The sequence below is a fragment of the Lactuca sativa genome, chromosome 8 (assembly GCF_002870075.4).
Source record: "Lactuca sativa cultivar Salinas chromosome 8, Lsat_Salinas_v11, whole genome shotgun sequence".
NCBI classification, from domain to species: domain Eukaryota; kingdom Viridiplantae; phylum Streptophyta; class Magnoliopsida; order Asterales; family Asteraceae; genus Lactuca; species Lactuca sativa.
The window spans coordinates 46,586,810-46,651,229 of NC_056630.2; the positions used below are offsets into that span (position 1 = coordinate 46,586,810).

At 36.4% G+C, this 64,420-nt stretch overlaps 2 protein-coding genes across 3 annotated transcripts; one reads left to right on the forward strand and one right to left on the reverse strand.

Annotated features, from left to right (window-relative positions):
* Window positions 1–45,906: 45,906 nt before the first annotated feature.
* LOC111918179 (uncharacterized) lies at window positions 45,907–49,181 on the reverse strand. The gene is made up of 7 exons (XM_023913840.3): window positions 48,867–49,181; window positions 48,247–48,293; window positions 48,017–48,158; window positions 47,763–47,919; window positions 47,524–47,653; window positions 47,158–47,307; window positions 45,907–46,267 (listed from the first exon to the last, which is right to left on the reverse strand). Exons 1-7 carry the CDS (start codon window positions 49,048–49,050, stop codon window positions 46,118–46,120), a joined length of 960 nt encoding a protein of 319 aa, XP_023769608.1. The 5' UTR covers window positions 49,051–49,181; the 3' UTR covers window positions 45,907–46,117.
* Window positions 49,182–56,135: 6,954 nt separating this feature from the next.
* LOC111918190 (protein ACCUMULATION AND REPLICATION OF CHLOROPLASTS 3, chloroplastic) lies at window positions 56,136–60,605 on the forward strand. Of its 2 annotated transcripts, none has more exons than XM_023913851.3 (16): window positions 56,136–56,636; window positions 56,820–56,878; window positions 56,969–57,033; window positions 57,161–57,295; window positions 57,382–57,430; window positions 57,520–57,632; window positions 57,714–57,785; window positions 57,872–57,982; window positions 58,078–58,259; window positions 58,598–58,825; window positions 58,922–58,956; window positions 59,050–59,417; window positions 59,653–59,757; window positions 59,842–59,979; window positions 60,051–60,217; window positions 60,357–60,605. In XM_023913851.3, the coding sequence occupies exons 1-16, from the start codon at window positions 56,305–56,307 to the stop codon at window positions 60,430–60,432; spliced, it is 2,235 nt and encodes a 744-aa protein (XP_023769619.1). In that variant the 5' UTR covers window positions 56,136–56,304; the 3' UTR covers window positions 60,433–60,605. The 2 variants fall into 2 exon arrangements, with proteins under 2 accessions (XP_023769619.1, XP_023769626.1); XM_023913858.3 differs by having other exon boundaries at window positions 56,137–56,636; window positions 56,969–57,037; window positions 57,165–57,295.
* Window positions 60,606–64,420: the final 3,815 nt, after the last annotated feature.

The following is a 64,420-nucleotide window of genomic DNA, read 5'->3' on the forward strand; positions in this document are numbered from 1 at the left end:
TAGTCTTTTTTGACCTATTCAAAAGATAATGAGACCAAATTGTTTATTATTTGAAAATATTGAGATTTTTTTGCAGATTTCATCAAAATTTGTCTATGTTCTAAATAACGTAAGGCGTGACTTGGCGGCAATGTCAAGCCTCAAGCTTTTCTGAGCCTTGGCGACTCACGGCGTTTGTAAGACGTGATTTAAAGCGGCAATTTTATATATAATTAATATTTTTATATGTATTTTCAACTATTATTCATTTTTATTCACATATATGAGTTAAGGCGGCGTTTTGGCAAAGCTTGGCGGCAGGTGCAAGCCTTGGAGCCGTGGCGCGCCATGGCGGAGCCATGACGAACTTTTTAGAACCTTGAAATTTGTATATAATGTATAAACATATTTTTGTACGTATTTGTGTATTTTTAAAGTTTTTATATGTATATATTTACGTATTTTTATGTATTTTAAATAAATAAATACTTTTTTTACTTATTTATATGTATTTTTAACCATTTTACATATTTTTTGTATTTTTATGTGTTATTTTTTTTATGTATTATGTCTTTGTATGTATTTTTACATATTTCTGTATGTATTTTTACGTATTTCTGTATTTTTTTTAAGTTTTTATAGATATTTATGTATTTTTAAACGTATAAACATATTTTTTACGTATTTTTATCTATTTTTAAGTATTTTACATACTTTTTATGTATTTTTATGTGTTTTTTATGTATTACGTATTTATGTATTTTTTTAAAGTTTTTTATATAGATGTTTATGTATATTTGTATATTTTAAATATATAAACATATTGTTTTATGTACTTATATGTATTTTTTTAAAGTATTTTACATATTTTTTATGTGCTTTTATGTGTTTTTTTATGTATTATGTATTATGTATTTATATGTATTTTTGTGTATTTATGTATTTTGTACTTCAATTCGTTTTCACCATTTCATCTAATTTGCACAGCTTCTTCGAGTATGTCTAGATTGTTTTACTACATAACCATATATTTTAAGTTTTTCCCATTCGATGTTTAATTTCAAGATAAGCTAATGGGGAAAGCTTAAAATATATGAGTAGGTAGGAAAACCATCTAGACATATTCAAAAAAGTTGTACGAGTTGGATGAAATGATGAAGACGACTTGAATTAAAAGATGCAGAAATTCGTAAAAAAAAATACAACTATACGTTTGAAATACATAAACATCTATATAAAAAACTTTAAAAAAATACATAAATACAAAAAGTACATATAAATACATAATACATAAAAAAACACATCAAAATACATAAAAATATGTAAAATACTTAAAAATACATATAAATATGTAAAATACTTAAAAATACATATAAAGTTGTAAAAATACGTTTACACATTTAAAATACATAAAATTACATAAACATCTATATTGAAAAAAAACTTTAAAAAATACATAAATACATAATACATAAAAAAATAACACACAAAAATAAATAAAAAATATAAAAAAATACTTAAAAATGCATATAAATACGTTAAAAATACGTTTATAACTTTAAAATACATAAACAATGTAAACATATACACACAAAAACTTACAATAAGACATATATATATATATATATATATATATATATATATATATATATATAAAAGACATATATATATATATATATATATATATATATATATATATATATATATATATATATATATATATATATATATATATATATATGTTTTATATAATAACAAGTAAAATTACATAAAAAAATATGTAAAATACCTTTTATATATATATATATATATATATATATATATATATATATATATATATATATATATATATATATATGAGTAAATTATTGAAATCGTCCTTATGGTTTGGTAAAATTTGCACGTTTGGTCCCTAATTTTTTTTTGCACTCAGATCGTCCCTATGGTTTGATTTTGTTGCGTTTTTCGTCACTATGGTTTGGTTAAAATTGCACGTTTGGTCTCTAACTTTATGTATGTAAGGGACGAAAAATGAAACAAAATCAAACCACAGGGACGATTCGTGTGCAAAAAAAAAAGTTAGGGACCAAACATGTAATTTTGACCAAATCATAGGGATGATTTCAGTAATTTACTCTCTCTCTCTCTCTCTCTCTCTCTCTCTCTATATATATATATATATATATATATATATATATATATATATATATATATATATATACATAAAAAAATATGTTTATACATTTAAAATACATAATAATACGTAAACAAGTACATATAAAAACTTAGAAAATACAAAATTACGTAAAAATAGATATAAATATATAAAAAAAATTATGTTTATACATTATATATAAGTTTTGAGGAATTCTTTTGAAAAATCCTATTATTTTGGAAAAATTAACGATTTGGTCATATGACTTGCTGAACATGTCAAAAGGGGCTAAAATGAATAAATTAATCGGTTTCTTGGGATTTTTCTATTAAAAAAGTTAAAAAGTTGAGACTTTTCTTTTTAAAAAATAATATTTATGTCTTTATTAAAAAAAATTCCCAAAATATTAAGACTTTTCTGTAGATTTCCCTTAAAATTATACAAATTAATAACATCATAATTAAAATTCAATTAACTTTTTAATAAAATATATAACATTCTAGCATTAAAATTAAAAAAGTAGAAAACTAAAATAAAGAAACAATAATATTTAAAAGTTTAGCATTAAAAAATTAAAACTACTATTTGGTATTTTTCATTATCATTATCATCATCGATCTCCTCGTAGTCGGTCACATTGTCATATTCCTCATCGCCATGGTTATGTTGCCTGTAATATAAATGCTCCGTCAAATTTTGATGGAGATTGGTGTTCATTTTTTCGTTTTGTATTTCTAAAATTCTTTTGTAGGATGTCGGTATGTTGACTTGTATTTGTGTAGATGGATGAGGTAATCGTTCGAACTATTCATACAAATGTCCCAACATGTATCTTTTATTACCATTTTATGTAAAATCATACAAGTAGTCATTACCTTATTTCAATTTTTCATTATCTTATGATTGTGTCGGATGTTTTAGTATGTATCATTTCTTCTTGAGCAGTCCAAAGGCCCGATGGACATCCTTCCTTGCTCATTCATATGTTAACTTGAATAAGTTTCTTGTTTCAACTTGTAGATATAAGTATCGTTTAAAAAATGTTCCATAATCCAGATATATCTCATCTCTAAGGTAGTACCCAAACTTGTATTATTTTCCATTCATAAAATACGATAAATCAACTCTTATACCCTACATAATTTCGTTGAATATTGGCAACACACCTAGCATATTCAGGTCATTGTTTAACCCCTCCATACCAAATAATGCATGCAAACACCATAATCATTTGAAACTACTGCTTCTAGCATTACAATCGTCACTCCATGACCAGCTCGTTTGAATTAACCTCACCATGCATACATTAAGACAAATTCCCCACTTCAAATGTGAACAGTTAATGATATCAAGCATTTATGGGAAAGTGTGTTAAGTTTAATGTGAAGCATACAATTTTTCAACATCACTTCTCGGGTTGTTCTCTTAAATATCTTCAAATACTTATCTGATGCGTCCATGGTGATATCGTGATTTTCACAAAAAAAATCTTCACATTTAAAACATTACTTAACATAAATTAGCAATGGAATACTTTAAGCAGACATTTTTAAAACAATCACCAACGTTACATTTTAAATAAAAGACATCCAAACCAAAAACCATTTGAGTATGTTATTTCAAAACACAATGATGACCAAGAAGACATATCCAAGTGGTATCAACATAATAAAACATAACTACACAAAGAAGATCCACACCTCCCCAAGCCTCACTCCCTAACAACGTGTACAATGACAAGGCATAACATGACAAACAAAATAAAACCAAGTGTCAACAACAACTTAGTGAGCCAATCATATGGGCAATAAGGAAGGAAACACAGATATCTCATAGAAATCAGCCAATCACATAGTCAGCACATGTCATATTTCCACACCACACATCACATTTCCTCATATACACAACACGTATCATTATTATAATATATCGCATTTATTAATATTCGCCTTATCAACACTTTTAATCCCCACAATATTCATTAATAGTTATTTTTCTCTATAATTAATAATTTGAATATTCACTACTTTGTTAATCACATATTTCTTCGCTTAAATTAACACTTTACTTTTCACTTAATTCATCATATTATTATTTACTTAATTCATTGTATTATTCTTCGCTAATATAGGTTTATATCATCATTAATCCCAAAAAGAAATACCTCATTCACTACTAACGTGACCGACTCAACCCTATGCACTAAGTGATGTGCGACTCTCACTCATAACATTGCCCCGATACGTTGCATTCACTACTCCGACTTGCATGTACAAGTACAACGTGTTGTCGTTCGAGAGTGGCATAGTTGGTATTTTCCTCTCCATTACCCCCACTCAAATGTGATGTTTAATCTGGCGCTAGCACTCGACAAACATAACACTAGTCCCTCCTCAAGAGACCACGTACTGAGATGGTTGTCCTGAAAAATTACTCGACTTCGCGTTAGCTCTTTTATTATAGGTACTCTTTCAACCTATTAGGTCATCACTAAATCTGGATAGGTTACGCACCTAAGGTTAGGTTACAATTAATTTGTTATTAATTCACACACAAGGACCACATACCAATCATCACTATTCTTTCCTATGTAATCATGCATTATTTATTAAGCACTTTTTAAAGCATATTACATCACTATTCAACACTATACATCATCACCTAATTATAATGCACGGAATTTCAGGCTAGACGTTTAGAGTATAACAATAATAATTATACATTTTATCAAACAATTAAAATCGTTAATTAGAGTAATTGTTCTCCATATGTGTTATGAGGTAATAAATGTTAATCATATACATGTTATGTGGACAAATATTAGGAGTATATAATATTTGTAAAAAATCTTAATATAAAAATTATCATTAAGCGATAAAATGGCATTAAGAATATTAGATTATTTAGGATAAATAATCACAACAAAATTTGTTGTAGTCGTGATCACGAGCATGTGGAAATAAAGAACGCTTAAATTTGACTTCGTATGAAGAAGTTATAATTTATCTAAGTTTCATGTTCAACTCGATACGACAACATGTGTCATAAAATATGAATAAGAGATAGGTTCCTTTTTATCCTAAGTGATCAAAATGAAATTTTTAGTAATCGTAATTACAAAAGAGTGCATAGTTAATTTCATTGATCACGATTTAATACAAGTATTAAATATTTAAGAAAATTAAATTTATGCTAAAATCTTGTTATTTATATGTTATGCTAACATGTGAAATAATTGTTTGTTATCTGGAATACATGTTAAATGTATATTCAAAAATATTACATAATCATATGAGATTATATATATGCTAAAAATATCTTTGGTGATATTGCGTGATAATTTTGAAACCAAAAATATTACTTAAAAAGATTTAAAATATACCAAAATACTTGCTATTTGAATTATGTTCAATATATTTAATTACTTGTAGTATGATAAGTATTCACTACTAGAAAAACAGCATTTTACGACGCTCATTGCGCGTCGTAAAACGCTCAGACGACGCGCAAATGCGCGTCAAGGAAGGCCCAATCATAAAGAGAGACGACGCGCATTTACGACGCGCATTTATGATGCGCATTTACGACGCACGGTTATGACACGCAATGCGTATCAAGGAAGGCTCTGTCATAAAGGAATACGACACGCATTTACGTGTCGTAACATTACGACGCGCGTGTTTATGACATGCAATGCGTATCAAGGAAGCCCCTGTCAAGAAAGGTCATGTCATAAATGAAAACGACACACATTTTTGCGTATCGTAATTTTAACTTTTTTTTAAAAAAATTATTTATAGATTTACTGATTTTCATATTAAATTTGCATTTCATGTTTCATAATAGAAAATAAAATACCATATATCAAAAATACAATACATTGCACAAAAGTTAATGTCATACAAATAAGCATTCCAATAGTAGACAAATGTAATATATCAAATAATCTTTCCAATAGTAGACAAATGTAACATTTCAACATTTTTTATATAATTAACTAAATTATTAGCCAAATTTCCTAAAATACCAACATACTTTTCTATGAAGAGCATTAACACTATTCTTTTCCATCAAAAACTTCAAAAACTGCATAATTAAATTAATGTGTAATCAGCTACAGGTAAATAAGATAGGTTTAAGCAAAAGAGTTTCATAATAGTAAGATTTTACTTACCACTGTTGTTAATGACATTGAAAGAAGCAGCCCAACAAACACCCCCTAAGAAGGATTACTACCACATAATTGTTGATATTTGATACTTTATAAATGAAACCAAAAACAAAGTTAAAAAGTCAACAAAATCAGAAGGTTTTAGTCAAACATAAAGAGGCTGTAATTCCAAATACTAATTTCAGAATTTGCAGACAAGTTGCTGAATTGACATACAAAACGCACCATTAGCTTTGAGAAATAAGAATCCGACTTTTAACTTGAAAAGAAATTACCCGTGGATCATGTCCTGCAGATGGACCAGTACTCAGCAACAAGCTTTGAGAAATAAGAATCCGACTCCATTAGCTTGGAGGGCGCATCATATTCCATCATTTCACCTATTATACATGAAATTTTACTATTTTGTAGAGGGTAATTGTGTCATTTTATTAGATATATGGGTTTGTGAAGAATAAGATACATACCAAAGGAGAGGACCATGACCATGTCACTGTCTATAACAGTTGAAATCCTATGAGCAATTGTTCCAAGTAAAAAATATATAAACCATGAGTTTCTTCTTCAAGAAAAGTAATATAAATGAATCAAAGAACTAATCAATATTCATTGCAAAAAGAAGCTCCATAAAGGTCATATTATGATAAAAACAGGGCACATGTGATAAGCTCCCACACTTACATAAAATTCCAAATTTGCTTTTCAAAAGATCATTGTCTATATAGCTGTCAAACACAACAAAGATACATGCCAAGTTGCCAACCAATCCCTACTTGTGTTGTATGCTTCAAAAATAAATAGCCAAACACCATAACCATTTACCCTTTTTAATCTTAGGGAATTTCCTAAATAATATTGTACATCATGCAGTACTCGACTTGTGCTAAAAAAGTCAAATACACACAGAAAACAGAATGATACATCTGACCATGAATCATGGTCTTAGAATGTCATCCAATCAAATGAAATAGCACATAATGTGTTTGTTTAAAGTCGACCAGGCAATTTTCCAGTACCATCCAACATTGACTTCTATAATTAATTTTCTAGTAACAGCCGACATTGGTGAGAGATGTCGTAATAGATCAAGACTTTTAAATGTCAATCTTATGTTTTAAATATGATACTTGCAGCCATTACCAAAGCTCTATTTGGTTCCCTGATGGGATGAAATGCAAAGAGTAAGTCAAATATATGAAAACTAGAAATCAAATTATAGCTTTTTTTGGTGAGAGATGGCGTAATAGATCTAAACTAAAAAAAAAAAGATGCACGGATTCTCATTTGATTGCACTGATTCTCATTGGGTTTATAAATTATGGGAAGGGTAACTAGGTGGCTTTAAAAAGGTTTTAATTCTGAAAACACGATCGTTTAAATTGAATACACCTGATCAAAAAATGGCTACACATGTATCACAATGATCCACTAGTGCTTTGATCTATTAAAAATTATGAATATCACCAAGGGAATTGGGTCTGATCTATTAAAAATTATGAATAAGCATCCTTAAGATCAGCTTATAACAAAAATTAATTATATATATAACAGGGGTATTTTGGTACTTTAGTAGAATAAAAAAGAAAGAACGCCTTACCTTGCTGCAGGCTAATACTTTTTCAGGCTTTCTTGCTGAATTTTCAACCACATTTTCAATCCTTTCACTAATAAACCTAAATCCAGTAAAAGAAAGAAATAGAACAAAACATAAGTAATTAGGTGTTGTACACTGCGGTTAAACCTGGGCAGTTATGTAGTCGTGTTTAGGGTCAATATAGCCTGGTCAACTATATGCATTCGAGACACGACCAACATGTGCTTGGGAGTGACTGTGGTATACAACAGACCTAAAACTTACCAAATATCCAAACAATGAGTCATCGTCGCAACAAACCATAAAATACTATAGGAGTATTTTATCCAAAGCTGAATACATTGTATAAATTCATTCCAAGTGTTGTTACTCATTCTTTCCTTAGCGATAGTTTACTTCCTTTAGTAACTTTTTCCTGCCCTATCGCTTAGTAGAACACTCTATCTGTCATAATGAGATATCTCTTGTTTCATATCTCTTGATTCTATCCAGAGGACTTATCATCCTCTCTTTCCTGATCATTTTAGATCAAGATGCCTCCAAGGAAAAGACCCAGCTCAAAGAACAACAATCCTCTTCCACCACCTTCTCCATTTGATCCCGCCATGTTCTAAGCAGCCGTTACTGCTGCTGTGGCTGCTGCCGTGTCATAAATGAGCCCCGGTGGTTCAGGCGGGCCAGGAGGTGGTACTCAGCCCCAAAATCAGGAAGGTAGTCAGGGACACCTGAAGGAGTGTTCCTACAAAGATTTTATGAATGCGAAACCCACCCCTTTCAATGGCACTGGAGGTGTTATTGCTCTGACTCGATGGTTCGAGAAAATCAAGTCTAATTTCGAAATATGTGCCTGTTCAGAAACTGACAAGGTGAAGTTCGTCGCCTGCACTTTCACCGATAAAGCCCTGACTTGGTGGAATGGCCGAGTCAAATCCTTAACCCTGCCTGTAGCGAATGCTATGGGTTGGGAGAGCATGAAAGAGCTTCTACTTGCTGAATATTGCCCACTGGGCGAAATGCAGAAGCTGGAACATGAACTCTGGAACCTAAAGATGAAGGGTTCCGATATTGCCGCTTGCACCTCCAGATTTGATGACCTAGCGCTTCTCTGTCAGGGAATGGTTACCCCGGAAAGCAAAAAGATTGAAAGATTTATCTGGGGGCTGACTCAGCCAACCAAGGGTAATGTTTTGGTTGCAAAGCCAACCACATTCGACATCACTAAATGCTTGGCGCAAACTCTGATTGATTATGGTGATGATCTCGAGGAAGTGGCCACCGCTCCTGAACCGGCTAAAGGGAGCGGTGAAAATAAAAAGAAATTCTGGAACAAGCGGAAGGGTCAGAGTTCGCAAGGATCCTCGAAGAAACAGCAAACTGTGGTAGTTCACGCTGCTACAACTCCTGCCACCGCTCCTACAACTCAAGCTCCTACTAGTGGATACACTGGTACCCTCCCCTGGTGCGACAAGTGCAGTTACCACCATCGTACTCCCGGGCCTTGTCGTGAAAAACTCGGCAACAACTGTGGCAAGAAGGGCCACATTGCTCAAAATTGCAGAAACCCAACCCAACCAACCAATCAAGCTTCCGGAGCAGGTGTCGGTCAGGCCTGCTACGGTTGCGGTGAAGTCGGGCATTTCAAGCGAAACTGCCCCAAGGCAGCAACAACTGGCAACACCGGGAGAGTTCTAACTATGGGACGAGATGAGGCAATTGCCGATCCCACCGTTGTCTCAAGTACGTTCCTTCTCGACAACTCTTATGCTTGCATCATTTTCGATTCTGGTGCTAAACGAAGTTTTGTTAGCCATTCATTCAAACGTCTTCTTAAACATAATCCCCAACCATTAACCGAAATGTTTATCGTCGAGATGGCTAACGGTGAGAAAGAGAACGCTAACGATATATTCATAGGCTGTACCCTTACCTTGAACGATCGTTCTTTCCCCATCGACGTAATGCCAGTTTCCATAAAGAGCTTTGATGTTATTATTGGCATGGATTGGTTGAGTCCCAATCATCCTGATATCCTTTGTTACAAAAAAGCCATCCGTCTTAATCTACCCTCGGACCAGACTCTCATGATATACGACGATAAACATAGCTCCAATCTTCGCATCATTTCCTGCATCAAAGATCAAAAACTTCTGCAAAAGGAGTGTTGTGCATTCCTAGCCCATGTGGTAAACGAGAAACAGTAAGTTAAAGACCTCGAGAGCATCCCCGAAGTCTGCAACTTTCCTGATGTTTTTCCCAAAGAGCTCCCGGAAATTCCTCCCGAACGTTAAGTTGAGTTTCGCATCAACCTAATCCTTGGAGCTACCCCAGTGGCCAAATCTCCGTATCGATTAGCGCCAGCAGAAATGCAGGAGTTATCCCGCCAGCTCAATGAGCTACTTAGTAAAGGGTTCATCAGACCGAGTTCCTCACCCTGGGGAGCCCCGATATTGTTTGTAAAGAAGAAAGATGGATCCTTTCGGATGTGTATAGACTACCGTGAGTTGAACAAGCTAACCGTCAAAAACCGTTATCCTCTTCCTTGAATAGATGACCTCTTCGATCAACTTCAGGGAGCCAGTTACTTCTCGAAAATAGACCTTAGATAAGGGTACCATCAGCTTCGAGTACACGAGAGTGATGTTTCCAAGACAACATTCAGGACTCGATATGGTCACTACGAGTTTGTAGTGATTCCCTTCGGTCTAACCAACGCACCAGCAGTGTTCATGTACCTGATGAACCGGGTGTGTCGTCCCTTTCTAGACAAGTTCGTCATCGTGCTCATTGACGACATACTTGTCTATTCCATAAGTGAAGAAGATCACAAACAACACTTGTGAAACGACCCAAAAATACGACCCAAAAATTTCATTTTTAATATAACCAAAAATCATAAAACAGAGTATATCATAATAAAATCATGTGTTGCAAATCTCAAAACCATACTAAGATACAAATGAGAAAACGGTGTCACGACTGTATCAAAACATATCTAAGGTAGTTGATCAACTCCCAGGATAAAAACTGTAGCTGTGGTGTGTGCGATGCCATCATCCCGAGCTCTTCCCTTTGCTTGCGGAAGTACCTGAAACCAAAACTGAAACTGTAAGCACGAAGCTTAGTGAGCTCCCCCTAAACTACCACATACCACACAAAAACATATAAAGCACATACTGGGCCTTGCCCACTGCATCGGACCGAAGTCCGGCTAATCGGGGCCTTGCCCCCTACATCGGACCGAAGTCCGAAGCTGACTGGAACATCGGACCAAAGTCCGAAGCTGACTGGGACCTTCGTCCCCAACATCGAACCGAGTCCGAAGCTGACTAGGACATCGGACCGAAGTTTAAAGCTGACTGAAACATCGGACCGAAGTCCGAAGCTGACTGGGACCTATGTCCCCTACATCGGACCGGAGTCCAAAGCTGACATCGGACCGGAGTCCGAAGCTGACATCGGACCGAAGTCCGAAGCTGACTGGGACCTTGTCCCCTACATCAGATCGAAGTCCGAAGCTGACTGAACATAGCATAAACATATCATCTAGCATAAACACATAACCCTGTCTGAACCACGAAGGCATCAAACTAACTACTACATTGAACCGAGGTCCAAAGCTGACTGCTAGCTAACCGGGCCGGCATTGTGGCCTTAGACCCGTTACTACTGGAAGGAAACTCACCTCGTGAACTGGCTGCTGTGTGAATGGCTCTGGAAGCTAACTGTTGCTGCTCCGGTATCTCCCCGGCTACAAGTCCATAAACACACTCAATCAAATACTAAACACTGCACTGGGGTAAAATGACTCTTTTACCCTTGGTCAAAGTCAACCCTCTCGGTCAAAGTCAACTCACAGTTGACCTGACTTGCCGAGTTGGGCCGCCAACTCGCCGAGTCTCAAATCTCATTTCACAACCCCACTCGTGGCTACTCGTCGAGTATGGCATTGACTCGACGAGTAATCCCTCGATCCAAGAACTCAGACAATCTGCATCCGACTCGCCGAGTCATATGAACAACTCGACGAGCTGTTCTTGAGCTTAAGAAGATTGCCTTGGACTCGCCGAGTTGTATGAATAACTCGCCAAGTCCCTCCATTACTGAGTCTGACCTCGAAATCGCTGAGTCCACTCTACTACTCACTGGTTCCACTCGACATCACTCAAAAAGGAAGAAATCGGGGACTCGCCGAGTCGTTCTTCCGACTCGCCGAGTCACAACCATGCAACTACTCTAAACTCGATTCTGCTTGAATCCATTGCATACAAATGATAGATCTGAGTCCAATAAGCTGATTCACCACGTAAAGTTTCCAACTTTAGGTGTACAAACACATGAAAAAAGAGATAAAGGCTAAAAAGGCACTTAGAAGAGTAGATCTAGGGTTATCATGCAAAATAGCTCCATAAAGGCAATAGATCTGGGCTCTACAACTCCTAAATGAACAGATCTAAGGATATCTCGACATAATAGGGTATCCATACAATCATAAGGCTTGAGGAAAGCATCAACTAGATCTAGAAGAGTTCTAACGGAGGTTAAAAGCATAAAACAGGAGGGAATCCGAAGAATACCTCAAAGAACTCTGATTTTCCCTTGGATCTTTGCTCTACACCTCTTCTCCTTGCTCCTTTCTTCTTTTCCTTCATCAAGCCTTCAAAATTTAACACAAGAACACTTAGATCACTCAAGGATGGATTAGGGTTTTCTCACAGCTTTCTGAGGGTGAAGAAGGCGAGAATGGGGGCTATAAGGTTGATTAAATAGTGAGCAACCCGGGGATTTAGGGTTTCTTCCAGGCAGGCAGACTCGTCAAGTCCCGAATATGGACTCGCCGAGTCGCCGACTAACACGTGCTCGAAATCCCGACCCTACTCGGCGAGTCAGGCTATGAACTCGCCGAGTCCCTCTTGCAAACTTCTAATTAAATACTATGGAATCATCATACCGGGGACGGGTCATTACAATTCTCCCCCACTTGGCTCAGACTTCGTCCTCGAAGTCTGCTACGGCTGAATCTGCAAATATCTCCGGGTAGTGCTCTCTTATCTCCTCTTCAGCCTCCCACGTCCACTCAGACCCCTTCTGGTGCTGCCACTGCACCTTCACTAACTGAATTTCCTTGTTCCTCAAGGTCTTTGTCTTCCGGTCCAGAATTGCGACCGGTCTCTCAATATAATTCAGGCTGCTATCAACCTGAATGTCCTCTAGGGGAACGACTGCTGACTCATCCACCAAACACTTCCTCAACTAAGATACATGGAAAGTGTGGTGGATCTGACTAAGCTCCTCAGGAAGATCCAATCGATAAGCAACCCGACCCACCCGGGCCAAAACCCTGAAAGGACCAATAAACTTGGGACCCAACTTGCCCCTCTTCCGGAACCTGATAACACCCTTCCAAGGTGAGACCTTCAGAAGGACCATATCACCCACCCGGAACTCCAATTCTGAACGCCTCCTATCGGCGTAACTCTTTTGCCGACTCTGCGCAGTCTGCAGTCTACTACGGACCTGCTGGATCAACTCGGTCGTCTTGAGCACCACCTCTGTGCTTCCAATGACTTGCTGACCTACCTCGCCCCAACAAATCGGGGTCCTACATTTCCTCCCATAAAGCATCTCAAATGGAGGTCGATCAATACTCGCATGATAACTGTTGTTATATGAAAATTCCGCTAACGGAAGATACGTATCCTAACTGCCACCGAAATCTAAGACACATGCCCTGAGCATGTCCTCGAGAGTCTGAATCGTCCTCTCGCTCTGCCCGTCCGTTTGAGGGTGGAAAGCGGTGCTGAAATGAAGACGAGTACCCATCTCGTCGTGAAACCGCTTCCAGAATCTGGATGTAAAACGGACATCTCGATCTGACACCACCGATACCGGCACTCCATGACGTGCCACGATTTCACGCACATAGATATCGGCTAACTTTTCTGCCGATATACTCTCCTGGATCGGGATAAAATGAGCACTCTTAGTCAACCGATCCACTACTACCCATATCGAATCCACTCCTCGTGCGGTCCTGGGAAGCTTGGTGACAAAATCCATGGTGATGACCTCCCATTTCCACACGGGAATGTCTAACGGCTGCATCTTGCCGTGAGGCCTTTGGTGCTCCGCCTTGACCTTCCTGCAGTTCAGGCATCTCTCAACATACCAGGCGACGTGCCGCTTCATGCAGGGCCACCGATAATCGGGTCAAAGATCTCTATACATCTTCGTCGCCCCTGGATGGATAGAAAATCGAGACTTATGAGCCTCGTCCATCAACACCTGCCGTACTCCTCCCCAGTACGGTACCCACACTCTCCCATGAAGTGTCAGCAATCCTCGACTGTCATAATCAAACGAAGATGCTCGGCCCACTATCCTCTCACACTTCTGCCTCTCCTCCTTGAGGCCCTCAACCTGAGCCTCCCTGATCTGTTCCAACAACGGAGTAATCACTGTCATCCTCAAACACAAATCTCTGATAGGGGCTGCTGACACTTTGCGGCTTAGGGCGTCAGCCACCACGTTGGCCTTCCCTGGATGGTAAAGGATCTCACAATCATAATCCTTCAGCACATCCAACCACCTCCTCTGTCTCATGTTCAGACTCGGCTGATCCATAAGGTATCTCAAACTCTTGTGATTCGTGTAGATAGTACAACGGACCCCATAAAGATAATGCCTCCAAATCTTGAGGGCAAACACAACCGCCCCCAGCTCTAAATCATGGGTAGGATAGTTAGCCTCGTGAGGCTTCAACTGTCTCGAGGCGTAAGCTATCACATGGCCTCGCTGCATCAACACTGCTCCCATACCTGTGATTGAGGCATCACAGTAGACTACGAAGTCCTTTACTCCCTCTGGCAAGGTAAGGATCGGAGCCTCGCACAACCTCTGTCTGAGGGTCTCGAACGATGCCTGCTGCTCAGGCCCCCAACGAAATACCACCGACTTCTTGGTCAGTCGGGTGAGCGGCACTGCTATCTTGGAGAAATCCTGAATGAATCTCCGGTAATACCCTGCCAACCCTAGGAAGCTCCGAATCTCAGATGGAGACTTCGGGACCTACCACTGCATTACGGCCTCTATCTTGGTCGGATCCACCAAAATACCCTTCTGGTTGACGAGGTGACCAAGGAACTGCACCTCGCGCAACCAGAACTCACAATTGGAGAACTTTGCGAAAAGTCTCTCCCTCCTCAAAACTTCCAGCACCTCCCTCAGGTGCTCCTTGTGCTGCTCCTGCGTCTTGGAATATACCAAGATATCATCTATGAATACTATCACTGACCGATCCAGCATCGGCCTGCACACGCGGTTCATGAGATCCATGAACGCGGCTGGGGCATTGGTGAGCCCAAATGGCATCACCACAAACTCATAATGACCATACCTGGTCCTGAAATCAGTCTTCTGCACATCCTCATCTCTAACCCGCATCTGATGATACCCGGAGCGTAGATCGATCTTGGAGAACCAAGACGCTCCTTGAAGCTGGTCAAACAAATCATCTATCCTCGGAAGTGGGTAACGGTTCTTCACCATTACCTTATTCAATTCCCGATAATCTATACACATACGATGCGACCCATCCTTCTTCCTCACAAACAGGATCGGCGCTCCCCAAGGCGAACTGCTCGGCCGAATGAAACCCTTGTCTAGCAGCTCCTGCAGCTGCGTAGACAACTCCTGCATCTCAGGGGAAGCTAGGCGATACGGTGCCTTGGCTATCAGAGCCGCACCAGGAATCAAGTCGATCCTAAACTCAACCTTCCTCTCAGGAGGTATCCCCGGTAAATCCTCGGGAAATACATCCGGGAATTCTCGCACTATCGGAACATCATCAATTGTCGTCTTGCCCTTCTCCCAGGCATCCAAGATATAAGCTACATAACCAGCGCAACCCTACTGAAAATAGCGCCTCGCCCTTGCTGCAGAACAAAAGGTTGGTCCACGATGTGGCCTTTCACCCTGAATCACTAACTCTCCCCCACTGGGAGTGCGAACCCTCACTAGCTGAAGCTCACAATCAATCACCGCCCCATTGGGGCTTAGCCAATCCATGCCCACAATAACCTTATTCCCTCGCAGGGGAATAGGAACCAGGTCCACTGAAAACTGCTCATCAAACAACTGAAGAGAACACCCTCTATGCATTCTGCCGACCCTCACAGTCCTGTCGTCTGCTATCTCAACCTCTAATGGACAATCCAGCTCCCCTAGAGCTCTGCTAAATCTCTTGCTAAGCGCAAGCGATATGAATGATCGGGTAGCCCCCGAATCGAATAATACCATAGCAGAAATGCCGTTCACAAAGAACGACCCTATATAAAACATACAATCATAAGCAATAATCAATCAATAAAATAAAGAGATGAAGGGAAAATACATACCCGTCACCACATTAGGAGTCGCTCGTGCCTCCTCTGCTGTCATCTGAAACGCTCTACTCTTCGCCACTGGCGCCTCAGCTCGGCCCTGCCGGCCATCTGTAATCCTCAAGGTAGCAGGGGCAGGTACAACCACCTTCCCTACTGCAGCTAAAATCGAACACTAGGACTTTTTATGTCCCCTCTGATTGCACTGAAAGCAAATCAGATCTGATGCTGCAACAGCAGTAGCAGGGGCCGTACAATCCCTGCTCAAATGCCCAGTCCGACCGCACTTGAAACAGCCGGAACTTCCTGCCTTGCACACCCCATCGTGCATCTTCCCACACCTGCCACATCGACTGTGGCTCGGCTGAGACCTGGACCTGTGATCTGAAACCTTGGGCTTTTTGCCCGAACCTCCTGAACCCAAAACCGCCTCCGGTTTCCTCTTCTTCTCCATCTCGAGATCAATCTCCCTCTCTCGAGCCCTAGCAATCATGTCGTCTAGCGTTTTACAGCTGGACCGACTCACAAACTGGCGGATATCGCTCCACAACATCTCATGATAACGGGCCTTCTTCATGGCCGCCACCTCGGCACGGAAGGTGCCCAATCTCTCATCCATCAGCTCTAGGATACCCTCCTTGATCGAACCAAAGATCACAGGAGTCTGCTCTAAATTGATACGAGTAATCTCTGAGGAAAGAAACTCTCTGGTCTGCTCATCCATGTGCTTGTTCCCCGAGCCTGATCCTGATCCCTCCCCGGCACCTCCACTGCCGGCTGCTGTCCTCGGACGCAAAACCACCATACTGAGACACATCATAGCAATATCAGAAACTGAAATATCTCAAGGGATCATTGATACTACTACTAGCTTCCTGGTCTTGTCTCGGCCTTCCTTGATTCGAGTACGGATCCTCTGCTTCCAGTAGTACGGGCCCATACTACCTTCCACATCTATCCGTACTTTCCTCAAGAACCGCCTTGACTCCACCAAGTCACTTCTACTACTACTGATCTCTGCTACTCTCATCCTAGGCTTGCCCTAGGGAAATCGCTGACTCCACTCATACCAGTCCTCAGCTGCCGAAGGCCTCCTTGTAATGCTGATTAGCCACCACCTGAATACCATCACATGCAATGAGGCTCGGATAATCCTTCGAGTAAAAGACTCGTCCCTACAATGGTTTGACTCAGACAAGAGCTGCGCAATAGGGCCAAATCCAGCACTCTGAGATTATCAACCCTGATCACATGTGATGTGACGTATTCACCTAATGGCTAACTCCCACCACTCAGAGTTCCACAAAGCACAAAGCAAGTAGCATTCGGATAAGGGAAACATACTCAGGCAAAACTATTCTCATAACGAGAAGCTACTCTAGCATACAATGCTAAGCTCGCGCTACCAGGCATAACCTAAACTGGCTATCCTACTGCTGTCTACTCAGTACTAGCATGCAATTCTCATAAAGCTGTAACACATATAGCAGGCACATAAGGCATCCTCCTAGATCCTTAGTCCTATACTAGTAGTTGTTCTACTGAAACTGGAACAATTAATCATAATAATAAAACTTGTATTGGTAATTTGGGAGTACTTACTTGAGCTCGGCTGATCGCATGCACCACACCCTTATCTTGTTTAAAAATTCTTTTCTTTCTAAGTGCTTTTCAAAATCTCATTCGAAAACATTTTTCTTTTTGAAAATCTTTTTATCTTTCCCTTAGTTTGAGTTCAGATGCACCCGGAGGTGTATCCGAATCCCTCAAACCAGGGCTCTGATACCAACTTGAAACGACCCAAAAATACGACCCGAAAATTTCATTTTTAATATAACCAAAAATCATAAAACAGAGTATGTCATAATAAAATCATGTGTTGCAAATCTCAAAACCATACTAAGATACAAATGAGAAAACGGTGTCACGACTGTATCAAAACATATCTAAGGTGCTTATCAACTCCCAGGATAAAAACTGTAGCTGTGGTGTGTGCGATGCCATCATCCCGAGCTCTTCCCTTTGCTTGCGGAAGTACCTGAAACCAAAACTTAAACTGTAAGCACGAAGCTTAGTGAGCTCCCCCCAAACTACCACATACCACACAAAAACATATAAAGCACATACTGGGCCTTGCCCACTGCATCGGACCGAAGTCCGGCTAATCGGGGCCTTGCCCCCTACATCGGACCGAAGTCCGAAGCTGACTGGGACCTTCGTCCCCTACATCGAACCGAGTCTGAAGCTGACTAGGACATCGGACCGAAGTCTAAAGCTGACTGAAACATCGGACCGAAGTCCGAAGCTGACTGGGACCTATGTCCCCTACATCGGACCGGAGTCCGAAGCTGACATCGGACCGAAGTCCGAAGCTGACTGGGACCTTGTCCCCTACATCGGATCGAAGTCCGAAGCTGACTGAACATAGCATAAACATATCATCTAGCATAAACACATAACCCTGTCTGAACCACGAAGGCATCAAACTAACTACTACATCGAACCGAGGTCCAAAGCTGACTGCTAGCTAACCGGGTCGGCATTGTGGCCTTAGACCCGTTACTACTGGAAGGAAACTCACCTCGTGAACTGGCTGCTGTGTGAATGGCTCTGGAAGCTAACTGCTGCTGCTCCGGTATCTCCCCAGCTACAAGTCCATAAACACACTCAATCAAATACTAAACACTGCACTGGGGTAAAATGACTCTTTTACCCTTGGTCAAAGTCAACCCTCTCGGTCAAAGTCAACCCACAGTTGACCTGACTCGCCGAGTTGGGCCGCCAACTCGCCGAGTCTCAAATCTCATTTCACAACCCCACTCGTGGCTACTCGTCGAGTATGGCATCGACTCGACGAGTAATCCCTCGATCCAAGAACTCAGACAATCTGCATCCGACTCGCCGAGTCATATGAACAACTCGACGAGCTGTTCTTGAGCTTAAGAAGATTGCCTTGGACTCGCCGAGTTGTATGAACAACTCGCCGAGTTGCACGATCTTCACCGACCATAAAATTCTACAACACATCTTCAATAAGGACTTAAACATGAGACAACGGCGATGGGTAGAGCTGCTCTGTGGTTATGAGTGTGAAATCCGCTACCATCCCGGCAAGGCCAATGTGGTGGTAGATGCCCTTAGCCGAAAGGAGAGTTCAAGCCGCAAAGTGAAGACACTGACAATGACCATCCATTCCCACTTATCCGTACACATTCGATAAGCCCATTTAGAAGCCCTAAAACCAGAGAACGTGTTGAATGAAGCCTTGAGGGGGATGGATAAGAAACTTGAGATCAGAGGTGACGGAGTCTATTGTTTCATGGATCGAATCTGAACCCCAAAGTTCGGAGGTTTCAGGGAAGTTGTTATGAACGAAGCTCACAAGACTAGATACTCGGTGCACCCGGGTTCGGATAAGATGTACCTGGATCTCAAGAAACTATATTGGTAGCCAAACATGAAAGCCGAAATCGCTACCTTCGTGGGCAAGTGTCTGACTGGCGCCAAAGTAAAGGTCGAGTATTAGAAGCCCTCGGATCTGCTCCAGCAGCCCGAGATCCCTGAGTGGAAATGGGAGATGATTACTATGGATTTCATCACCAAGTTACCCAAATATCCGAGTGGGTACGATACCATTTGGGTAGTTGTCGACCGATTGACAAAATCCGCTCACTTCCTTCCGATTAAAGAATCGTTCAAGATGGAAAGACTCACGCGAATCTACATCCAAGAGATAGTCTGATTGCACGGTGTGCCTGTGTCCATTATCTCCGATCGAGATAGCAGGTTTACCTCAAGGTTTTGGCAGTCCCTTCAGAAAGCTCTTGGAACTAAGCTGGATATGAGTACAACTTATCATCCTCAGACAGACGGGCAGACTGAAAGGACTATCCAGACCCTGGAAGACATGCTAAGAGCATGTGTCATCAATTTCGGAAAGTCGCGGGACACCCATTTACCCTTGATTGAGTTCTCGTATAACAACAGATACTACACCAGTATCAAGGTTGCCCCGTTCGAAGCCCTCTACAGTCGCAAGTGCAGATGCCCTCTGTAATGGGCCGAGGTAGGGGACACGCAGCTAGCCAAGAGTCGAGTCCCCGACAGTACTCTCACTGGTCCTGAAATCATCCATGAAACCACCAAGAAGATCATCCAAATCCGAGATCGATTGAAAGCTTCACGAGATAGACAAAAGAGTTACGCCGATAAACGACGAAAACCCTTGGAATTCCAGGTTGGAGATTGTGTCCTGTTGAAGGTCTCACCCTGGAAAGGCATATTACGCTTTGGAAAGCGCGGAAAACTTAACCCGGGGTACGTTGGACCTTTCGAGATCCTCGCTAGGATCGGTCCCGTGGCCTATAAACTCCGACTTCCTCAAGACCTTAGCAACATCCATCCTGTCTTCCATGTCTCTAATCTTAAAAAGTGTCTATTCGATGAAACCCTCGTGATCCCTCTTGATGAAATCGAGATCAGCGAAAACCTGAACTTCGTGGAAGAACCAATCGAAATCATGGATCGACAAATCAAACGTACGAAACAAAGCCGCATCCCGATAGTGAAGGTTCGCTGGAATGCCAAGCGGGGGCCCGAATTCACTTGGGAGCACGAAGACTCGATGAAACATAAATATCCGCATCTCTTTCCAAATCCATGATTTGTATCTTAATTCTAAATTTCGGGACGAAATTCCCTTTAACGGGGGGATAATGTGACAACCTGAAATTTATTTCATCACTGTAACCCGTTTTTGTCAATAAAACTCATCTTTATTTAAATTGAGACTTTTATCATGACTTCATGAGTGTCCAAACGCATTAGAAACACGTGAAACACCCTCAGATTCTTTTAAAAATATTGCTAGTTTACGACCACGTCGGGTTATGACAACTTAATCGGGTAAGACCATAAGCTCCGTTTAACGTCAGTATCGGGTAGATTTCCACCGAGCCACAAACTCAAACCCTATATAAGGGTGAGTAGACTTCATTTGAAGCTTTTTCCCACTCATAACACCCTCTCTCTACAACTCAAAGTTTGATCCAAAATCACCTCTTTCAAGCTCCAAACTTGTAAGTAATCTATCCTAGCTTATAGGTTAGCTTGATTAGCATGAAAATCCGTGTTTAAACCATCCAAAAGTATCAAAAACATGTGTTTACGGCCCTGGAACAGCGCCAAACCATAAACACCCATAAATGGGGTTTTGAAGCCCTAAAACCCTTCCAAATCACTCCTAGTGTTTAGCTATGACTTAGGGACTTGCATGTATGAGTTTGGAACGCCAAAAACTTGTCATTTGGGGAGTAAACGTGAGTTTACGGCCCAAGAACATTCTTGGACCGTAAACCCTCCTTCATAGGCCGTAAACACCTTTTAAGGTGTTAAATTGCCCCTTAAACACCTCCTATGGCTTGAGATAATGTCTAGAACCAACCACCAGCGAAGTTGGGACCCTAAACATCAAGGAAACCATGACCTTAGGAGATTACGGCCGTAAAACCCCCCAAGGAATGGTCCCTTGGCCGTAAACTCCTCTAAACAGGTCAAATGGTGCCCTAACTTCCCCTTATGGCTTTGATTAATAACAAGTTTATCTCGTTTATTGACAGCATCGTTTTCGAGACCTCTCTCATAGCAAATACTTCATATTTTATGTGTTAGAAGAAAGTGACTACACATTCACTCATTACATAGATATAATACATTCAACCAATACTTGCATTAAAATCGTGTTTATGAAAGGGACTATACACTCACTTGATAAGACGATGATCGGAAAACACCTCGTCTCTTAAAATAATATTCTTCGCTGAAACTGAGATGTTTTCTCCAAAACTGGGCTTCACGCGGGCAGAGTTTCGGCTCGAAAACTATTTTTCTCCGGATCTTCGGGGCTTTGGGACTAGCTTCTGGTATCGGGATTAATATCGGGGCATCGGGGGTATAACTTGCCAAGAAAAAGGAAGAATAAGGGTGAAAGAGAAGAAATTAAGCAACCTTCCCCGGCTGGTCTCGCATCCTATTTATAGGGTGAGGCTCGCCTCCAAACGTAGCACGTAGGAGCAGGGTCTGATCTAAATCCCTTATCTGCTTGACTCAGCATCGACGTGGCCCCACCCAGTCCTAGCAAACGAACTTGGGGCGTTCCCCTCTGACATGCCTCGTTTTGTGTGTCTCAAACTTCAAAAATTCATAACTTTCGCATACGATCTCCGATTCCGATGTTCTTTATATGCACGTGTAGGTTAGATTATGCTCTACATCTTTCATTTAGACTCCGTCGGCTAACTTTAACATTATTATTATTATTATTATTATTATTATTATTATTATTATATTTTTAACAGACCGGGACAGGAAAAGTCCGTTAAAAATTCATAACTCCTCCATCCGACGTCCGATTTCGTCTGTCTTTTTACCGTTGGGATACTACCGACGGGATCTTCGACTTTCGTTTAGATTGTTTCAGCTAGAAACCATCCAATCTCATATTCAAACTTTGGGCTGCATACCGCTAAGTCAAACTTCGAAAAATCATAACTTCCTCATGCGAAGTCAAATTTAGACGTTCTTTGTCCCCTCTTGTCAAAATACTGAAAGGCGAAGCTTCTAGAAGGCCGGCCACTACATAGAGAGATCCATATACCAGTCATGAGCGATAACTCTACTTATCCTTATCTGGTATGCCTTCGGCTTCCTCAGGGGCTACTACCCATCTATTCGGCTCCTACCCGCTCCGACCAGGGGCCCGGTTAAAGTGAAAGGCTGTAGTGAGAGCGACGGGGCTTACTTTCTCTTTGGTGTACGCTCTCGGTTTAACGTATTCTACGACTTTTATTTAGATCGCTAAGGCTAAATATCGCTCTAACGTAAATTCACTATTTACATTGCGTTGTGTCGTGCCGATTCTGTCACGAAACTTCGACATGTCATAACTTCTTCGTTATAACTCAGATTTCGACGTTCTTTATATGTACGAAATCCTTGTAACATATACTATAACTTAGTTTAGATTATTTATTGTAAACACTCTTCTATCAAAAAGTCATTTTTGACTCTTATCGTCTCTAAATTGACTAGCCCGGATCTACGGGCATTACAAACCAGCACACTAACTTGGATTAACAAGGGTGGTAAATGGTAGCTCGATGTTTGTCATAGATCAATGGAGCGTGTATGGTTAACCGTCACATTGATTAGGTGTTAAATGACATCAAAAGTACCAAGCTAATTTGCATTGTTATTCACACCTTGTTTGTGATTCTCGGCATCCCAGTCACAAACTTGAAGAGCACAATCGAGATTTAAACATGTCATTGAAAAGTTAAATGAATCTCAAAGGATCTAAGAATTTCAATCCAATTAAAACTTAATAATCAATTTCGTTTTTCATGGTGGAAATTGGTAAATTGTCATTTACCTACCTTCAAATATTTTACAATTGGATTACGGTATCCCTCTTCCGAATTGTAAAATATTGTGTTGGGTCCTAGCCTTAATATTTCATTTGGGTGTTATATTAAGGACTTAAATTAACTAACTTGAATTTCTCCCTTGTAGATGTCTAGTACAGACAACTATGGTATTCCCAAATCTTATGGAAAAAGCTTTCCATATGAACATGATCTTCCACAATATCACACTTCACTTCCTCCACCTCCTCCAATAATTCTCCCTGACCCACTAGTTCGAAGACTTGAATAGTTCAAGGTCACTCAAACCCTATTGGCAAGTAAACACCAAGATGGAAGGTTTGTGTGTGCACATGTCTTGGATATGAAGTCACACATTGACAGGCTGGGAATGTTGGGTGTCGTCTTCCCAAGGAAGTTGGTTGTTGACTGGGTTCTTCAGTCACTTCCCGAGTCGTATAGTCAGTTTGTTAAAGACTACTGTATGACAGATCATGACATGACCCTTATCGATCTTGCATATTTGCTTATTACAGCTGAATCATCAATGATTTGGCGCAATGGTCAAGAAAATTTGATTTGAGAATCTACTTCCCAAGCTGCCATGGACATAGGCAATGACATAGATAGTCTAGAAAATATCCCTTCTCCTATGAGAAGGGAATTGGCTATGGTCAAAAGATTTGACCATAAGAGAAAAGCCAGTTCTGAGATAGTTCCATGTGCTAATGCCAAAGAGTCCACTTGTTTCTACTGCCATTCGAAGGGACATTGGAAGCGAAGCTGCCCTGATTACCTAAAGGATCTAAGAGAAGGTAAAGTTAATAAGTTTGACTCTAATTCAGGTAAGTCCACTATCTAACTCTATTAAGTTCCTAATTGTTGATTTTTAATACATGATGTGACAAGGTTGCATTTTGATGTTTTGTAGGATCATGCAAAAGGAAGGAAGCTTAAAAGGAAGAGTAAGTTGATTCTGATTGTGAAGAGATGGATTTCGATCGCATGGTTCGATGATCAGAAGTTTGAGTTGCTACTTAAGAGTTATGATAGATTGCTTAGGAATAGATAACATCATAGTTTTCATATGTATTTGTAGTGTAAGGATAAGTTTTCCACAATTTTTATAAATAAAGAAAATTTTGAAATTTATCTTATTTTTAAAATTTCCTTAAAATGGCATTTGTAAAAAATTATTGCTTATATGTTTCCATTGATAGCAATATTGGAAAATGGATTTGATTTTTTGGTTTGTGGTAGTGTCAAAATTTACCAAATAAGGAAAGATTCTCATCACCCAAGTTTCAGTTGGATAGAAACTTGGAATCATGCAACTTGTATTGTGTGATGAATGAGAATTTTTGTCTTTGGTATATTAAGACTAATTCCCTGTTCACATGTCTATGTGAGTCAAGTGAAGGACTAGGGGATCGGGTACACTTGGTTGTGCGCTGGTTAGGTCAACCACAAAGAACGATAAGACTATTTGTTATGATTTACTAAATTTTAGTAAATATGGTTATGCTTACAAGATTAAGTGTAATTCTAAAATCATTGAAAAGGTTTCAATGTATAGCAGAGCGAATAAGAAGAATCAAATTAGGCAGATAGATAAAAGTTTCTCCAATCTGAAAAAAAAGGGAGTGTACTTGAGTATCGTGTTTTATGATCATCTTAATGATTATGAAAACCATATCACAATTGATCCTCTAAGGTCATCTTAGTGCATTTCTATGGCTAAGAAGAGGAATCGTGAATTGTTGGAGTGGTTAAATAAAAAAAAGAATGAATCATACTTCGTTCCAAATCGAGTCTTAGAGTAACACTCCAAGATCGAGCCATGAGTGACATAATCTTAAGAAAGGTTCATAACACTTATCAAATGTAATGTAAAATGTTTTCTACTCTTGTACATTTGAAATTGGTAAGTTGTGATGTTTTGGATAAACAAAGACCAACTAAGACCAATTGTCAGAAGTGTTTGTCTTGATAAGAAACTACACTAAATCTTGAATATTTGTTAGTCAAGTAATGTTTCTTGACAAAGAGAATATTATATGTCAAGAGATCAGAGGGAGACTTAAAGATCTTGAAGAGTTTCAAGAACTAATCAAGAGTAAACCAATTGTTTATCACTATCACACGACTTGAGGTTTACAACCTATCGTGTTGACATATTCTTGTTTCTGTGCCCACTCCAGTTAAAGTTCTCTATGCATGTGAGTTCTATGAGTTCTCATTTGTTTGCATAACAACTTGGAATCAAGGGTAGGCCCTTATGCTGCCAGGTGGCAAGAAATTAAGATTGAACAAGTTCAGTTCATATGAGTTTGGATTTGTCACTAACCTTGTCTTGTGATTATGGTTATGACAAATTCACATGGATAGGAACACATACACCATAAAATCTAAGTGTCATAAGGTTTCTATCCAATTCATGAAAATGATTGTTAGGAAACGCTTTCACTAGGTTGATTTTAAGGAGATAGCAATTATGATATTTGCATTCTCAAATTCGATTATGATTACAACATCCCTCTTCATAGTTCGAATTGTGAGAAATAGCAAAGGTCTAAACATTTGGGACTTGTTGTTGTAAGTTCTAAAATTGTTTAGACACACATGTGAGCTATCTAAGGAAAGGTGTATGAGTTGGAGAAGCCTAGATAAAGTCTTATCGAAGCATCTCGTGTCAGAAATCTGAACTTTGGTAAGGAAGTAAATAAGTATTGATTTCTAGAAGTCCAGCTGATTTTTGGGTACATGTCAAAGCTAGTGGGAGCATAAGTGTTATGCTATTAAATAAATAATTGTTATGCTAGTGGGAGCATAATCATTATGGTAACTGTTGCAAGTTAGCAATGTTAATTATAGAAAACAAAAGTTTCAATTCACAAAGTTGTCGGGTTTGAAAAGTTGTTTTCTATAATTAAGGGAGAGGAATTCATACTTCATTTCAAATCTAAAAGCATAGATTGAGATTTTAATCTAATTTAGTCATGGAGATATGTGAATGTTATGTTGAAATGATTCAACATAAGGAAATTCTATATGTGGAAATATTATAGCGAAAGACTGGTAAAGTATCATGTCTTTATGTGAGACATTATAAATCGTATTCCATATGCTTCGAATATAGGATCGATTACATAAGCTATAACATTAATATGTTCTAATTTTCCAAATGCCTAGGGCATTAAGAGGTAAAAAGGACTAGAACGAGATACGACTAAAATGGTTAAGCAATTTTTGAGGACAATCTGAGGTTTACCAAAGATTGGTTGCTTATGGACAGTTGGAAGTATATTCTGAATTTTGGAAGGACCATATCGACATACTCTAAGAAGAGGTAACTCTTGTTCAGAAGTGATAGTCAAAATGGGAATATTGAAATGTTTCCATAAGTGGAAGTTATTCTTTAAATCTGTGTAAGATTAGAAAACTTAATGCAAGAAGGATGTTCAAATGAATGTACTTTGAATGTGAGACTTCGTTTCAATGGAATTTCTCTCCATTGAAATACTTTGTAATGTTTGTTGCCAATTCTCTATGACTATTGTGCATAGTCATTACAAGAGGATCATTGCATATAAGTTTAGAATCTAACAGATTACAGTAAATGGAAAGAATTTGGTATTATTACATTTACGGTAAGGATTTGGAACTGTGAAATGAGTTTCATTGAAGATGTGTTCAATTGATCAATTTCACAAAGAAATGACCATATGCAAACATAGTGTGCATGCTTGGAGCATGGGATAAATATTGTTTTAATTCAAGTATTAAGTTGATTATTCAAAACACTATACAATGAATAATGTGTAATCAATATGGTGAATAAATAAAAGGTGTTTTATTTGTATTAAAAAGTTTTGAGACCATATTGGATTCGATTGTTCTTGTGTTTCACTTTGCATGTTTTGACTTCCCGAATAATAAGATTATTCAAACTATCCACGGTCAATCATACTTTAGAAGTAGTTATTGAAGCTACACTGTCATGAATGGGTGTATAGATTGTCTAAAGGCGTTTAGACATAGCACAAGTTTGCTGCATTGTTCATGAGTACTCCTGGAATAAGATTCGAGTATTGGATTAAACTCACGCTCATCTGAATCACTTCATGGATTTTATCATGATTGATTGTGAGATGATGATATCTTATATTATTGAGACCAAGACATGTGAGTTGTTATTTACAAGTCGGTTGCACATTGTGATATGTAAACGCACCAGTAACTTGGTGTTATAAAACATATTGTTGTGTGTAATTTGATGAGTAAGTACAAGCAAGAATTTGAGTCGAAGTTTATCCGTTCCTTTTACCTTGTGTGGTTAAAAGCGATATCTGTGGGCCCCTCGAAGATTTAGTGATGACAACCCTAAGTGCTTGGCCAAGACTGGACTGATTTGAGTTGTTCAATTAGTCGGTCCTCATAAATCGGAAATCGGGAAACAACACATAAACAGAGAGAATGATTATAATTGATGTCTCAGATCATATGATGTCTAGAATGGAGGAACATATGATCCCTTATCTAATGGACGCATCATTTGACCGGGTCAGAGTTCAACAATGGCTTTTAAGAGCTATGATTGCTAGTCGGGATTTTAGAGTCGTACTTGCAATAATAGTTATTAGAATTATCCAAGTGGGAGACTGTTGTATTAGGTGTCTAAGCCCATAACTATAAATGGTATATACTTGACCCGAGATTAGCATGGTCCATTTCGGGTTGCATATCACCAGGACAATTTGATAGGATGGATACTTGAGTAAGAGGTTACTTATGATTTATTAATATATTATAAGTTCTAATATATTAATATGAAATCATATTATTTAATTAGTATTGATCAAGAATTAATTTGGAATTAATTATGTGATCAAAAGAGACTAATTAAATATATGGGAATTGATTTGGTAAATCAACGATTCTTATAGTGTGGGCCAATTGTTATTTAGGATGGGCTAAACCAATATGGTAGTCCATGGATAGTCCATGGAGGCTTAACCCATGGAGCCTAAGTAATATGAAATGTTATGAGCATTAGGGTTTGCATGGATGTAACCCTAGACTTTGCCACACTATAAAAGGACTCCCTTAGCACCCAAAATCGCACACTAGAGTTCTTGGAGTTCATTAGAGCCGATTTTGGAGCTAGCAAAATCTCTCTCAAGTTCTCCTTTGTCCTAGGTGTGTTGTGAACCGTTTGAGGCATCACACATGGGGTGCTAATTGTAGGCTTAGTGCTTTGGGAAAAAAATATTGCATGTATAAATAGAGAAAACATAGATCCAAAACATTTAGGATTGTATGTGCACCATAAGATGTTATAGTATACTAAAACCCAACAAAAAGACCATTTTACCCTTCTAAAGCTAGACCCCACTCATCTTGACCAAAAGTCTAATTTTGACTAATTACGCTTTTTGGTGATACACCTTCCATACACCATGTTTTACGCGCTGCGTAAAGCCTTAAATGGGAGGATCGGGGAAACATCAGTGTAGCCCAATTTACGCCATGCATACCGCACTATTAAGTCATTTCCATTTTTAGCTCTTAACCCATAAAGACCAACCATCTACTACTCAGATGTAGTCCTAATAAATGTATAGAGTGATAAAGTTCCCAACTTTATGCCTTTGCATGGCTAAATAGAACTAAAATCTAAACCCTAGTTTCCTAACATCTTCTAATGTCCAAAACTCTTTTATGGGTGAAAGGTAGCAACTAGGACCCCATTTTTATGACATAACAACCTCAGTAACATCACAAAATAGCAACCCTAAGGTTTGGAGTGGCTCATACTCACAAGAACCAAAATCATGGGACAATAAGCATGAAAACCAAGAAGCTACCAAGATCTACCTCCATGAACTATGAAAGTGAAAACTTTATACCTTCTGGAGCTGGAAAATGAAATTAAAACTCGGGGTCTACATGCTTGAGCTTCACCAAGCTTCAAAGATGGGCAACTTCTTCTTCAAAATGCACCACAAAACACACAAGAGGCTCAAATTTAGCTTAAGAGGATTAAGGTTACGAGTTCAGTGTCAAAGAGGGTGGAGGTTGATGATAGAAGGGCCTCAAGGGGTTAGAATCCTTAAATAGGGCTCAAAACCCCAAAAATTTTGGTTTGCACCCAACGCGGTTATGCTCTGCATAACTAAGGTTACGCCCTACATAAAAACCCCGCATGGGTTTAATGAATTACGTCTAGTGTAATTAACCATCTACGCCCTATGTAGAATCTTAATTCCCAAAAATATATACTTTAAAAATCATAAAGAAGTTCACATGAGGAACAAGTGTTACACCTCTCCCCCACTTGAATCAGACTTTGTCTTTGAAGTCCGTTGCTATAATTAACTCATGTTAATGTTTTCTCATCTCCTCATCAGGTTCCCATATCTATTTAGAACACATTCAGCGCTGCCATTGCATGTTCACCAACTCCACTACCTTCTTGCACAGACCTTTGTCTTTATATAAAATATCACCACTGGTTTTTCCATATAGTTCAGTCGCTCATTAATTTGGATATCGTCCAAGGTTACTACTACGGAATCATCGGACAAGCACTTCCACAGCTGAGAGACATGTAATGTGTTATGTTTCTAGCTGAGCTCATCCGAAAAATACAACTAGTATGCCACCTTGGAAACTCAGGCAAGGATCCTGAAGGACCAATTAATCTAGGGACCAACTTGCCCCGCTTCCTAAATTGGATGACACCTTTCCAAGGAGACACCTTCATGAGAACAAAATCCCCACCTAAAACTCAAGCTATTAATGATGTCTGTTGTAACACCCCATCTTTCAAGTGACTTCAAATTCATCCCTTGGGTTTTAATTATGTCATTTTTTGTCCCTTGGTTTGGAAAGAAGTGGCAAAGGGAGGCCCTAGTGGTAAAATGGTGATTTTGGGAACTTAAGTAGTACGTTGGGCATACGAGTGCCAGGGTGAAACCCTAACTTTTAGGTTTTGTGGAGTATTTAATCATCTTATGGACCATTTCCTGTCATCTTTTCCAGCTTCCAAGTTCTTGAGCCGTTTTGAGTAAACCCTAACCCCCCATAGTGAGCATCTTGAGCTTATGATGTAGTTTTTGTGTGCCAAAAGAAGAAGTTAGTGCATCAAAGGAGTCAAGGAAGGAATCAAGCTTGTAGATCTAGGGTTATCACGATCTTAGGAAGCTTTAGAAGGTATAAAGCTTCTACCTTTATGCTTGGATTGTGTAGATCTTGTTTTGGTTACTTTTTAGCATTCTTCTTTTCCCAAGAGTCCCAATATTATGCATTCTTCTTTTTGGTCGAGTTAAACTATCCTTTCAGAACCTAGGATGGGTCCTAACTCCTAAGGCATAAAAATGAGGTCCCTTGAGCTAGTTTGGTCCTTAGTTCTTTGTAGGAGGTATTAATGGATTAAGACCTTGTATTAAGCCCTTTTTAGTCAACCAAAGTGTTAAAGTTTGATACTTTATAATTCTAGAGCGCATTTGAGTAGTGGATCTGAAATTTGGGCTTAAGTGCATAAGCCATTAAGCACTTATCATGATTTTGGTCTCTACGAGGGTACGCCCCGCATTCGGAGTCAAACCCCCCATAATTGGTCAATGCGAGGCGAGGTATGCCCAACGTACCGCAGGGGTATGCCCCACATACGCCTTCTGTTGGGCTTTGGAATTTGGGCTTCGGGTATTGGGCCATCTGTTGGGCCTTGATACTTAGGTCCTAATGATCTATCTTGATGGGTGTGTCTTGGGCCAAGTTTGGACCTTGAAGTATTCTGAGCTTTTGGATCAAGATTTAGGTTTGGTTTGCATTGGGCTGTGGTGGGCCTTCTAGGAATTTATGGTTTGGGCTTTTGCTTGATGGATCTTCTTAGGTGAAGGCCATGAAATGAATTAGGCCAAATTTGGAAAATTAGGCCATAATCGGATTTAAGGAGTTTAGATTGATGTTGGGCTTTTGTCATCTAGTTTGGGCCTTGGCTTTGGGCCAAGCTTGAGGAAGGGTAAAAAGGTCTTTTACCTTGATTTGGACTCATTGTATGTGTCAGTGGCTTGATTTTGATGGATTGTCATTTTGCAATCTGTTAGCGCAGATGTGATAGTGGATCTGCAGTGAGAGATTATTTATGGAATCAACTATTGATGGGGGTGTTGTCTTGATGATGGTGGTTCAGGATCTGGCAGTTAGTGGTCAGGGATCGTCTGCGGGCTTCGGCAGCACGAGGTGAGTTTTCCTCACTGTACTTAAGGGTCGAAGGCATCAAGGCCGGCCCATTGAATTAGATATCATGTTATTTGATAGTGTGTTATCGTGTTGTAGTGATCTGTTAGATCTGTATCCTAGTATATAGGATGATGTTATGCTTAGGGATCTATAGATCTGTCTGATTGTCGGTTGACTGAGTACATGCTTATCTGTTATATGTGCACATATTTGTTGGTTGTTGAGGCTTTACTGCTATGTGCGTGAGCCAACAGACTGGGGGCATTCCAACCTGATGGTTGATTGGGCCCGAGAGTATTCCATCCCGAGGATGACTGTACCCGTTTTATATATATATATATATATATATATATATATATATATATATATATATATATATATATATTGGCATCCCAACCTGGGGCATTCCATCTGGATGGATGACTGGACCCGAAGGTGATTGGGCCTGGGGTATTCTAACCCGATGGTTGATTGGACCCGACATATTTGTCATTGTATACGGTAATATCGGACTGCTTCATGCATCAGTCAACAGGCCTGGGGTATTCCATCATGATGGATGATTTGACCCATAGTATGTTGGCATTCCAACCCGATGGTTGAGGGCCTGGGGTATTCCATCCCGATGGATAACTGGACCCATAGGATGTTGGCATTCCAACCTGATGGTTGAGGGCCTGGGGTATTCCAACCCGTTGGCTGATTAGACCCATATTATGTTGTTTGTTGGTATATGTTATTTGTTTGTGTGGTGGTACTTTGGGGGAACTCACCAAGCTTCGTGGTTACAGTTTTGGTTTATGGTTTCAGGTACTTGAGTGGATCGTGTCAAGGTTAAGGAGTAACCATACACATCCTCGCATTTTTGGAGCTTATGGTTTCTAGGAAACTTTGATAACGATATCGCTTTGAAAACTATGTGTAAATGATTCCGGTTTAAATAAAGCTTATGAAAACAATGGTTTTGTAAACACTTCTTTAATAAATGGGTTGTTTTGAAAAGTTTAAATTTTATCAAAATTTTATGGACGTTACATCTGTCTGTGTAGGTCTTCTGACGACTCTACATGGTCTGAAGCCTCCCACATACCTATTGAATCTGCTCAGTAGTCCTGGGTACCACCTCGGTACTACCCATGACTTGTTGTTCGTTCTTGTCCTAAAAAATCAGGGTTCAAATTTCCTCCCATAAATCATCACAAAAGGAGGTCGGTCGATACTGGTGTGATAACGGATTTTGTAGGAGAACTCGGCCAGGGGTAGATACGTAGCCTAACTCCCACCAATGTGCAACACACAACCCTAAAGTATATCCTCTAGTGTTTGGATAGTTCGATTACTCTGACCATCAGTCTGCGGGTGGAAGGTCGTGCTAAAGTGCATTCGAGTACCTTACTCCTCATTAAATTTCCGATGGGTTTTGAGCAAAACATACAATCCTATGTGTGCATGCAACCGTAATTGAAGATCTACGTTTTCTCTAATTGAACATACAATAATGAACAACAAAGTATAAACCCTAAATCTATGGATAATAACCGAAAATCACATAAGAAGGGTTATGATACATACCCTTGAGATTGTTATTGTAAACAATCTTGAATCCTTGCTTGAAAGACCTTTGGTAGCAAGCGTCACAAGTGTCGTGCCTCTAATGGTTCACAAACAAACTCAAGCAACCAAGGAAAAACTATAGAAAGAGAGTAATAGAAGAGAAATTTTGGCCCTTAGTCTCTTAGAAGAGTCATAACCAAAATTTAACCCTATAGAGGGTTTATATAGGTGTTAGGAAGGGATTGGATAAGGCAGGTGTATCCAAGATAACCCTAATCCCTTAACTTCCTCCCTAAGGCATCCAAGGCACCCTTAGAGCCCAAGGAAACCCTAGAGATGCTCTAGATTTCGTTCCCCCCTCGTTAGGGAGGTTCTAGAATTGTCTAATGCTCAACTATTAAACATTGTCACCTTTAGACCCTGCAGTTTTAATTAATTCCTTTAATTCCAAAGTTAATTCCAAATTAATTTCTGATTAAATATTAATTAAAAAATATGATTTCTAATTAATATATTATTTAAATAATACATTAATAAATAATTTATTTTGATTTCTGATTAGCTTATTAACCAAGTAATTGTTGGATATAGTGTCTGAGTCCATAACTTTATTTGATATGTACTTGACCCGACCCGGCATGGTCCATTTGGGTTGCATGACATTGCAATACTTGGATAGACTAAATGAGAGAATAAGGCACTTATGATTATTAATATATTATAAGTTCTAATATATTAATAATAGTATTATTTAATTAGTATTGATCAAGTATTAATCTAGTATTAATTTGGTGATCAAAGTGAGACTAATTAAATATATAGGGTTGATTATGACAATCATCAATTCTTTTATGGTGGATTAATGATCCATGGTTTATGGGTTATGGATGTAACCATTTGGAGCTCCATGGATAGTCCATGGGAGTTACAAACCCATGGGTCATGAGAAATGAAGAGTCATGACAATTATGGGTCTTCATGATGAAACCCTAACTGTGACACCACTATAAAAGGGACCCTTTGGCTAGCAAAATCGGCACCTAGTGTTACTAGAAAGGGCATAACCGATTTTTGAGTGTAAGAATTATTCTCTCAAGTTATTCCAAGTTTTGTGGTGTTGTGTGAAGCATTTGAGGCACAACATTTGGGGTGCTAGGCTCACAAAGTCTTGAAGGAATCCAAGCAACAACAAGGTATGTATTTCTACTAGTTCTTTATGTTTTATGTAATCCCCATGCCATGCTAGTTAGGAAATAACCTTGAAAAAGAAATTTGCATGTATATAGAGAAAACATAGATTCAAGGTTATTAGGGTGGCATGTACACTTAGGAAGTGTTAGAATGCTCAAAAACCCATCAATAATAAATTAATAAATCACTCTTCTCTCTCTAACAGTCATCCTATTCAATTTCCAGGTTTGAAGGCAACCCAAAAGGATTGTGCTACTATCAATTCAAGTATATACCAATTATAGTCATAGGCTTAGAGACCTAATCCAATAGTCTCCCACTTGGATAAGTCTAATAACTATAATTCAAGTATAACTACTAAATCGACTAGCAAATTTTAGCTACCAAAAGTCGTTGTTGAACTCTGACCTAGTCAGTAACATGTCCTTAGATAAGTGATCAAATATTCCTCCGTTCTACAAGATATCGTATGGACATGAAACATGGATTATAATCAATCTCCCCGTCCACGATTTGTTTCCCGGTTTCTGATTTATGATGACTGATGTCAGACTACTAATTGAACACATCAATTCAGTCTAGGCTTGGCCAAGCGCTTTAGATGTCATCATCAAATCATCGAGGGACCCTCAAATATCGCTTTTCCCTTCAGGGTAAAAGGAACGGATAAACTTCGACTTATATGCTTGCACTATTCACTCATCAAATCATGCACAACAATACGTTTTACAACATCAAGTTACTAATGCATTTACATATTATCAATTCACAACTGACCCGTAAATAACAACTCATATATCTCAGTTTCAAGAATATAAGATATTATCATCTCAAAATTACTCGTGATAAAATCCATGAAGTAATTCTCCGAGCGTAGGCTTATCCAATACTTAAATCCGCATTTCAAAAGTACTCATGAATACTGCAGCAAACCATTGCTATGTCTAACCCCTTGGACAATCTACAGTCTCATTCATGAGAGTCTTAATTCACTACTTACTTCCAAAAGTATGATCGACTGTGTATGTTTGAATAATCCAATTATTCGGGAAGTAAAACATGTGAAAGAAACATAATAAGAACCTGATTAAATATGGTCTCAAAACTATAGAATATAAATAAAACAATTATTATTTAATCACCATATTAATTAGACTTTATTAATTGTATAATGTTTTGATTAATAAACTAAATGCTTGAATTAAACATCAGTCATCCCATGTTATAAACATGCATACTATGTCTCTCTATGGTCCTTCCTTTGTGAATAGATAAATTGGACATAATTCCAACGATGTTTATTTCACAATTCCAAATCCTTATTACAAATGTAAGAATTCCGAATTTTTGTCACCACTAAATGTGTTTGGGTCTAATCTTGCATACAATATCCTTTTATGATGATGTGGCGTCAAAGTCACCGAGACTTATCCAACAATGTTACAAAATGCTCCATTGAAACTTTGTTACTAAAACAATTTCATGGTGATGAAGTATCAAATTCAGGGTAACTCCTTAAACACCTTCCTTGTGTTAAGGTTTCTAACTCACATGTATATTTCAATAACCAACTCCCACTATGGAAATATTTCCATATTACCATATGACCATCAATTCCGAATAAGAGTCACCTCCATTCAGATTTATGTCAATATGGTCCGTCCAAATTAATATTATACTTCCAACTGTCCACAAGCAACCAATCTCAGTAAACCTCAGAGTGTTCTTGAAAGTTGTTTAACAACTTCAGTCACACCTTGTTCTAGTACTTTTCCCTCTCATTGGCCTAGGCATTTGGAAAATCAGAACAAATGAATTTTATAGCATATGTAATCAATCCAATATCCAAGACATATAGGATTCGACACATAATGTCACACATAAAGACATGATACTTGATCAGTCTTTTGCAATAATATTTCCATATATACTGAATTCCCTATGATATTCATATATGCCTATGACCAAGTTCTATTAAATCCTTCAATCTAAACTTTTAGATTTGAAATGAAGTATAAGTGTCCTCTCCCCTAAATCCTTTTGTAGCAAAACAATTCCCAAACTTTGCAATTTTGCAAATTTGAAAACTTTGTTTCCTATAAATAGTATTGATAACTTGCAACACTTAGCATAACAATTACGCTTCTACTAGCATAACAATTATGCTCCCATTAGCTTCGACATGTAGCCAGAAATCAATTGGACTTCCAAAAATAAATACTTTTTGACTTTCTTACTAAAGTGCAGATTTCTGATACGTAATGCTTTGATAAGTCTTCAACTAGACTTCTCAAGCTCATACACCTTCATTAGATAACATATGTGTGTGTTTAAACCATTTTAGAACTTATAGCAATAAGTCCTGAACGTTCAAACTATTTCTTTCCATTTCTCACAATTCAAACTATGAAAATAGATGTCGTAATAATATTGCGAATTTGAGAATGCAATTATTACAACCACTAATCATAATGATATTTATCAAATCTTTAAAATCTACTAGCTAAAGTGTTTCCTCTAATCATTTTCATTAATTAGAGTGAAACCTTTTGCCACCTAGATTTTATGGTGTATGCATTCCTATCCTTGTGAATTTATCAATTCCAACTTACAATCATAAGATAAGGTAAAGGACAAAACCAAAATCAATTTTAGGTTTTTCCTTTCGTGGAGTGAACTTGCTTGTTCTTAATTTCTTGCGCTCTGGTAGCACGACGGCCTACCAGTGCTTCCTTGTTGTTAAGCAGCTCACCCATATTGACCGATGTATTATCACTGACAAACGTGCTTTGCCTTTTGTAGTCGAATGAGAACCATAGAACTCATAAGCATTTCCAACATAACAGGAAGGTACACAGAAACAATAAGGTGTCAATTGATAGGTTATCAACCTTAGGTCGTGTGCTAGTGATAACTAAAAGTTTTATTCTTGGTTGATTCCTAAAACTTTTAAAAATCAATAAGGTTCCCACTGACTTCTTGACATATAAGTTTTATCTCTTTAAGGAACATTCTCTGACGAGCAAAACAAATATTCAAAAGTTAGTATGGATTCTTGACAAGAGAACACTTCATATAATTGGTCATAGTTTATCCTTTGTTTTAACCAAAACATCACAACTACCAATTTCAAATGTGCCAGAGTAAGAAAACATTATTACTCCACATTTCATGAGGTGTTATAACCTACTTAGTTTGAAATAAGCTTCAAGATACGATCTGAAGTAACTAGAGTATGACTCTAGAAGTTGATTGGAAACAAAGTCTGACTCATCTCTTGATTGAACTATTTCAACAATATCCGATTCCTCTTCTTAGTCAAACAATTGTACTAAGATGTTATTCGATGATCAATTTATGACATGGTTCCATAATCATTAAGATGATCATAAAACATGACACTAAAGTACTCTCCTTTTTTCAGATTGGAGAAACCTTTATCTCTCTGCCTAATAGATTCTTCTTATTCGTTCTTTTACACTTTGAAAACTCTTAAAGTGCTAGAATTTTGCTTAATCGTATAAAAACAACCATGTTCACTAAAACATCGGTAAACCATGAAGAATAGAGTTATCGTTCTTTGTGGTGGATCTAAATAGTCCACATCAATGTGTACTATATCCTTTAGTCCTTCACTTGACTCACATAAACATGTGATCAACGAATTAGTCATGATCTTCCTATGATCAAGATTCTCATACATCACACAATACAAATTGTATGACTCCAAGTTTCTATCCAATTCAAACATGGGTGATGAGAATTCCTTTTCACTTGGTTGATTATAACATTTCCACAAACGACATAATTAAGAATCAAATTCATATTTAACATTGTTAATAATAGAAATATAACCACCAATTATCATAAATGCCATTGCAAGGAAATACAAAGTAAATAAATCAAAATTTCACTTTATTGATAATATGCGTAAAAATTTGTCATTACAATGTAAAAATATGAAAACTATGTTTCTAGATATTTCCTAAGCAATCTATTAATCTATCAGAACTCCTATGCAGCAGCTTCCAAAATCTGATCATCGAACCATGCGACCGAAATCCATCTCTCATGATTAGATTCGGCTTACTCTTCTCAAGCTTTCTTCTTTCTCTTAGATCCTACAAAAACATCAAAATATGACTATCACATCATGTATTAAGAATCTATAATTAGGAACTTAATAAAGTAGAGTTAGATAGTGGATGTACCTGAAGTAGAGTTGTAGCACCTGGTTCCTGGTACGTATGACCTATCTAAGTAATTTACATTCTAGCCTTGAACTCGGCAAGTTGTAGGACCGACTCGCCGAGTAGAGCCGGGATACTGAGCACGCTTAAGTTGGCGACTCGGCGAGTCCCCGTTGTCTGGATGAAACCCTAATTTCAAGGGTTTGCACCCTATTTAAAGCAACCTTATGTGCCCCAAGCCCGACTCCTTCACCCTCAGAGCTCCTTATATCGACCTAACCCCTTTTCTTGTGAGATTGAAGTGTTTTGGTGTGATTTCTTGAAGATTCTGAGAGAAGAAGGAGAGTAGATCAAGAGGAGAAGAAGGAGGCTCGATATCTTGGTGATATTTCAGAGATTCATTGTGGTATAACTCAGTTTCCTTCTATTTTATGCTTACAGTCCCTTAGGTCACCATTAAAGTCCTTCTTGAACCATTTCCAAGCTTGGTTGTGGATTAGGGGTTGTAATGAGCTGATTAACCTCTAGATCTAGGCAGGGTTGAGCTCCAGAAGCTTAGATCCATGGCCTTTATGGGAGTAAAGTGCTTGAATGTCCTAGATCTACCATTTTAGCCTTTATTAAGCCTTAAATCCCCATCCTATGCATGTATACACGTAAAGTTGGAAACTTTACGTGTAAAACCTACCCTAAGAGCACATATCTATGTATGGTATGAGCTGGATTCAAGCAGAATCAAGTATATAGTAATTGCATATGAACGACTCGGCGAGTCGTTCTTCGGAATCGACGAGTCAAGCCGCGAGTCCCCGAGTTTTCCCTTTTTTTCGTGTTTGCTGAGTGGAGTTGTGAGTTGCGGGTGGAATCAGTGAGTCAGAAACCAGACCTATCCATGGAGGGACTCGGCGAGTCAATGCCCTGACTCGGCGAGTCCAAGGCAATCTTCTTCCCTCAAGGACAGACTCGGCGAGTTGTTCATACAGCTCGGCGAGTCTCAGCATAAAGTGTTCATCGGATGAACATGAACTCGGCAAGTAGGATGAAGGACTTTTGGACATCAGTTAGAAGGAGAAATCGTCGAGCCAATGCCTAACTCGACGAGTAGAGTCGGATTGAGGACAATCGAATGGGTAGGGACTCGACGAGTTGGCAAGCCAACTCGGCGAGTCGAGTCAACTGGAAGTTGACTTTGACTTGTACTTTGACCTGGTCGAGGGTAAAATGGTCATTTTACCCTAAGTACAGCTAGCAGTATTTGACTGAATGTTTTGTGGGAATTATAGCCGGAGGACTTCCGGAACAGCAGCATCAGCAGTAGACCGTCAGTTCCCGCTCAAATCAGTAGCTACTTTGAGGTGAGTTACCTTCCAGTAGCGGTGGGTCTACGGCCACAATGTCCCCCCACCAGTAAGAGTTGTATGTTAGATGATCGTCTTTGAGATATTATCTAGGTTTGCTACTACCTGGTATGTTATATGTGAGAGTAGTAGAGTTCGGTCGTTAGGATCGAAGGGTAGGTCAGACTCCCCAGATATGTCTGACAGTATGTGATGATATGTTTATATGCTGGCCTGATATGTTATACGTGATAGTGGTAGTAGGAGTGAAATAGTCCCCGAGGATCGGTTGTTAGGACCGATAGGTAGTCAGCACCCCAGAATGGCTTGACACGGGTAGGACGACACCCCAGAATGGCCGCACCGGGTAGTCAAGCACCCAGAATAGCCTGGCAGTATGTATTTTTGTGATCGTATGGTATGTGGTACGATGGGGGAACTCACTAAGCTTCGTGCTTACAGTTTACAGTTTTGGTTTCAGGTACCTCTTCGTCGAAGGGGAAAGAGCTGGCGTGGTAGCAGCACATCATACACACACACACACTGTTTTTCCGCATTCATGGGATTGTTCTGGGATTCATACTCTGACATTTTGATAGTTCACATGTTTTGGTTTTCAGACATAGTAAATGTTTATGAAATGGTTTGATTGGACAATGTTTATTTGCAAATGATTTTACTAAATATTAATTGAAAAATGAAATTTTTGGACGTGAAAAATGGGTCGTTACATGAGTCATACGACGTGACTTACCATCTCTAAGATCTTTCAGGTATTCTGGGTAGTTTCGTATCCAATGCCCCTTCAATTGAAAATAAAAACATATGGACCTTTTAGAATTAGCACATGGGACTATCTCTGGATTAGCCTTTCTCTTTATCATATGGTCAAACGGTTTGACCTTGGCCGATCCCTTTTCCATTGGGAAGAGAAACCTTTTCTGGACTACCAATGTTGCCATTTTCAATGTCCATGGAAACTTGGGAGGCAGATCCTTCAAACATATTCGCTTGAATTGTGCTCTTAAGCATTTCTGCTTCAGCAGCAATCAACATATATGTCAGATCGATTAGGGTCACATCGTGGTCCCTCTCATAGAAGTCTTTAATGAACTGACTATATGAGTCAAGAAGCGAAAGTAGAACCAAGTCAATGGCTAGCTCCTTTGGGAAAATGACACTCAACATTCCCAATCTGTCAATGTGCGATTTCATTATTAGAACATGCGCACACACAAATTTTCCATCTTGATGTTTACTAGCCAATAAGGCTTGAGTGACTTTGTATTTTTCAGCTTGAAGAAAACGTGGTTCGGGGTGAATTATTGGAGGAGGTGGAGGAAGAATTGGAGAAGCACGATTTCCAGTTCCACCAATGCTTGAAGAAGGGAACATTCTTTCACCATGATCAATGTGGAAGATCATCGTTAGATAAGGGAAACACATTTCCAGAAGAACGAGGAAGACCATTGTTGTCTTGACTCGACATGTATAAAGGGAGAAAAGAAAATTCAAGTTAGTTGATTTTAATCCTTAATTATTAACCAAAAATTAAAATAAGGCTAGGATCCATATTTTCGATTCGAATTTTGAAAAGGGATGTCGTAATCAAATTTAAATCTATTTTAGGTAGATAAGACATTTATCAATCAAATTCAAAACTATTCAATGACATGTTTAATCTCGATTATACTCTCACTTTGTGACTGAGATGCCGATGATCACAAACGAGATGTGAATAACCATGCAAATTAGATTGGTACTCTCGATCTCATTTATCATCTAACGTTTTTTATACTTCTATAACTTCTACATGGATTTATTCCCAAAATAATGATTATTGCATAACTTTTTTAGTTATATAATTATATGTCCATTATGATTAAAATTAATATTAGTGAGTGTGTATAGAATAAAGTTGATACTCGAAAAAAATACATACATTCTCTAAACAAAAACTAACACTACGATTACAAATTGTAAGTTGTTCCACACGATAGAAAGATACATAATAAACTTTCGGTGCAAAATATACCGAGGTAAATTGCACATATTTTAACTTCAGCGGCCTTAAAAAGACACGATTTCTATAAGATATATATACAATTTCAACAAATACAAAATGAATATTATGTACATAGTTTCAATTAAAAAGTTTAGTATACACATTTTCAACTAATACAAAACGAATATTGTGGACACATTTTCAATTAAAAAATGCAGATATAGAGTAGTGGAAATTTTGATATTAAATGAAATTTTAATCAAATTCACATATATGATAAGATTTTGGGTCAAACATATTATTTTGGGCATTGTCGCATTATTATTATTAAGATGGTTTAGACATTTTTAGTCATTGGGTTTTTCTTGATGTTTAATTTTGGTTTAAGTTAGTATCGTTCATTAAATTTGTTTATTTTTAGTTATTCTAACTGGTGATAGCATGTGTAAAATATCGAATGACATTGTCAAAATTATAATTAATCATTGAACCTTTTTTGGTGTTTTATTTTAGACATTATACTTTGTTTAAGCTACAATTGGGCATGACACTGAACTTGTTTATTATTATTATCTTTTCATTTGAGTCATTATGATTTTGTGTTATCATTTATAAAATAAAAAAAAAAAAAGCTATTATTTTTTCTCCACAACTAAACTTGTTAGATAAATTTTTTTAGTGTAAATTATGTAAATAATTCTTGTGATTTAGGGTAGCCTATACATTTAGTCTTTAAATTTTTTTTAACTCGAACATCCCAATGGCTTTAAAAAACTATTTTTCTCTTATCAACCCGGTCGCTCTTTTCATCGATAGAAACTCCTCCAACTGTCATTGATAATTAGTTTTACTTTGGATGACTATTAGGGAAGTCTTCGTGTGGCTCAAAGCGAATAATATATTGGTATGTATAAATCAACTGAAAACACCAATAAGTCTACGTCTTCTTCCAAGAGTTCGAATCAGGGGAGTCGATCCTCCTTCAACGTACAATACAATGACTATGTTTTGTGTGAAGCAAATTAAAACACGAACAAGTTGGACCAAAGAGAATGTAGATAAGAGGTTTGATGGTTGCCTTAATTCTATAGAGGAGGCCAAAGTAAAACTAAGTATCGAGAGCGATTGGATGTATTTCTTCGGGCAACAAAATGATAGGGTGGAAAAGAATAAAATAGTTATTTTAAAGTAATTTTTATAGGGACCATCTGGAGTTAAAAAAAAAGTCAATGACTAGATGTGCACACTACCTAAATCATAAAGATCATTCGTATAATTCACTCTAAAATAATTGATATAACAAGTTTAGTTATGGAGAAAGAGATATAAAGTGATAGTTTGTTTTATATAAATAATAATAATAAAGTAGAGTGATTAAAATATAAATTTTAAACAAATTCAGTAACTAATGGTAGCTTAAATAAAGTATAATAATAAAATAAAATATTCAGAAAAATTTAATGACTAATTATAACATTAACGAAGTTATTTCATGTTATAAACCGACTATCAATAGTTATAATGACTACAATGAAAAATAACAAATAAAAATAAACAAGTTCAGTGACCAATAATAATTTAAATAAAATAATTGACTAAAAATGATCTAAACCTTAATAAAAATTGTTAGACAACACTAAACGTGTATACTAAAAGACTCAAAATTAGGAAACTTACAAATTCATTAAACCATAATTAAGTTCCATATCATGTACGTACGTAACAATATCTATTCATCTACGCATGCACAAGAAAGACATGGAAAAAACAACCATTTCAAATCCAATCAGCAACTTTCATCATGAAAAAGATAATAAAAGAATACTCATTACTCTTATGATATTAACTGAAGAGACGCACCCAATCCAAATTTGAGCATGAATATGGCAGAAAGAACCTAATCATTCATCACAATACGTTTGAGAAAACAAACAAAAACATCAAAAAGAAGATAAATAGTTTTGATGGAGTAGGATAGTTTGAAGTTCTATCTTTTGTTATTATTTATTTTCTTATTCATATAAATTAATGACTTTTACAATCCATTAATTTTTTATTTTAATCCACTTTTATGATTTTGAGTATGTGAGTAGAAAGATAAGCCCTAACAAAAGGTAAAAGGATATTTGAATTCTACGATATACAAATGACGAAATCAAAATTCTTTTTATATTTTGTTCCTATTTATTAGATGAAGACAAATATCAATCAACAAAATAAAGTAAAAGAGAGAACTAATGTTCTTTACATGTTATTATTTTATATGAATAGAAAGATAAATAAAAACAAAAATTAAAATATTATTTAATTTTTATATACAAAATATATATACGTGATTGTAATATGATTCAAGAAGACATACAAGGCTATATATATAGCATTGGCCTACATATGTAAAGGCTCAACATAGAAACTGAAATATTGAAACTAAAAAAATGAAATAACCTAAGTTGTCTAGAAAAGGAAACTAGAAGATAGTAGGGTGGGAATCTAATTCTCCTAAATAAAACAACAAGCTACCATATGATAAATAAATAAATAAATCTAAATATGATAAATTTGAAGGTCTTACGTTATTTAAAGTTGATCCACCGTCACTTGTTGACATCGATCATATCAAAACGAATCGATATACAAATCGTCTTTGGTCAAATCCTGTTAAAGAAAAGGTAAAAATCGGCTTAGGCGGCGAAATTATACAACCAAGGTCAAAATCACTAAAAATGGTTTGAGTTGTCAAAATAGTCAAAGAATGCCAAAATTATTACAAAAATTCTTTATTCTACCCAACCCTAACCCCTAGGCCCTAAGAACTATCGCGGTCACAAACTAATAGTACTTACAAACATAATTTTGATGTAACATTTTTCATTATGCAGTGAAGTTTTTTATATGCTATGTTAATTGTATAGTGACGGATCAATTTTGTTTATAGCTTATTTGTGGTGGGAATAAGCAATAAGTATTGGAGAGAGATGTTTATTAAAATTAGCTTATCTAGCTTAATAAGCTGAATTTTATCCAAACACTTAAAGTTAGCTTATTGTGGGTATAAGCAATAAGCACCTCTTTTTTTTCCTATCCAAACACCCCCTAAAACTTCGGCTCACAGGCTATGAATAGTCGATGGACTGCAAGGGTATCACACCGAAAAAACTAAACTACACCAAAAAATTTCTTAAAATATTTTCACCACGCCTAAAAATTTAAGGGTTAACACAAGCTACCCCGGGTTCCTTAGTAGATGTGGCAATGATATTGCGTTCTTATATTTAGATAATTTTATATTCAATTTCAATAACAATTTTGTTAAGTCAAGACTTAAGACAACCAGAGATATGATAATGGCATGTTTTATACCACACTTTTTTTTATATGTTTGAAGGTGTTTTAAAACCTTGTTCTTGAATCACGACATCGATTATAGACAAAGAAAAAGGAAAGGAAAGTATATCAAATTATTATAATTTATAGCTAAACGATCAACCCCATTATATCTTTTGCTAAAATGACTCTAAAATACAAAGGGCGTGTTTGGCACGGAGCTTTTGAAAGCGTTTGAGAGCTTCTAGCTTTTAGCTTTTGACAAAACATTTTAGTTTAAACAAAACGCTCCGATTCTAAAAGCTACTTCATGCAGCTTTTAACAAAACGCTTCGGAGCTTTTGAAATCAATTTCCATAATTACCCTTAAAAATATATTTATATATTTTTTTATTTTTAATCAATTGTTCTTTTATGTAATTTTATATATTTCAAAAGCTTCCAGCTACTTTTGCCAAACATTCATATAACAAATAAAAGCTACAACTTCCCGCTACCAGCTAACCGCTACCCGCTTCCAGCTACTTTTGCCAAACACGCCCAAAATCCATATCAAACTTCTTCCAAACATTTAATCCTTCGACTTCACATCATGAACCAAAGCTTTAATGCAAAGACGAGGCTTAGCCATAATCAGCTTTCGTGGAAGAACGGATACAGCACCGACAGGTGACCCTTTTGGTAGCCCAGAAATTGGCAGAAGCTCAACAAGAACAGTCAGCTGCAAATTTCAACAGTAAATTGCAATTTTGGTCCCTGAGTATAGATGATTTTTGCAATTTTGGTCCAAAAACGTTGTTTTTATCTTGCAGTTTTGGTACTTATTTGAGGTTCTTGTAACGTTTTTAGTCCTTGTTCCAGTAAAATGTCTGCTTTTGGTCCATGAGTATAACAGATTTTCACAATTTTGGACCAGATTATAACTGAATTTCACAAATTTAGTCCAAAAAGGTTTATTTTTCTTGCAGTTTTGGTCCTTTGTGAGGTTCTTGTAACGTTTTTAGTCCTTGTTCCAAATAAAATGGCTACTTTTGGTCCCTGAGTATACCTGATTTTCGCAATTTTAGTCCAAAAAGTTTTTTTTTCTTGCAGTTTTGGTCCAAAACTCCTAATTAAGGTTCTTGTAACGTTTTTGGTTATTGTTCCAAGTAAAATGACTACTTTTGCTCCCTGAGTATAACAGTTTTTTGCAATTTTAGTCCAAAAAGTTTTTTTTCTTGCAGTTTTGGTACTTATTTGAGGTTCTTCTAACGTTTTGTCCTTTTTCCAAGTAAAATGACTACTTTTGGTCCCCGAGTATAGCTGATTTTTGCTAATTTGATCCCAAAAATATAGTCATTTAGCTTGGAACAAGGACTAAAAATGTTACAGAAACCTCAAACAAGAACCAAAGTTGCAAGAGAAACCTTTTACAATGGTCAAGATATATATATAAAAAAAAAAGAGTAAACTGCAAAAATGATAATTTTTTCGGTTTAGATCCAAAAAATAAATCTTTTTCAATAAATGGTTGTTCTTTCATGGTTCTGGTCCCTCCATTTGACTTTTATAAATTTTGATCTGTTAAGCACTTGTAAAAATGACTATTTTACCCCCACTTGAAATCCATACCTCTGGACATTTCAAATCAACAACCGAATCTGAGACAATACTTTTAACAGCACCAGCTACAACCTCAAAGCATTTGCTTCTATCCAGCATTCCACTCCCACCTTTCAATTCTGTCTCCTCAATTCCTCTACTGTTGTATCCTACTGCAAACTATGGAATTATTTTATAAGTCTTGCTACAAATTTAGTTTCTATAAAACATAAAACTTGCATATGAACTTACAATACTTTTACAAATTTAGGCATTTTGTAACCTACCTTTAATAAGTGGTCAAGTTTTTGCTTATATGGCAGATGATGTGGATGACAACATGGCAAGAACCGGTGCCACATCATCAGTTTTTATAGGTTTTAAGTTAAAAATTACCTTTATAGGTCGATTAAGATCCTTTCCTTCATTATTCATGAAATCAGCAACAAGCTTGGATACAAGAATGCAAAGCTCTTTCTCATGCAAAACACAAGTCATTTGGATTGGTAAGATCCTATTGCACCAACTGCAACAAAAGAGTAAAAAAAAACAATTTTTTTTTTTATAAATTTGCCTCATAATGAGTGTTTCTTTTTTACTTGATACAGAAAAAAAAACATCATTAAGTAACTTACAGTGGTGCTTTTAGACTTGAAGATTCCAAAGATTGCATGATGTTTGACAAAATGGCCACAACATCAGGACAATTGTCATGTGAAAATGTAAGCAAAAGCAAACCACTTCTTGTCAGCTTAATAAGTGAAAGAGGATCAGATCTTTCTGTATTTGCATCTGAAACCACAAATGTGAATCATATTGTCTTCATTAACTATTATTTGGCATAATTTGAGATCTAATATACAAATTAAACTAAAATGTAGAAAAATACCAGTGTTTTCATCAAGAATCTTGTTTTCTATATCATTGGTGCATTCCTCTTCTGTTTCATTAACTACTTTTCTTCTTTTTGTAACAACATTTTGAGGGTCTTCCTCTTGTTCAGAACCACAAGTATTTATTGATCCAAGATACTGCAAAAATAGATGGTGATCACTATGAACATATCAACACAGATTTATGTATCATTTAACAGATTCATGGTTGCAATAGACACCAAACCTTGTTGAGGATGGACATGGCTTCTTTTGTGGCACTTTTCTCCCTTTCTGAAGAAAAAAAAAGATCATATTTCAACTTGGTAACTTCATTTGGATAAGTAACATATGCTTTGAGAGTAAGAGATTATTAGTGATAATGAGCCAAGGTATACGATTTGACTTCATGTAGATATATAATAGTAACCATGTAATAAATGGACATATTGAAGGATTAAATCAAAGGCCCGATTATAACTAAATTCTGGCATTTCCTATTTCCTAACTTGATTAACAATCTGAACTTGACCTTCTGTGTTCTATGAGTTACCTGAATCTTATGATGAGGTACATTGTTGATTTTTATAACATAATGAAGAATTAATTCAAGTTCAAAACACTATAATCAGGATTTCAGAAGATACATTGATCAGACCACCTAAATCTTTAATTAGGGTTTAGGTGTACATCGGTACTTTTAATTCACTTTGGGTTTTTTTTTTTTTTTTTAATTTGATCGTTGTCTGTCTTCCTCGTTACGAATTTCCATTAATCAGGTCTCAATTTTTGATGCAAGTACATAATACATAAACAAGGTACACGCAAAATCATGCAACATACAAAGATATAGAGCAAGGTACGAACTGATAGGGCATGTAATGAGGAAACCAGAGAAGGAGCGATCGAGGAAGGAAGCTGGGGCTTTGTAATCGTAGCGAGGGATGCTAATTACAGCCGAATGCTGCTCCCATGGCTTCATTTCTCCAGGTGCGTCATCTTTTCGAAATCTCTTATTGATCACTTCTTTTGCTACTTCACATTCGGCCATGGCAGATAGGCACTTTGTTATGTATTCAGTTGAGAGATGAAACGTTCTCGACCGGCTCTGTGCTTGAACGGTGGTTTTCACTTGGAACGAAAGGGGTGGTTCACAAAACCTGATAAACTTCTCTAGTCAATTTTAGGTCTACAAATTCAAATATTTTAGATGTTTAATAATTAACTAAAAAAAGTGTTTGTTTTATTCTTTTTAAAATTGAAACTATTCTAATAATAATGAGAACAAATTATAAAAAATGTTAGAGGATAAAAGATGGGATGATTAAAGTGGAAGTCGCAAAAATAACGTGGAATAAACATGTGATATAACATTATTGGATAAGACAATGAACTTGCTAGTCAAAGTTTTTTTAGACTAGAGTCAATCACCAAAAAATTAAGGAAAAAAAGATTGAGATGGTTTCAGACATGTTCAATGACAAACGATTATTCTAGCTAGGAGGGATGGAGAAGGACATCGTCGATGGTGTAGAAGGAGATGATGTATGAATTCAATGAAGTCTAGGTTATTGTTAAGGGTTTGGTTAGACATGAGTTTCAAATTTGTCTATATACTCTATGGAGTCGATTTGTACTATGCAACATAAGGTAGACAAATGTGTCTCACTTATTAATATTCAATATAGTTTAGATTGTTCAGGTATGAGGTGTTATCGATAGAAAAATCATGGAACATCATTTTGGGTCGAGATCAGTGTTATCGATAGTGATAACAAAGTAATAGCGACAACCTACATATATGCTATGTAGCGATAACAATGAAATATCGACATCTATTTCACTTTTAGCAATTTCCTATTAAAAAATTAATACTAGTTTTACATACACCTATTTAGAAATTATAGCTAATAAATAAGCTAGACACTTATATTATTAGCTCAAATAAGTTCTAAAAATAAGAATGTCTCTAACTAGGGTGAAAATGACCATTTACCTAGAGTAGACAAAAATGAACTTTTATGCGAGACGGTTTTATAAAATCCGCCAAAAATTATAGAAAAATCATATGGAGGAGTGTAAGCACCAGTTTTAAAGCTAAGTACCTGATATATCTTCAACAATTTTGAAAAATGTAGAGTTTAAGGTGGCCAAAACAGGTCCCGAACAGACCTTAATTTATTATATAGAAATATGAAATTTAAACCTTTAGTCTATTCACATAATTATGGAAAATGAATAGCTAAATTTAACTAAAACTATTATTATTATTATTAAGAAGTATGAAGGGCAAGCAGGTGTTAGTGGGTCCCAAGTTGCTTTGCTTTTGGAGGTGAGTTCCTCATTACATCGTGTTGTGTTATATCTTCTTTATAATAGCTCGTGTGTACTAGGTATGTATTGTTTATGCATGTAATACTAGGATTCTAGGATGGGTAGAGTCTAGTGGTTTGTCTCACGTATTGAGGACTATGCATGGTAGGACTCGACGCATCCGAGTGAGGATTAGGCATGGCCAATGTGCCCTAATGGGTTCAGGTACGATGGATAGGGCTTAGCCAATGTGTTCCAAGGGCTCGATGTACTACGTAAGGGGGTCATGCTTAGCTAATGTGTCCTACTAGGAGTATGTTTGTTACTGATATATTCTTTGATATGCATGCGTGATTATATGTTTGATACTGTTTGTATCTGTGAATAGGGTTAGGTTGATATGATATGATATTGTGTATGTTTGGAATTCACTAAGCTTTTTCCTTACCCCTTTTTGCATTAAAAATATTGTTTCAGGTACACAGGATGCCTGGGCATGATTGTATACATTGGCTCGATGCAGGATGTTGGTTTTTTAATATTGAATAATAATGTTTTCATAAATACTTTTGAAATATGAATTAAAAATAATTTTTGTAATTTTTAATAGATATTGGGTTTGGTTTTGAATTTATTTTGAATAAAAGTGATTAAGTCGATGATTTATGAAATTGTTAAAAGTTCAAATATAATGCGCATTTTAGGATGTTACAGTTTGACAAAAAGAAAATTACTTTTAAAACAACTTCTCATTAACCCTTAAAAAAAGGTCTTAAGAAGTTAGAATTTATAACTTTTCGAGTAAATTACTGAAATCGTCCCTATGGTTTGGTCAAAATTGTACGTTTGGTCCCTAACTATTTTTTTTGCACTCAGATTGTCCATGTGGTTTCATTTTGTTGCGTTTTTCGTCCCTATGGTTTGGTAAAAATTGCATGTTTGGTCCCTAACTTTATGTATGTAAGGGACGAAAAATGCAACAAAATCAAACCATAGGGACGAAAAACGCAACAAAATCAAACCATGGGGACGATCTGAGTGCAAAAAAAAAAGTTAGGGACCAAACGTGCAATTTTGATCAAACCATAGGAACGATTTCAATAATTTACTCTAACCTTTCAAAACTCCTTATGACTTATTGAGTTGTAAAAGTCAATATCACCTTAAAATACCCTTAAGCTAAGATGAATACTTTTAAAAAAAATAATGTATTGACTTATTAACTTTTTCCCACCATAAAAACTAATGTAAACATTTAAAAAGTCAATAAGTCATTTTGTCTAAAAATCATTTTAAGGATCAAAATGAAATCTTAAACGCCCTCTTTATAATAAAAGTTAACATTATTAGCTTTAGTGGCCAAAACTACAAGACAATGAGACATGAAGGGTTGCCTATGTGCAAAACTCTAAAACTAAACTAAAAATGCAAATTTCTTTTAGAAAGTTTGGGCATTTCTTCTTATTAGTTTACATACAAAACATCAAACCCCGTCTCAATTATGTATTTATAATATATTAAATAATATACCTAACACATAATTTACGATATGTATCACTTTTCAATTGTGTAACGCTACTCATCCATAAAAGTTGCTTGGTTAATGTGGATGGCTACAACATGAGTCTTGTATGAAAAGAAGATCCGATGAAACATCATGAATTTTTTTATAGGGTAGTAGTTAAGCCTGATATGATGTACGATCTGAATGTTGTTCGAACAAAGGTGCATGAGCAGGAAGATGAAAGTAATAGAAACGAGGATGTTTGCGGTGGACATGTGGTAGAACTCTTATAGATAGAATCTTGAAGGGAAAATGACACATATAGCCTACGAACTTTTTAGAGTTTACCCTTTTAGTCACTAAATTTTTTTTATGGCTTTATGAGGGAACTTAGTTGTGGGTAACCTATTCTTTTTGACTATTTACTTTTAGTCGGCTTGGATAATAGATAGATCAAACTTGGGCCTCATATCTCTCTCTCTCTCTCTCTCTCTCTCTTTCTTTCTTTCTCGTAACTTGTTGCAACAAGGAAGAAGGAGTTTCATCTTCTCCTTTTCTCTCCCGACCACACAACAACCCCAACACCACTACACCACCACAGCTACGTAACAGACCACCGCAGACCCACCATGAACCACCACCATTGGTCAGTTGTTGTAAACCAACAACCCTTATTTTCGTCATATGTTCAGAAAATCAATCACCACATCGTTTCAGTTGTTGTGACCACCGGATACCACCCAACACCACTTTCCAGCCACCACCTACCACCATCAAGCGCCCATCATCGCCACTGCTGTGAAATTTCGACCACCACCAAGTCCCTCCTTTCCCCCACTCATTTTCCCATCAAATTCAAGAAGAAACGAAGTAGCAGAAGGCCGCTAGAGCAACCCCTTGTTGCACACCACCACCGACTGCCCTTCCACCACCGTTTGATGCTGCTGCCGCTGACAATCTTTAGTTACCACCATTGTTCGTTGCAGTTGCCGTCAGTAAGCCATCTCCACCCTCGAAATGTTGATTGTGTATTATGTGCCTCCGATCGAACTCCAGGTCGATTCCCTTGAATTTTTTTTCTTCCATGGCTCATACCTTTAATCGCGAATCGAAAGAAGACGTTGAACAATTCAAAGTACGTTCCATTTATTTAATTTCAACCATGGAATTTGCTGACTATTACTAATGGTGGTATTTCGGGATTAAGGCTGTGAAGATTTAGAGGGATATGTCATCTTATGTAAGTCAATATAATATCACATGAAATCGGTGGTGAGTGTGGTTAGCCCAAGGAAGATACAGACAAGGATTTGAACAAGTTTCATCCATTTGTGTATAACACTTCTGGTCAAGTGACAAAAGCAACTTACTGCACAGGTTTGTTGGAGAGGTTTGAATTTTAGATCCAATTAAAGTATATGAAAGAGAGATAGTTGTCGACCCCTTTTATCATTTTTAATTATTGAAATGTAAAAATATGTGAGCTGTCATAAGGGGTAACCCGGTTACCCCTTTGTTTTCTCAAAAAGGACGTTTTAGACTTGACACAACCAACTTTGTTTCCTTAAAAGACACATAAATAACATTAGAGACTGAATGAGTAAACCCTAAAAAGTTCGTGGTTATATGTGTCATTTTCTCAATCTTGAATGCAACATTTAAAAATACATTATGTGTGGCATTGATCATCGAAAAATTGAGAGGAAGAAGATTGTGACGGTTGCGAGGTGGAATCGGTCACCATGGATGAGAGGGGAGGAGAGGACGTCCAAGAAGAAAGCATAAAGATAATGTAAAATCAGACATGAAGGAAATGGCTTCTAAGAACACAACCTCATTAAGAATGGTGAAGGCTAATCTAAAGCAATGAATTATCCTATGGCTCTTTTTGTAGATGTGATATATACCTTTAATGTGCTTTTCCAATGTTTGTTTCTCACGCATTTTCACTCGGTTCCTCCATTTTGTCCCTAATTCAACTGCATGCATTTGCTTTTGTGATTAATTGTTAATATATGTTTTTGTTGTATTTATGTACCGTTTTCCTATATTTTTTTCCACGAGTTACATATGCTTAATCACATGTTAGAGAACATCTAATGAATGAAGTCGTTTTGTCCGAAGTGAAGGCATAACTTGTGTAATCAACTTCCCTTAAGTATACTCTAGTAGACTTATGGGCTACCTAGGCCCAATCCAGAGGATGTGCAACACACCTTGAGGTCGCCCACGATCCACGTTTCACGGGCCTTGAAAGTTGAAACTTTAGGATATGGAGTAGATAAATTGATAGACATTCAATATTGACCCAAATTAACATATGCAACTTTTTGGACCTAGGATAAAAGGCATTCGGCTAGCCCAAATCAAGATTGGAATTTTAGAATTAAATATGTGAAAATGTTGCATCAAAATATATGGAATTCAAAGATCAAAAAGAAAGGCGAAGAGTAATGTCAAAATGGGGAAATGGTAATAATTTGTAAAACTGATATCCTCCACATGGCAATGGTCGAAGCCCTTATAGATAGAAATGATTGTTTTGTTAAAGGGTTGAATCAACCCCATAAATCTTACTTCTTAATTTCAAATTTCAAGTTTTAATAGTTACATGAACTCGATTTTTGTTTTGTTTTTTTGTATGACATAAATCAATTTTGAATTCATAGATTAAGTGTGAATTTAACATTTTAAATGTCAACTTTAATATGTCTATACCCATTCAAATGCAAGTTCTCAAATTAAAATCGAACCGTTTGTGATGTTTGTGAACTTTACGGCAACCAGAAACATGCAACAACACACAAACTTATTCATTTGTCTGTCAAATTAATTATTGATAATTTGATATTAGTCATTTGTTTCAATTATTTGCTTTGTGCCAAAATCGTATTTGTCGTCTGCGATATGCTTAATCGTGAACATCATCTCACTTCTCTTGTGCATCATTTTGTTCTGTTGGTCATGATATTTGATAAGCCATATACAGTCTTTAGTTGTTTATACATGCAAAAAGTCAAAACTTCTAATTGTTATGGAGTTAAATTTTAAATTTTATGGAATATAGTTGCTTTAATGGACAATGATTAGGTTTATTAGTAACTTAGTTTGTAGGAATTATTGAATTGGATGTGGTTTACATGTTATATTTTAGAGAGATCCTCTCTAATAAATGAAAGTTTTTTTTTTTTTTTTTTTTTTTTTTTTTTTTTTTTTTTTTTTTTTTTCCACTTGTCACACTCTTATTCAATTTGCAAAATATCATTTTGTGGTTATTTTGATTTTTTTTTTCATATGTCAGTTTTTCTATTTTATTAAATTCCACATAATATTTTAATTTAATAATTACAATAAATACAGTAATAAATGGATATCAATTTCATTAATTAACTTACTTTTTAATTTCAGAATTCATACAATTAAAGCATATTAGTTTCTTTTGTTTATTTATTTAAATTATTTGTTTAAATTTAAAAGATAAAAAACATTTTCATTATAATAATTTATTGTTTTTCTTATTTTTTTTATAAATTCAAAGTTTTTAAATATTTAGACATTTATATTTAACTTTTTTTTTTTAAATTAACCCATATAATACATGGGTCTCACAACTAGAGGTGCAAATGAGTCAAGCTACTCGTGAGCTACTCGGGATCGGCTCGTTAAAAATTCGACTCGAAACCGGTTTTAAACGAGCCCGAGCCGAGCTCGAGCTTAATATTAAGCTCGTTTATTAAACGAGCTTGAGCTCGAGCCTATGTCACTAAGCTCGATTAGGCTCGCGAGCCTAAACGAGCCTTTATCTAATATAATTTATTATTATTTTCTTATATTAAAATAAAAACATATTTGAGAAATTATGGATTTCGGGTATTAGTAGACGAGTTTTTAACGAGCTTGAGCCGAGCTTAAGCTTATTTAGGCACATCAAACGACAAACGAGCCGAGCTCGAGCCCGAGCCGAGCTTGTATAATTCTTTACGAGCTCGAGCCGAGCTCAGTAAAAGAAAGCTTGAGCTCAAGCCTCATATAACTTAAACGGGCCCGAGTCGAGCCTGACCAGGCTCGGGCTCGGCTCGACTCGTTTACACCCCTACTCACAATTAATGTTTTATTATTAGTGTGATAGAGTTTCCGAATCTTCACAAAGATTACTTTATCACTTCCTTCTTTTCTTTTTGTATGTAGTTATCATTCAAAGATAAAAATTAAGAGTCTATGTTCAAATCTTTAACTTTGAAGGGTTGCTGTTGTAAATAATAGACCCGACCCGATATCCATTGTTTTTGAGTTGCATCTCATTCCATCCAAAACATACATAAATGGTAACTGAGATTCTTGTCCTTGCCTCCTTGGTTATCCTCAATCAATCGCTACTGTAACTCTGAAGGTGGAAGTATTCCGGTGATGCGTCGCCGCTAAGTGTCGACATGGCCGACGCCTCCTCGTGAACCCATCGATTTTCTCTTGATATTCTCCTGCATCTCCATGGAGCTCCCATTAACAGCAATCAATATCTCTATCAGACTCTCTTCACCTTCACTCTTTCCTAAACGTTCATTCGATGGGCACTGTAAATACCATTGCCGGTTCCCCTTGAGAAGATTACAATTTAGTAGTAATTCGAAACGCCTCCGCCGAATCAAATCGAGTTTCGACAAACATTCGTCTTCGTCTACACCAATATTGAGCAGAGAGAGGGCTTTGAATTTATGGGAAGAAACTGAGGTTGTGGAAGTAATTGGGATTGGAAGTCGGAAGGATGCAGTTCTTGACTTCTGTTTGCGTTCTTCATCGCTTTCACGACGCTTACGGTTCTGGTATGCATAATTAACCTAATGTATGCGTACTGTAGAATGCTTTACGACTTTCTTTTCATTTGATGTGGATTTTGGAATCATATGCTTATTTGGGATGTGTAAATGAAGAAATAAAGAAGCAATCGACTCATGTGTAAAGATGATTGCTTTATCCCTTTCTAAAATTGTGCTGTATTGTTGCAGGAATATCATTGTGGAAGAAGCATTCAAGGTGCAATTACAACAACGAATACTTGGGGATGGTGAGCTTTTGCATATCTCCATGGACATAGTTAATATATTTGCATGAAGTTTCTTTTATAAGTGACTAGATTTGATGTTCCATTTTGCAGAGATCACCAAAACATTTGTGGAAGAATCTGTAGCCATGAAGTCACATTCAAAAGCTGTTATACTTGTTTGTACATTCCTTAACTCTTACCTACATTAAACTCTTCAAGTACATAAACAAAAGATTAAACAAATATATCAGATTGATTGCCATTAAATTTAACTTCTTTAAAACTTTCTTTGGTTTTCTCTAGGTAGCTGGGGCATCTTATGGATCAGATCTTACTGTTTTACATGATATATTTGAATCGATAAAGCTTGCAAATGGCTTTGTTGTGACTATCATTCTGAAGCCTTTTAGATTCGAAGGACAAAGGCGCCAAAACGAGGTTTGTTTTATTTATTTACTTAATAAAATGTATAAGAAGAAGAAGACAAACAATAAAAATAATGCAATGATATGTTTTATTTTCAGGTGAAAGACCTGATGTATAAGCTTGAGGGACTTACAGATTTCTGTATCAGTGAGTATTGTTTCATATATATATGATATATCTACCAATTTTTTTTCTTTTTCAATGATATATCTACCATTTTTTTTTCTGTTCCACAGTGATTGATGCAGATGCACTTCTAGAAAAAGATCTTGTAACTTTGGATGAGGCATTACAGATTGCAAATAATGCTGTTTTAATGGCATTAAATGCAGTTTCCATTCTCACATCTGTAAGTAATCAAGATATTTTATATCTTCATATGTTAAATGTCCTTTTAACTTTGTGATCTTAATCATCTTATCATTTTCAGGAGTGCAACAAAAAGTTTGTAAGTATACCACATGAGAGTATGAAAGAACTTGGAGTCACAGATCTTAAAAAAGTACATTTCTATAACACATCTATGTTACTTATTGTTTATGTTAGGAATAATCACATAATGACATAAATGACCAAAATGGACATCAGATTTTAGGAAGCTATAAGGAGGCAAAAATTGGATATGGGATTGGTAATGACATTGAAGCTTCAGTTGCTCAAGCCATATATGATTGCCCTTTTCTTGGATCCGGTGTAAAGGTTTGTTGAAAATAAATACAATATTTCATCATTTTGATGATATAAATCTTTAATTTTCTTATGTTTTTTTGTCATATGACTTTCTGAAATTCCAGGGCTTAAATGGAATTGTTGTATTCATCCTCGCCAGCTCAGCAATCATTAACAGGAGTGATTTGGATGGCATTTTGCGTAATTTTCGTCAAGTTGCGGAATGGGAGGGCGATATTGTAATTTCAGTAGTTCATGAACCAGATATGAATCCAAACTCAATTGCAACGACCATATTCACTATCGGGTAATTGAGGGTGTTTTGGTCTTTAATAAGAAAAAGGAAGAATGGAATTGAATTCTGGCGGAATCCAACAGGAATTCAAATCCATTCTTTCTTTTCTTATTAAAGACCAAAATACCCTTGTTATATATTGAAATAAATGAAATTAAAAAGTTTAATTATGAAGTGAAAATATGAAAAATATTTCATTTTTATCATTGAATTCTACTCCATTTCCTACCAACCAAACACATGACAAACTTGCTATTGTCATTCTCAGTTATTCTTATTAATGACGAAAATACCCTTATTCTTGTTTTTATTCAATTTCTTTTGACACACTTTCCTTGTGCTATTCTCAGTTATATCAAACAGGAGTCTCCTAAAAAAGACAGCATAATTTCTAGAATGTTCCAAAGTTTTCCTTACATTTTCAACATTCTGAGACCACATTCACACCCTGAAACAATTCAAGAAAAAGAAAAATATAAAAACCAAAATGTAAATTCCATCAATGGTTCCCATAATTGGTCTTCAGAACTTCAGTCAATATTGACAGATGCTACTACTGATGCAAAAACTTTTTCAAGGTTTGTTTTCTTTCTTCATTCTAATTAACAAAAAAGAACTTATATTATCATCTTCAATTTTTTTTTTTAATTTCATTTATTTCTTTCCTTTTCTAGGGATCATGGTGTCACTGAACAAAATACTGCTGAAGGTAGAAGTAGAATTCCATTGTGTGTTTCCGCAACTCATCGAGGGCGTTATAGTCCAAACTAATATATTTTTTTAATTACATAATTTTTTTTAGGATCAATGACACTTGAAAGGGAGCTTCTGATTAACAAAAGGCCAGGGTTTCTTACTAATGATGAAACAGTGAATGATACAAATAACTCTGGTGATACTTTAATGCTTGACAATTTGAACCCTTATAAACTTCCAGTTGGTGTAAAACTATCAGGAGACATGAAAGATTCTCCCAAGGGCACAAGGGTCATTTACCACCCGGAGGAAAGTAGTGAACTTGAAACGAAGGATGAGATTCAGTTTCCTGTAAGCATGTCATTTGATGAATCCATTGATGCTACTTCACAAACACCAATGGATTTTAACAGTAATAAAAATGGTGTTTCCAAGAAAAATGGAAGACTTTCTGCTCGTGCTGCATCTATGCTGGTGAGAATTTAAATAATTTTTTTTTTTACTTTTATCTGTATTTTGATCAAGGGTAAAATGGTCATTTAGTATTGTATTTTACTTTTATGCATTGTTATGTTTCTTTAAAAAGATTATGCCAAGACGTTGCGTTGAAATTATTAAAACACTTGCATTTGTATCATTTACAGACGAAGGGTAAAATGGTCATTTTTAGAATCTTTTAACATTAATAAAATTTCACAATATGATGCAGGAATCTGAACGTGAGTCCCAGAAAAAGTGGAGTCCTGTGGTGGAAATAAACTATCGTGGAGGTATATATGTAGGGAGGTGTCAGGGAGGTCTTCCAGAAGGAAAGGTATATATCTAGAAGGTTCTAGAACTTTTGTCATTATGTATAAAAGTTCTTAAACCTTAAAAACTTAACAAGGTTGTTTTGTAGGGTCGTTTGTCATTGGGTGATGGAAGCATGTATGATGGGTTATGGCGTTATGGTAAAAGATCAGGCTTGGGTACATTTTGTTTCAGTAATGGAGATATTTTTCGTGGGTCATGGAGAGATGATGTCATGCATGGAAAAGTAAGAATTAAATAATAATAATATTTTATAATAAAGATATAAAAAAATAACATGAAAATATTTATATGTAGGGATGGTTTTACTTTCACACGGGAGATAGGTGGTTTGTGAATTTTTGGAAGGGAAAGGCCAACGGAGAAGGGCGTTTTTATTCAACAAATGGTGATATATTTTTTGGTCATTTTAAAAATGGATGGCGAAATGGTCAATTTCTATGTATTGATGTCAGTGGATCAAGGTTTGTATTTCATTCATCCTTACAACCTTCTAATAAATGATTTAAATTTTTCAAGGAGTCTCTTTAGATTTATTATATTACAAATTACTAAATGACTATATTAATTAACCCTTTGGTTTGTGTTTTTGGTTTTTTGTAGATATGTTGAGATTTGGAATGAAGGCGTGTTAGTAAGCCGTAAGAAGTTGGAGTCTGATGATGGTTTTGCTGGATAAAGATATAACCTTTTGTTTTTTTTAATTTTTACTATGCCTCTTTATTTTCATTGTAGAGAGATTCGTGTGTATTTGTATGTATATATATGATATATGTATGTATCAACAAATTATATTTAGTCATTGGTAAGTAACTAATAGTGGTTTTCTTATTCAAAATTGCTCTTTTTAAATCTATCTTATATGATACGTTTTGAAATTGAAATTCCTTGAGTTGTATATGATTTCATATTTGTGAACATTTTGTATATCGGAGTGTACATGATTGGTATTCAAAAAAGAATGGAAAGACTACAAATTGTACTATATCGGAGAAAATAATTGTGGATTTTATATATTTTTCAATTCATTTAACCCACTTGTCACATCATTAAGAAGAATTTGTTTTATAAAGTTCTAAAATATTAGGTAGAATTGAACATATAAACCAAATTATATATAAAAAAGGTCAAAACAAAAATAGAAAAATCTTTTTCTTTTGTGGTAAAAAAGACAGCATTAAATCAAAGAATTAAATAGCAGGTTGACAAACCCGTTGGAATAAAAAAAAAAAAGGAGAACCCATTCCACCTGTTGTTCAAGGTATGGTTTTCCAGCGATATCCATCCCATTGCCAAAACCACATATGATTCCCTATTCCATTAGAGATGATCATTTAGGAATTAAAACCACTACAAAAAAGTTGCTGAACATTTGAATTTTATGGACTTCAATCTTAGGTGGTTACCTACCTCTTTTTTAGGTTGATTTAAGCGGACCACATGGTTTATAGAGAGTATTGTGTGGGCTGTGAGTTTCTTTGATAGAACAAAATTTATTAGAGCATCCCTAAAAGGAAAGTTATTTTTATCTAGTTTTTTTTAGGGGATATATACACTAAAGTCCCAATATTTTTATCAATTTAACAAGAAAGCCGTAAACTTTATTTTTTTTGACGGTAAAGTCCTAACTATCGACAGTTTTTAACATGTTTACTCTTTTTTTCCGGTTAGTAGGTAGTTAGGACTTTACTGTTAAAAAAAATAAAAATAAAAATAAAGTTTAGGATTTTTTTGTCAAATCATGAATTAGGATTTTACTGTAAAAAAAATAAAGTTTAACTTTCTTGTCAAATCCTTGAAAATATTAGGACTTTAGTGTGTGTGTGTGTATATATCCATTTTTTGGTTAGAAATTTAATAATATGATAATCTTTAAGCATAAGAGTTATTGAAACCTGCTCTGGTTAGCTAGATCATATTGAAATCCTTAATATTTTCTTTTTGTTAAATTGTTTTTTTTAATCTCAACAATCCGAAATTGAAAAAAATGGAGTTAATCAAGAAATAAAGAAAGAAGAGGGTTGTGTTGGTTTTTTGCAGTCTTAAAAATGGAAAACTAAAAAACCGAAAAAAATGAAACTACCATTCTTACCACTTCTCCACATTCACACCTTTTTGACTGGGTATGTGCTGTTTGTGTTTGTACAATATGTCATATCTTTTCAGTTCAAGATTTGGCGGTGAACCAAGAAGAAATATTTACAAGTCTCTCTCTCTCTCTCTCTCTCTCTCTCTCTCTATCTCATCTGTTTCCTTGGTCGTGATTATATCAGGGTAAAGATGATAATGGTAAGAAAAACAGTGGTGCTGCGACGAAAATCACAATTAACAGTTATTGGGCTACGAAAATACACTAAAGTCCCAATATTTTTAACGATTTGACAAGAAAGTCCTAAACTTTATTTTTTTGACAGTAAAGTCCTAATTCACGATTTGACAAGAAAGTCCTAAACTTTATTTTTTTAACAGTAGGTGTCATGGTATACTTATCTCTGAGGTGAGTATTCACATTATGTTATGTATGACACTAGGTGTCATGGTATGCTAGATTGTCTTTGTGATTTTTGTATGAAAGACTACCGGTGGACCATAGCAACTGTATGAAAGACTATGGGTAGACCATAACAAATGTATGAAAGACTATGAGATGACCATATCAAGAAAGACTGTATGTGGATTGTAGCAACGTAAGTGATTGTAAGACTATGGGTGGATTATAAGTGACATGGGTTGACGTATACCCTTAGGGTGGGGCCCAATGTTATCTGTTGTATGTGGTATCATGAAAACTCACTAAACTTTGTATTTATGGTTTTAAGTTTAAATTATTTCAGGGTACATCTGGTAGCAAATGGATGAGCCTGACCTGATTGCATCGCATTTATTGGAGATTATGTACCATTCTTTTATGATTTTACTGTGATATTAATTTGGAATTACAACTTATATTATGATTGTCTTTTGATGTAATGGTATATGAATGGTTAAAATGAAAATTTTACTCTTAATTTTGGGATGTTACAAATGATCTTTAAACACACAATTGTTACACAACAACTCTGAAAGCATAACTTTTTAGCATGTTGTTGATCATGGTTTGCTTCTTAATATAAAACCATGTTACACTTCCTCTTTTGTTATGTTAATTATTTTTACATTATAGATAACTGGTGAGAATTTTGTATTTAATGCAGCATATAAAGCAATGGAGTAAGATATTCAAATATAGAAAGCCTAACAACAAGAACTTGGGTGCATTTCACCTTGTCATTAAAACGATCATTTATATAGCGCCCTTAAATGGACAATTTAATATGGGTTTTCACCTAGTAGAATGGTGATTAAAGGAACCTGCCACTGCACTTTCTTTTTTGCTAGACCTTAATACTAACATGCAATCATGCCTTTATTTATTATTTATATGTCACTAGTATATTTTTTTGTGTTTATGTTGCTAGTTTTAATTATTTATTTAGTTTTATAATTTGTAAGATGGCCAAAATACTTATTTTTAGTGTATTTATTAGTTGGTTGATTGTTTTTACTACATTTGTAGATTGCTATTTTTCGCTTGTGTTGATTTTGCCGATGCAAGATGTTGATCCAGATGGACAAAATAAAGACATATAGAAGATGATTATGATGCATTGAACGAATACTTATTTTTGTTTTTATTTTCATGTATACCAGATTACTTTGTTTTGAGGTATGTGAAACGGTAATTGGAGAAATGCAAGTATAATAAATTCGAACAAAGAAAGTGCAAGTGGAAGAGGAATTTAACATTTTTACATTTTTGTGTCTACTATATATTTTATATATGGTTTTCTTTTTTAATTTGCACATATGTATTTAATTACAATATAATGTTATATGTGATATATTTTTATTGAGTAAATTACACGAATGGTCTCTATGGTTTAGTGTAATTTATGCGTTTGGTCCCTAACTTATTTTTTTCAACTCGGAACGTCCCTACTGTTTGTTTTTGTTACGCAATTGGTCCTTGTCTTACCTAAAAAGACTATCTTGCCCTTGATTTTTAATTTATTTAAATAAACACACCCCAACCCCACCACTCATCTTACCTTACTTACCTCACATAACAAAAACAAACAATAAGGACCTTCTGAGTTAAAAAAAATAAGTTAGAGACCAAAATTACCCCAAAACATAGGGACCATTTGTGTAATTTACTCATTTTTATTTCTATAGTTGAAATGAAATAGAAATGCATATCATAACACTATCGGGATAAGCATAAGTGTCGGAAATCAACTAATAAATGTTACATTGCATTAATTGAAGAGTTGCTAAAACTTGAAAAAAATGTTAGCAGTGGTGTGTTAAAAATCACGGTAAAGCGTTGTCAAAGAGAAAGAAAAGTGCTGTTTTTATACAATGGGAAACCAAAAAAGTGTTGCATTCAATAGGTAAAAGTGTTGTTATATGTTGGAGGTAGTAATGAAAAATTGTTGTATATGATGTAAAAAATGTTGCATACGATAGTTAAAAAGTGTTGGTATAAAGTGGTAGGGGAGTAATGAAAAGATGTTAGACTTCCTTGAAAAAAATGTTACACTTATAAAAAAGCGGCAACACTTTTAAAAAGTGTTGCCCATTCTTAAAAAATGTTGGTTTAGGCCTAAAGCAACGAGACCTAACAC

Excerpts from the sequence above, each read along its gene's own strand:
- LOC111918179 (XM_023913840.3), bottom strand. The coding sequence starts at position 49,050 with ATGGCCGAATGTGAAGTAGCAAAAGAAGTGATCAATAAGAGATTTCGA. Across the intron at positions 48,159-48,246 it reads CCATGTCCATCCTCAACAAG|TATCTTGGATCAATAAATAC; the intron begins GTTTGGTGTCTA and ends CTATTTTTGCAG. Across the intron at positions 47,920-48,016 it reads GATTCTTGATGAAAACACTG|ATGCAAATACAGAAAGATCT; the intron begins GTATTTTTCTAC and ends TTGTGGTTTCAG.
- LOC111918190 (XM_023913851.3), top strand. The coding sequence starts at position 56,305 with ATGGAGCTCCCATTAACAGCAATCAATATCTCTATCAGACTCTCTTCA. Across the intron at positions 57,296-57,381 it reads GACAAAGGCGCCAAAACGAG|GTGAAAGACCTGATGTATAA; the intron begins GTTTGTTTTATT and ends TTTTATTTTCAG. Across the intron at positions 57,983-58,077 it reads TTCTTGGATCCGGTGTAAAG|GGCTTAAATGGAATTGTTGT; the intron begins GTTTGTTGAAAA and ends CTGAAATTCCAG.